We start from the raw sequence: 65,692 nt of genomic DNA, 5'->3' as shown, positions 1-65,692 counted from the left end.
CTGAATAATATTACAGAAGAAGTTCAAGAATTGCTGATTTAGAATTATAATTCTTCATATATGTAATTAATTAATTGTCATAATAATTTATCAGTAATACCGAGGCCCCAGTAATAATATGTACATTGATCGCAAATTGTATTACATTGTATTACATTATAAACAGTCATATTCTGATATATGCACTATATTTAAACACACGTTTCTCATTTAAATTCTTCGAAAAGAAGACAAAATTTTTTAAAAGTATATTTAAGATTGATCACCTAAATGTGTTTAACTGCTTTAAAATTTTAAATAATCGGGCTTTGCATTTGTTCGTACAGAATTTAAGAAAATTTATTTTTTAAAATATTTATTTTTTTTTTGTTTATTTAATTTTCTATCATACTCTATAGTCATTTGTAATATTTTTCTTAATCTGTAGAAGGAGTTGAAATCTTGAAGTTGAGGTGTGCTTTAAAAAAATAATAAATAACTAAAAATAAATTAAAAGTTGAGGGAGAAATATTTAGAATTAGTGAAGAAAAAAAAAATTAACTTAAATATATATGATTCAAATACTTATATACTATATATATATATATATACAAGAGTATATTAGATTTTATGAGAATTTATGCAAATTTTCCATGTAACCATTTCATGTTCTTGGATTATTTTTCTTCGTTTTTTGGTTTTCTTTATAACTATATATAGGAATTTGTTCAAGATTTATCAACATTTAATGAATAATTGTATAATTTTTGAAATAGTGTTTATATTAAAAACTATTTGATATTAATTGGACAAAAAAGAAAAGATATTTTATAATGAAAATCTTAAAAAAAAATTGTTTTAACAAATTTGTATATTTTACGAGTATACATAAATATAGGCGAAAATAAAGAATGATTTGTATCAATTACATAGTCTACTACATGAAGTTAACAGAGAACTGTTCAGTAATATTAAATATAGTAATGTTAATATAGTTAAATGATGTTGCAAAATATTATAATTTTGCTTGTATATAACTTATATATAAAGTTGTTCAAATTAATTTGTATAAATTTTAAATAATGATCTGTAAATTGTGTACAGATTTAAATAAATTTTTATTTGTTGAAATTTAATCTTTTAAATAAATGATTTTATATTTTAAGTTATTTTTATAATTGGAATTTTATAATTCATATTATTATAGATATAAGTACATGGGAGCCGTAGACTTGTTAATATTTTGAAATATAATCTGTTGACTAATTTTTATACTCTTTGGCAACAATAAGGCAACAGCATGGCAAGAATATGCTCATATAAACTTAGTATAAATGGTAACTGAAAACAAAACGACATCTTGATAAAAACGATTTTGTAAGTATAAGGTGCTCTTATAAACGTTATTTGCTAAATGCCAGTACAAAATCACTTTTAAAGTAGTCAACAAATTACTAATACTTCTAAAGACCATATATTGTGTCAGAATCTATTAATTTTTCTTACGTAAACAATTTAACAAAAATTATTAGTTAATATTTTCACATAACGGTATATTTGTAATGTGATCATTTAACATTTAAAATAATTGATTTCAGGATGAAGTTCAAAATTTACATTAAAAGAGTTTTATGGAACGATTACTTGTACTTGTATTAAAATTGAATAAATGAAACATTGAAATTTTTATACAATAGCGCATATCTTAAATTCTAGAGCAATAAAATTAAAAAAAAAATTAAAAATAAAAAAAAATCTCGATTGCATAATTTAGCCATGCGTTCATGTATAGCACGTTTATGATAATTATTTTAAGATTAAGAATAATTATAACAATGAGAGTAAATTTTTTAATAATTTTTGCATTCTATATGAACATACATAATTTACAAGTATACGATTACTGTTGTTATAAAATAAAGATCATTAATTTTATAAGTATGTATGGTCAAAAGAGGATCAATATAATCGTGATGAACATTATGTACAACATTAAATTGTATGAGTATAAAGTCATTGTTGTTTAATGTATGCATAGTTATAATAAGATTAATTACATAATATTTTACGGATTATTCAGTATATACGAGTAAGAATTTGAAGCATTCCATTCCGGTTAAATTTTTTAACGGAATTAGACCAAGGTTGAGATTATGTTGCATGTATACTATAAGATTTTTATATAATATGGCCAAAAGTTCATATGAATGACGTGTTTAATTATGTCATAATTACAAAATCAGTAAATAGTTGAATTTAATTAGTGTTTGGTTGGTTGATTGGTTGCAAAATGGCCAGAGTGCCCAGAACGGAAGGGACTTCAATTAGCACAAATGTGAAGTTTTGTAACTACTGCCTCAAAAAAATTAGATTGTTATTGCACGTTCAGATACAGATCGGTCACGAGAAACCTGCTGTATTTTTAAGGAATCTGTTCATAATTTTGATTTTTTTGCTAGATAAGTCCAGCCATACTCGTCTTACTTACATACTTACCAAACGAGAACAATCTTCCCCCTTGCAGAGCCAAATATTAACAAAGTTAATGAAAGAGTGACTCTATTTAATCAACTATGTACGGCGGCATAACGGATTAAAAGGAAGTCCTAGTTTACTCGTGTGTCCACGCATTGGATAGTGTCCCCTGTAAACTACCAGATTACGATCTCACATGCTTTCCGCATGTAGAAAACTGTCGGGAACAATCAATCTGTCGGAAAGACGATACTCCGCAGATATCAGTTATGTATACTACCGCTACTGGTATCTGCCGCAATAATTTATTTAAATAATGTAATAGATCATTTTTAAAAGTTGTATTTTCACTTTCTCAATGAAAAAGTGCTACTTAGTAAAACATTTCATTGAAGTTTCGTTATGTCAAACGTATTAGCCATTGTGTCAAAAACAATAACTATTTAAAATTTTTTTTTTTAATTTTTACTTTCGCTTAAGTAAACCTAAACTTTTGCAAATATGGATCTTAGCGTTGTTCTCTTGCATTTATTAAAATCCAAATTAAATTTACCGCGACTAAATTTCCTGTTAGCTGTTGTGGTCACCATTTTTTGTATTGACGGAAAGAAAACTGTAGTAAAGTTAAAATTGTCTTTAGTTTCCTTAAATATTTTTTTAACTCTATTTTTTTTATATTAAATTTTAAAATGTTATCATTTTTGTCACTCTTTTGTTCTATTTTCAGTTAAACGCGTGCTTATAATGTTGGGTAAATTTTTATTTTATGCTATAAATAGTTTAATTTATAAAAATCAGTTTAAAACGTGATTTTTAAATTATTTTAATGAATTTTTTTTCTTCTTGTTTTGTTTTTCCTATTTTAATTATTTTATCTGTTCTTATAACTGTATATAATGGCTGTATACCATATTGTAATTTGATCGGGTTTTTGTTTAACTTTATTTTATGATCAACATTATTTTGCATAAACGTTTTACATTTTGTCTGCCATTATCATTACTATTTAATCTTAAATACTTAAATAAATTAATTCATTTTTGGACAAAGCAGTTTTAATATACATATATAGGTGTTTGTATATGTATAAAAAGTATTAAGTAATTGTAGAATTTTAAATTGATTGATAAATATTTTAAATATTTAAGAATTTTAAAATAAATTTAAGTAAAACATATATTAGAGAAATAGTAAGGTTCGTGTTAAGTATTTAACAGTTTACCAAATTTATAAATTTTATATAAAATTTTTTAGTGTAATACAAAAGAATTTAATTAAAATAACGACGACTACAAAATGAATGATTCAATTCTATGTTTTATACCTTAAATATTTGATTAAAGCAGAAAAAAATAAGTAAATGTGGGCACTATAAAAATTTACAAATAATATATACTTAAATAAATCTTACATAAACATACATATATATACATTAAAGTAATATATCTATATATATAGCTTATATAAAAATTTTGAAAAAATTACCTTTGAATTGTTTTCGCCAATTTACAATAATTTTGTTTATTCTCTTCGTTAAAATAAAAATTTTCTGTATAAAAATATTTGATTTTTCTCTTTCTTTCTTCTTCTCTTATTTTCTTACATAATGTTCTGAAGGTAATGTGGTTTGTTTCTGTTAAAGATTAGTGTTGTTTGCTAAAATATCGTATTAATTTTTTACACCAATTTTCAAAATAAAATATAAATTATTTTATATTAAATAGAGTAATTTCGATAGGGTGTCTTGTATTAAAATTTTTTTCTTTAATAAAGATTTATGATAATTAGCACGGCATGTTTGTTTAGGTCTCAATTTTTATATTGTGAAAATTATTTCCTATACATGTTTTTCAAATTCTAGTTCCACCTTTTCTAATACCATTTCGAATTTCGACTGAATGAAATAAATTTGAAAAATATTTAAAAACAATTCTAGTGACAAGACTGTACACGAACTTACTAAAAATTCATTAATTTTATAACAGTCAGACAAAGCAATTTTGCCAGCGAGTGCCATTGCAAATATTCATTTCAAATTTTCATTTGAAAAATTTTTATATATTAGCGTGTTTTGGTACATAAAAAAAAATGCAAATTTCTTGCGGAATCTATTTGGAAATCATATTAATTTGTTTAATTCAGTTCAAATTAAAAATTTGAAAACATTTCTTGACAAAAAAGCTTTGAAAATTTTATGAGGGTCATTTTCCTCCCTTTAATTTTGCTACTTTAGAATTGAAGAAAGAATAGCAAATAGACTCAAGTATTATAGTATAACGCTCAATTTCTTTTCAGCAATGTAACTTGCTCTGCATTATTTTGAATTATCTCTAAATTAAAATTAAAAACGATATTTTATCGAGAAACTAAGACAGAGACTTGATATTAAGGCCCTTTAAAGAAAAAAAAAGAAACAGAAAAATTATTGTAACTACCCTACACCATAATAATATTTAGCAATTTCTATAATATTTTCGCTTTTTTCTAAGAAACAAAAAAAAAAAATTTATTCGACTTGAAAGGAATGTTTGAATTTTATTATCCCTCATTTTATATGTATATATTATTACTCAATAGAACAATTATTATTGTTATAATTCAAATTGAAATTAAAATTAGAGCATGCCACACTCTGCACTTAGTAAGCGATTTGTGTAATCAATGAAATTAGTTAATTTTATAGTAAAAGAAAAATTGAAACAAATAATCATAATAACGCGAGGCGAAAAAAAAAAAACCATAATCATAATGGAATAAAAAAAAAAATAAAAATTCTTATTATGCTTGAATGATAGCAAAAATAAAATGAAAAAAGTTTTGCAAAATTTTTGTTTTCATTAAAGTAAAAAAAACAGAAACAAAATTTTCATAAATTTTTTCTTCTCTACTTAAAAAAATATTTTATAGGTATATTACTTAAATAAAGAACAAATTGTTGACATTAAAGGTACACCTAAGTGCAAAATTTTGTAAAAAATGAACAAAAAATAAAGTAAATTTAATGCTATTTTTTTTTATTTAATTTTACAGTTATGTGTTTTTTCTTCCATTATATTCACATATAAAGGCACCCTACATTCATACAGATAGATAACATTATAAAGACGTCAGAAGAATACAATGAATAAATTGATTTTTACCCGGAGGACTTAGTACAAGTTCACGCAAAAATTGTTTTATGTAGTTTTGTTTTTTTTTAATGGAAAAATACTTTAAAGTATTCACAAGTACAGTAGGGGGCAAAAAAGAAATTATGCGAGAGTAAAATATTGATTAAAATTATGATTAATCATAAATAATTGGTAAAAATGTCATAAACTCACATACATACATAATTTTAATACAAATCAAGTAGGCCCGTTTTGATATCGCTAGATCTCCATATTCCCAGCCTTACGTGAAACAGCCCGAGTTCTTTATAAACCAGTTTAGGCCCTTGGAATTTACATTCCCTAGGTCCGTAATTAGCAAAAAGCTATGCGATTCAAGGAACCTCCGCCTTCTCCGTGCCAAAGCTGGGTATGAATACAGAAGCCACCGTCTCCTACTCCTCCTCGTCACGGCTGCTCCTGCAGAGATTGTTAGTCAATCAGACAGTAGCCAATTATAACTAATATCACTCGGTGTGTAGTTACAATGTAATATTGCCAGCTAATATTTTCTTTTGTTTCTGTTAAAATTTGGTATTGAAACACAACACCAGTCACATAAAAATCACATTTGAAATATAAAATTTTAATAGCTGAAAGTTATAACTCAAACTCACGTTATATACAATTATATTAGAAATCTACGATCCTTTAATAATATTGAGAACTTTTTCTTTATATATGCAAATGATTAAATAAAATTCTCATCCCATATGAAATATAGCGCTTATATATTTCTATCAGTCAAATTATTTCGATATAATCTTAAAAAGGAAAACGAGTTTATAAATTAATTTGACATTATAATTTTCATATTATTTAATACGATTTGAAATTAATCAGGGTTATTGCAATGTCTAACAAGTTTGTTGTTTTTTAATCCTAACATTTATTTAATCTTTAGAAGAATTAACAGATGTTAAACATTGTTCATATGCATAAATTATTATTAATCACAATATAGGAAACATTTAATGTAGATTTTAAAATGAAAAAATTTGAATTTCAAAATTTCTACTAGCTTAATTTGTAGATTGATTTTAAAATGTAATTGGTTGTCATTCTCTCCCAGAATTATATTTTTGAATTTCAAATGATTCTGTTTCAATATTTATGAGGTTTAAGTAAAAAAAAAATATTTCGATGTATAATAACTTAATTATATAAACAATAATAAATTACATAATTTACAATATAAATATAGTAAAAAAATTATGCAAATTATCTAATAATTTTGAATATTCTAAATGAATGTATAAAGCCCGCCCGCAATAAGATTTTAGGAATTTTATGCTTTAAGCGTAAAATTTAAAAAAAAAAAATTGAAATTTATTTTTAATATATAATGTATATGTTCATTTGTATGTATATATATATAAAGGTTTAAAATATGGACATGGGAAAATATAAATTTTAATTTAATTTGGAAATATTTTTCTTTATCAGTATATTTTTTATGAAATTGTGAATTGATTTCATATAATTAAATTTATTAAAAAATGATTTTCTATTGTTAATTTACGTGCATTATGTTAACTACAAGAAGATATACATATTATTATATATATATGAATTTTTATTATGATCCAATGACATTATGATTGATTCCAGATGTAAGCAATATGTACATTTTTTTTTCTTTATTAAAATCATTTTCAAATTATTTTCAATTTTGTAAAATTTTCTGTCAATATGAACAAAATTTAACTGTATTATTGAATTAAAATAGATGTAAAGGTATACATACGTCTAAATTTTTTTGAAATATTAAATTTTTAGGGGGAAAAAAAAATAAAGAAAATTATGGGATAAGTTTTATAATGGCGTTGCCTAAATTATAAATATTGTAAATAAATTGAATGAATTTTGAGTGGAAACGAAGTGTTTTGAAAAATTGAGGTTATGAACTTCAATATTTTTACTTAATATAATAAAATTTGTAAATTTTTTTGAATTTATAATTTTGTTCTTCTTATTTTTTTTATTAATATTATAATCAATAATCTATTATTATTTTTCTTTTACAAAGTTATTGTCATTTGAATTAAATTCATGATATTGTAACATAATATCATTTTTCGTGCATATAATTTTCTATACAAAACACATATATACTACATAATTGTAAATTAAATATAATAATATGTAAGTCATTGCAGACGTAATATGAATTATTGTCAATGATTTATGTACCTACTCGCTTTTTCTTTAAATATATGAACTAATTTTTGAGCATGCTCTCAATTAAAAATTTACAAAATTATTTAAATTGAGATCAAAAGTTCAATAATTAGATTTTCCTTCCAATTTTATAGATCAATGTCATATAAAATTGAAGCTTATTTGGAAAATTTTGTGATGAAATTTGTATTATAGAATTATTTTCTGTAATACGAAAATTGAACAATAATAATGCAGTCATTAAATTGATTAACGTCTTAATTTTCTTAATTTGCCTTAGAATTTATTAAAATTATGTTACCACTCCATTACGTTCTACAATTATATTGCTAGAATTAATTGACATTATTCCATAACATTACTTAATAAATTTAATATTAAGTTCTATTTCAAAAAGTAAAATTTGAATTTTCCAATTTATTTTATGCCTTGTGTTTCAATTGTATTGCAATTATACATTTAAATATTGTGCTGAGAAAATATCAAAAATCAAATTATTAATATAAAAATTTATAATTGGTTTGAAATTTTTTGAACGGAAATTGGTTTATGTTAATAGTATACATAATATGTTGAATAAAATTGTAATATATATTGAAACATGTATTGCGACTTCTGAAATTTGTATAAATACCTATATGACATTTAAATAATATAAAATTCTTCCTTAGACTACTCGAACATTTAATTTTAATATTCTTTAAGATTAAAATCTAAATTTAAAATAACAAAATTGAATATTTATATAATATTATGTTATAAATGCTATAAGAGCAATAGTTCTAACAAAAAATAAATTTCTTTGAATTTCATGTTTTGATATTGCAATTCGCAACATATTTTTTATTCTATATAATATAGAAAAATCTATATAATCCTCTCTCTATATAATTAAACCCATATATGCACGTACCATATAACATTTTGATTATATTAAATCAAACAAATTTTTTTTATTCATTTTTCTTTCAATTATACTTTGCATACTCATTTACATAAAATAAATTTATAATAATCTTAATAAAAAGGAAAAACAAAAAAAAAAAAATATGATATAATAACATTTTTGCTTTCACTTTATTTTCATAAATTGGTACAAGTTCAATCAATGTGTAAATAATTGTAACTTAGTTAAATTAATAATGAAAAAAAAAACATGATTTTATAAAAATAATTACAAGGAAAGGAAAAAAAAATAAATAATAAAAAGCACGTGCTTTTTAATTTCAATAAAACAACGTATAGGTTAATAGAAATGAAATAAAAAAACATTGTAAAACAAAAGACTTAGGGGAGAAACTTTATTTATTTTTTCTTTTCTTTTTTATTTAATTATTGCAAATCATGTTTTTTAAATATGTTTACCTAAAATTAGAACAAAAACAAAATATGAAAGATTATAAATTAGTTTAAGACCCGGAATGCTTTATAAATTTTGAAAAATTTACAAGCTTTAAGATTATAGAAAGCTATAATAAAAGGTTCTCATACATGTATAAATGCTCATGTACTTTTATTTATAATATTTGTTATAAATTGTTTGATATGATAATTTTACGAATTTATATTAAAACAACTTATTTTATTTCCTTTTTATATACATTAATACATATTGATATATTATGTATATATGTATGTGATTTTAATCAATATATGTTACCGAGCCGATCCCTAATATTATATTATTAGATCAAGAGTTTAATATCACGAGTTATATATGATTAAAAATAATTTTATTACTTTTTATTATTTATTATGAAAAATACAATAAATGCTCGTTAAAATTAACTATTAATAGTATTTTAACTACAGTAAACGTAATATGGTTATATAGATAAGTATTACCAGATAAGAAAGGGTTTTCATTAAAATAACTTAAATAATCCATTTTGACAATATTATATATAATTACATGATTTGGCAATTACATATACAGGGTGTCCCGTATATAAATGGAGTGCTACATTTTGGTTTCGAGTTACAGGGGTAAAAGTCAATCATGATTGATTTTTTTATTTTTTAAAATTTTGAGTTTAAATCCGTGTCTGTGTGAGATAAGCGCATTGTTAAATGCATGATTTGGAAACATCAGAATAAGGGTTTTCTTATTATTATATTGTTTAGTTATAATCTGTCCAGATTTCGGAATCAAATGACTTTAAAGATCTTGAAAAATTTGAAATTTTAGCTTTTCCCTTTTGAAAAACGTTAATTTTCTAGGTAACTTAACATTGGAGTTTATTTCAATTTTAGCACAATTAGCAACCTTGTCAACAAAGCTTCAAGTTGATATATGAGTTACAAAGCTACCTGACGTGGTTTCGAAGTTTTTAACAGGAATAGCAAGTTATTGCAAGTATTATTTTATAACGATTTTTTTTGCTCCAATGATTTAGGAAAATGTACAACAATTTTTCAAAATGGTGTCTTTCTTCTGTTATACAAATTTTCAATTTAACAGCAGAGTTTCCTTTGCCATTACAAAAATTAATAACCCGAAGAATATAATATTATGGTGCTTTTCATTAATACAAGCATATAAGTCAGTTTTAATAGCTGAATTATTAGGGCTAAAAAAATATGCTTAAGAAAAGAAAATTCATTTACTTTTGGATTCTATTAAATGAAGTTATATAATTAGTCACTAATATACTTAATGACTGTATTATCAAGTTCTGTAATTGGAAATTATTGATATATGATTTACATATACTCATTTTAATTTGATAATAATAATATATGTAATGAGATAAATTAAATACTGATCTAATATGTCTGTACTTAATTTGAACTAAATTATCTTTACATTTAACATAATAAAGTCCATATATAAAATGTATATAATATTGACCTAATATCTAATTATCATAAGTGCTTACTTTTTTCAAATCTAAATTCCATATTATAATTTTTATTTAGCTTTAACGTTATTAGATACAAACATAAACACATTTTTTCACTTTCAATTTTAAAATTTACCTACATATTTATGATTGTTATTGTATTTGTTACATTATTACATACTGTCGCTTGTATTTCTTTAACACTTCTTTACTGATATACATTAGAAAAATATTACACAAGAATTACAAATATTTTTATTTTTATAAAAATTTTATACTTACTTTATACTCTATTATTATCTACATCATTACTCTTATCCTTTTTGTTTTTCTTATTTATTGTTTTTGTTCAAATTACTCTTTTGTTTATACATCAATATACAATTACAATATTTTAATACTCTTTATATCTTTATTTCTTTATATACTTTGAATGAATTTTTGTATAGGTAGCAAAACTATTGTACATAGAGAATTTGCTCTCAATTTTTACTATTATTGTTGTCCGGTGGTTGGTTATTTTTGTAAAAAAAAAAAAATTTACTAATCAAACCAAATTGGGTAAAATATTATTCGCAAAAAAAAAGAAAAACAACAAAAAAAAGAAAGAAAAAATAATAAACAAGCAAAAAATTGATGTTGGTGGTTTTAGAGTTGACATTGCATTATACTAGTCACAACGGTAAACATGATTGAGTTGAGCTTTTGTAAGTTTATAAATTTTTTTTTTTTGTTTTTAGCATTTTTTTTTCTGTTATTTTATAGCCGCCGACCATCGAATAACTGTAACAACTTTTATATATATACATAGGTGTAAGTACATAAATGTATATGTTTATGTGTGTACACATAAGAATTTAAAGAGTAAAAAAGTTGGTACATATATGAATAAGATTAAAACAATAAATAATAAAAACAATCATAATTATTTATAACGACAATAAAGTATAATAATCAGGCTTGTATTATGTTATGGAATGTCCCCTTATATATGTAGTATGAGGCTTTTACGTACATATATAAATTTGAAGTTACAATGGTTAACTGGTCGCCTTATTTGTAAATTAATCCTTAAAGCGTCATGGACACATATGAGCAAATGTATATTTTCTTTTCCAGTTTCAATTTCTGAAAAAACATCCGAATCGAAAACACTACATTTGTAAGACTGCAACAATAACTATTTATTTTAAAGCTTGTTCAGCATTACTACCGATGTATTCAGTAATTTCTTTTAAAATAAGTTTGATTTTGCAAAAAACTTGTAATAATTTTTTTTAAATTAATTATTTAGGTTATTTTAAAGGGTTTGGTTTGAACTTACGAAAATGTTAACAAAATATTTTGCCTTATCTGTTAAACCCAAGTAAGGTAATATATATAAAAAATTTTTATAGGAATTTTTATAAGGGATGTAAGTGTCGAGGCCTTTCGACTTATATGGGGGAGGGGTAGGCAAAAAGACTGGTATAGCAGCACTTTCGTGCCTTCCTTCACGGAATTCAGGCACAAAAACACTTTAGAGTAAATTAATGGTTAACCAGTTTGACAAGTTTAAGGAGTTTATTATACCATCCAAGTGCGTTTTGGGTTCGATTAAAATGCCCCGCTATAGATAAGTCTCTGTCCACCTATCTTTGTCTTTCGTTGATTTTTAACACCTATATTAAAAAAAAAAAAAATAAATATGTGAGTTATTTAAAAAATTTGCAGTAAAATCAACATTATACGAAGCTATTATAAGCTATTATCAATATTTAGTGGGAGTTATTAACTGTAAGTGCAATTGTAAGAAAAATATAATTAAAAGTTCTGTTGAGAGCCTTGTACTTTAGCAAAAAATTGGCTGCTTCAACAATATATGTACGTTTGGAGGCTATAAAACTAGTTTATTACATCCCTGGTGTATATATGTATGTAGGTAATTGTTGACAATTTCTCGGTTCTCCTACTTTTCTACATAGTTTACAGAGTGTATATAATTTAAAATATTTGTATATATGCGCAATTAAATATTTTGTACCTGTTTTAATGGAGAAAATAAGAAAAAATAAAATATTTTTTTTCTCATATATACAATTTTTTTCCTTACAATACCCGCTAACAAGAAATTAAAACAAAAAAAAAAACAAATTTAACTCTGATATTATAAAGTTATTTTTGTTTTGTTTTTTTTTTCTGTTTTTGTTATTACAAAGAACAAAAATCAATCAAAATACATACAAAAGTATTGGTGAACTTTTTATTGATCATGTATATCTTATATAAATATTATATATTTGCCTCTATATGCTCAGAAAAAATAAAAAGAAAAAACTAAAACAAAACAATGAAAAATAAAAAAGAAAAGTGATCTTAACTGGGGAAAAATACGTGCATGATAACTGTTAACGGCCGAATATAGATATATAAGTGTATACATATTTAATATAAGAGATATATAAAGCATTTTATAGAGATAGTTAATTTTGATATAAAATTTATAACATTTTAAATACATATATACTCATGTTTGATACATTTTTTATAATCATTGTACATACATACATACATGTTAATGTTGACTATAGAGAGTTTTTGGTGATTTTGTTATTTTCTTTCTTCTTATATATTTGATTTAAAATGCATTTGATATTTATTTTCTTATTTTTTTCATTTTCTTTTTTTTTTTTACCCTGTCATTAAATTTATTATTCATTCCGGGTATATATAAAAGCAAAAAGTTTTTACAGAATTCGCAGCAGTTTTAATTTAAACTTTGCAATAAAATAATTATAACAAATTATTTTTATTAAGTTTTAATTTTAATATAATATAAAAAATATATATTGGAAGTTAAGTTCTCGGTTCTTTAAATTAAATTTTAAATTAAGAGCTTTAGTCCAATATTTTTATATATTAAATTTATATTTTTCATTAATTTATAATTTTAATTAATTAAAAAAAAAAAAAACAAATTAAAATTCAAAATGTTCGTAAAATTGGTAAGTGTATATTGAAAAAGGATTTCCAAACCGAAAAAAAACGAAATTATTTTCCAATAAAAAAATTTTTGACTTTAAATTATTTGATTTTTCTGGCTCTATAACACGAAAATATTTTCATATTTATTAAAATCGGTTACGAAGGATATTATTTATTTTAAGACTTCTATAAAGGATAATAAGTTAATTAATTTAATTGTTGAAATATAAAGTTCGAGAAAAAAAGAAGAATTTAAAATAATTAATTTAAAAAATTCAAAAGGTTTATTCAAAATTGTGATTTTATATATTTAATAAATTTAATGGAAATTGTTAAAAATATTAAGTGAACATTACACGAATTGGAAATTAATTAAAAATCAAATGGATTATTGATATACAAATAAAAATTTTCAAATTATAATTTTTAAGAAAAATGGAATTAACGCAGTTTTTAATATTAAATATAAATTATTTTTTTTTGGTTTTTCTTGAATTTTTATACCGAATTCCAGTAATTCATATAAATAACAAACATTTAAAAATAAAATTAAATAAATATTTGAGAATTTCACTAATAATTTTCAATTAAGAATTGGAATATCTAGTGAAACATAAATTTAATCTTAAATAATGAAAATTTATTAAAATTTATGTGGAATTTATATAATTTTGTAATTAAAATTTGATTATTTTAGAGTTTGTTCAATTAAGTCGATATTTTAGGGGTTTGTACTTGAATTTGTTAAAACTTGTAATTTTAATTTATTTCAATACGGTTTTAAATAATTGATAATTAATTATATAGAAAAGATATCGTAAATTTTTTTTGTATTTTAACAAAATTTTACAAAATTTAAAAGTGATTTTTAATTGAATACGGAATAATTACGAGTATAATTTAAAACATAATTTTTAAAAATCAAAAATATGCAAGGAAATTATTTGAAATTGAATTATGAAAATTCAATTTTTGAATTAACAATCAATTTAATTAGTTTTTTTTTTTTTCTTTAATAATATTAGGTGTTATAATTCAAAATTAAAAAATTTAATATTAAAAAATGTTGTCAAATTTTACATATTTTTAATTGTAAACTGTCAATTATTTCAATTAGATTTAACAACAATAATAGTTGACTAAATTATTATTTAGTCTAATATTAGACTAAAATATTGCGTTCAGTAATTATAATTTTTTTAAAAATTCTAAATTTTTTACTAAAAATATTGAAATAATTAATTTTTTTAAAATAAAAATGAAAACTGCATATTGTAAATATGGAAACAACGAAATTATTTTAATAATAACATTAATATAAAAAGTAAAAAATAAATTTTAATTTCTATTTATTTTTTATTTTCCTTTTTCAATTTTCAAAGGCAATTGCATCATTATTAGCATTAGCTACTGCTGCACCACAACATCAACAACCAGCTAAATATCCAGCTGGTGTTAATCCATCATTATGTCCTGGTTTTCCAATTTGTGATAATGCATTATTGCATAATCCACAACCACATTGGGCAGCACAACCACAACCACATTGGCATCAACCTGCTGCACCACATCATAATCATTGGGATGATGGATCACATTGGGATGATGGTTCACATTGGGATGATGGTTCAGATCATGGTCATTGGAATGCACCAGCTTTACATGGACCAGCAACAAATCATTTACCAGCTGCTGCCGCTGAAAAATATCCAGCTGGTATAAGCCCACATACATGCCCAAATTATCCATTCTGTGATGTTAATGCTGGTCATCATCATGCTGCTGCACCACCATTACCAGGATTTACTGAACGTTTATATCCAGCTGGTGTATCACCACACACTTGCCCAAATTTCCCATACTGTAATTAAGTGATTTCTCATATCTAATATAAAAATGTAAAATAACAAAAAACAAAAAAAAAACAATGTTTTGTATAAATTGTATTTTAATTTTTTTTTATTTGTAAAATTGTAGATAGTTTTTTTTTTTTGATTTGATATATATATATTTAAAAGAACAAAAACTATGGAAGAACATAAGAAAGAAAATTTTTTTTGGGTAAAATTTTCTGAACTTTTTATTTTTGTAAATAATTTTAAATTCATTTAAATTTTTTTTTATTTAAGACTTAATTTTTATTTTATTTGAGTAGCATATTTTATTTTGAATAGTATTAAAAAATTTTTCACACAAATTTCATATAAATTTATAAGTATAAAATATTCTTCAACTATATAATTTTTCCTTCAAAATGTCAACACTGCCAATTCAATATATGAATAAACATTACCTCAATTTTCTCTTAATTTCAAATATCTTTAATTTTTCAATTCTACAATTAATTTTCAATTTTCATTATTATTAATTTTCAAAACTATCATAAATAATTAACAGAAATCACATACATTACAATCATTTTAATAAAAACAAAAACAAAACAATATGAAACTATTCTATACCATATATACTATATACACCATCTGTCGGAAATAAATATCATTTTAAATAATGAAATGTTTAATTGTTTGTGAACATTTTAAGATATTAAAAAAAAAAAGCGATGAACAACATTTGGAAAAGAAGAAAAAATAAATGTTTGATGAAAAAAGAAGAAATTATAAAATGTGTTTTATTTCTTTCTACTAAATAAGTTTTAATTAATTATTTTAATAATTACTTTTGATTAAAGGTTTTAGAAACAAAAACTCTTTGACATCCTGCAAAAATTTAATCATTGTAACTGTAATAATTTCAAAAATTCTATTATTTTAAAAAATTAAATTTACAATTTATTATTTAAATTATATATATATATTATATATATATATATATTTTGCAGTATTCATTAAAATTAAATTTTTATAAGGCTAAAATATAGCAAAATAGTCATTTAATTGATTCGAATTATTTGGCAATATTTTAAGTGTGAATATTAATTAAAATGTACTTTCATACTTTCATAATTGTTTGTATGTTGTCATACAAAAAGTCTTAATAATCTATAATAAATTGCCTTTTATAATAATATTTGAACTTATATTTGGCAAAATATAGAATTCCTGCTTTATTAAAAAGAATTTAATTATATTGTATAATAAATAAAACTTGAGCTATAATATATGACGTAATAACGTAAAATGTAGTAAAGCAAAAATTTGTTTTGAATTTTTAAAAGTAAAAATATATCATAAGTATTATGCAGATTATGAGCTCATATACATTTGTACCAAAAATTCTTGGCGTAATATATATTTGCACATATTATTCTTAAAAAACAAAAACCTCATTGTTGTAGATAAAATTTTGACATTCAATTACCAATTAAACTAAAATCTGTGGCAGGAAAGCAAAACTGCCTAAATCAAATTGATATGGAAGATGGACATGCTATATTATATTTGAATTTTTCATATTCAAATCTGTTACCAGCATGTCGCAAAAACTTATTGTTGACTTTTGTTGACAAAATTTGCTAAATTGTACAAAGTATAATTCCTGATATTTTTAATTACGCAAAATATTAAAATTCGATTTTTCTGCGATAGATTCGCTAATATCGTTTGAAATAATATTTACAATACTTTCATGCAAAGTCAGAACATTCCATACATGTTTGTATAATATTTGTGTACGTGTAGTGTTATCACTGGATTCAAACTACTTATTATGTACACTAATAAAAAATTATTCTTAATCAAAATTACTATAATTGTTAAAATTCTAATTAGAGATATTATTAAAGTATAAAGTGATGAATACGCAATGAACTATTGAACGGGAATCCTGTATTCAAAGGGTTTTATTTCATTTGATCTTTTTATTACGTACGTACAATATAAATTTAAATTATAGTATGTCTTTATTTTTAAATTTTGTAATAATATATTTATGATCTATTAAAAATTTGTGTAGGATTAAAATATTTCATTGTTATCTTGTTAATCTGTGTATATAAAAATTTATTGAAAAAAAAAAATTTAAAAAAAATTTCCCCTGACAATAAATATATGGTTATGGCGCTCTAAATATTTTTTTGTTTCTAATCGATAAAATTTTACCTTTTTAAGTTTAAAAGAAAACTGGGTCCCTTGAGACTAGAGATTAAAAAATTAAAAATAATAAATAAATAGCAAGTGTATACAATTTAATATCTATGTATATACTTTATATGCCCAGTTCATTTATTACAAACAAAACAGTTGGTAATAGATTAAAATCTTTGACAATATTCACAATATTATAATTTTAGATTTCTTCCATATGGGAACATGTATAAGAACTATTTTCATACATACTTAGATTAGGGCCATTGCTATACATATTTATATTTTACCGTTATCTTGTATTAATATAATAATATTTTAGAATTCAGGTTTCAAATTAAAATAACTATAGTAAATCTATACTATATACTAGTACACAATAAATGACAAGATAATTATTCATCTGATATTTGATTATCTAAATATTTAATTGTCTTACTTGAAGCAAATTTTTGATAAACGTTAAAATATCAAAAAATAACTGACTTACTTACTTACTTTACGAAATTTTTATTTTATTCAATTAAAATCTACTATATACAATATATACACATGAATATATGATTTCATAATTTACTTTGTTGGTTGCAGAGAATATTATGTAATAAAGAAGTTATTATAAGATCAACTGTTTACAATAAAGCCCTTTTTGTTTACTATATTAAAAGTCTAAGTAAATCTTGTAATTGAATTAACATTAAAGGTTAGAATTTTAATATAACATACGAATAAAAAATTGAATATTTGAAAAAAATTTAGATTATTACAAGTGGAATGTGAAAAATTGTTTGAAAACTCTAAATTTCAAAGTTTTTATTAAATAAAATGAGTTTTTTCTTAAATTCTTTGTTATCACGACAGTAGAAAGAGTATGAAATTATTGAGTATATTTTTATGGCATTATAATATTATGGAAAATATGCTCTGTAGCAATGTGCAATTATGTTTTTTTAGCCGGTAGTTACGTCAGCGAACAGGGTGCATATAATGGTATAGAAGAGAAAAAAATCAATCCTGTTTATATTAACAAGAGTTTTACTTTTGCTTATATTTTTGTTCATTTTATTTTTTTTTTTTTGCATGTAAAATATTAATTAAACATTGACATGAGACATGTACCAGTATTTTTGGTGCAAGATTTCAGATTAAAGGTATACAAGGACAAAAGGTTAAAATTTTTTATTTTTTTTTATTGTGGCGTATATTTGGAATAACTTTTTATATATAAAACTTACAGATATTTTATTAAATTAAGAAAAAAAAAAAATACAGATTTTTAAATTTTACATTTCCTCATATTTAATGATGATCTCCAAATCTATGTATATGTACGTTTGTATATATTAATATGTAATATTATTTTCAGAAATGCAGTTTAAGTACCACTTAAAATATTTAATGTTATAAAATTTATTTAAGTATTTTGTATAAGTAGAACATGTTAATAATTATATAGCAAAATTATATGTATTGTGCGTGTTTATTTTCTCTCCTATAAATTTTATACCATAAAATGTTGGACTCACCCAAAAAAATTAAATTTGTAGCTGTATAAATAAATTAAATATATTAATTATGTAAATTTATTATAATAAGTAATACAGTGAAATAATAATTGATTGTAATTAATTAAAAAAAAAAAATTGGTTTACAATTATGTTAAACATAAATTATATTGCTTGTGAGATATTGTATAAAAGATTGCATATTAAAAGTATATAGAAAAAAATTTATAAATTCAATTATTCGTGATCGACAATCGATTTAAAGATAATTGTATTTTGGAAATATAAAGATTTTATGAGGAACATCTTTTTTTATTATCACATTTTTATCAATTTGTCAGAATTCAAAATGTATTTTAAACTTTCAGGAATTTAACACTCAAAAAATTTGATTACACCCCTTAAAATTACAGTATAAAAAGAAGAAAATGGAAAGGCATTATACGAGAAATTAGTTCCTGGTTCAGCGAATATTTTATTTATAAATTTTTTATTTCATTTTCCTTAATTGCGATTCCAATTATTGTACAAGTTATTAGGAGGACTTTTAGTTTCGCTTCTTTTTATTATTATCAAAAATACTTAAAAATTAATTCATATTATTAGATTTATTTTAATAATGTTTAACAATTCCATAAATTTTAATCACAATATGGCTAAACGAACTTAGATAGCGCCTCGCTCCGCTTTTTAAATTGTTATATACGGCAAGTTAAGCAAACTAATTATGCAATAGGTATATTATGTATTCAAGCTATTTGTGTTAAATTTTTTTTGTAATATACCAAAAGATTCTTTTAAAAACTTAAAAATATTACACAATAATATTTTGTAAACTTTCTTATCCTAAGGGTAAACAAAATAACACGACTTGCAATTTAATGTTGTTCTTTCTTTTTTCAAGTTAAATTTTTCGATTCATTTCCTTCTTAATTTTAGGAAATAGAAATTCTTTAATAATAGTAGAAATTATTTAATATTATAAACAAATTATATAATACGTGCACGGTATAGAAAGTAAATTGCTTTCGTTAATTTTGGTATATCAATTGCGGATACTATGTCAAATACAATAAAAATTTTGTTTGCAATGAAAATTGTAGTAAACTTTTCCAATAAATCTGCAGTAATACTCGTATATGCAATCAAAGATTCGCACAAATTGCGCGAAATTTTGAAAAGCCGAAACATTTGATTTTGCTTTAAAACATTTAAGTAGAATGCTATTGTCATCATGGCACAATTTTTGTTTATAATGAAATAGGCTTTGATTTATCAACACTTGCTGATTATAAATTTAATGAATTTTTAATTTTAGAGAAATAATGAAATTTTATTTTTAAAATTTTATAGTAGAATTGCCCGAATTTTATAGTAGAATTGAGTATATCAATTGAATTAATTTCTATATTAAAATTCTTATTTGAATTTTGAAAAATTTTGTGTATATTTCTATATTTTCATGTAAATTATGACATCTTGTTGGTATATAGTAATTTAATACAATAAATGTTTAGGTACACGTACTTTAAGCAATATTTTTTGTAATAACACAACTTTTGATAAAATTATGAGTTCAAGTTCATTAGATATTAAAAAGAAACTAATTTTATAAAATATGAAAAATGATACACACAGATAAATTTTTTAATTAAAACAAAAATAAAATAATAATAAAATATATTTGTACATGCGGTTGTAAATCATTTCTTTCTATATATATGTATATAGGCATTTGTATATTAATACGAATTTTATTCAAAACCATTTAATATGATGTAATATTTTTCAAAATGGATAAAATTATAAATAGAGAAAAATTAAATTAAGTAAATAAAAAAATTAAATTTTTTATAATTTGTGTAAATTTTTGTAGCTTCTGTTCCGGGAAATAGAAGAGGAGGTTAATATTTGTTCATAAAGTTTTATAAAATTTTAAACAACAATTGAAAAATTTAAATTAAACTTTAAATTAATAAATTACCTTATTAAAAATCCACGTGTCACTTATCACAGATCTTCGACAAAGCTTTTTCAACGAACTCGATTGGTCGTGATAATTATTCTTTCTTAACGGTTCTCTATCATAGGTCGAATGACACTTCTTCTCCTATGCGGGCTCGAATCGAATTCCTGCTTTGCAATCGTCTCAGGTGGCCGTCGCAATGTATGACCTATCTATTGACTCTTGCTGAGTTAAGACTTAAAAGTCAGTGTTATTTATTCGTCTGGTCCAGAATATTCGGTATACTAGAATATTATTTATGTATTTTATTTGTTTATTCATTTTTTACTAATCTAAATAAGATGATTTGGCAAATTATTAAACTGTTTTTGTTGAAATTACTGATCCAACAGAATGATTATTGTATTATATTATTTTTCTTCTAATGTTTTAATTGCTAAGCTGAATTTCAGTATTATTTTCTATTTATGAAAAATTTTGTAAAATTATCTTCCTTAGTGACTAAAGGTTACAGCTCATAATCTATTATACTCTTTATAACAGGCTTTTCTAAACTCTTTTAAACTAATAATTGAAATATAAAATAAATTTCTAAAAAAAATATTATATTATTGAAAATATACATTATGGAAAATCATTTTTGTGATTGATAAAATAATGACTTAAGAATAAAATAGCTACTTATCTTTTCAAACTACCAACATAATTTTTTATTCTTCAAAAAATAGTAGAGCAATTTTATTAAATTATTCAATTAAACAAAAATTTATAGATATTGTAATTTTTATTTAAAAATAATTGAATTAATTAATTTCATAGTCAAATAAATGTTCTCTCTTCTCCTACAATTTTCAAAAAAAATCAAAAATATAAATTTTTTATTTAAAAATAGCTATTATAATACGTCAATAGCAACAAGTACTCTACAGCTACTTATTTCTGTTATATTCTCTTATACTATTAGTAACTTCTCTTTTCTTGTTACTTTGCTATCTTTTATATTTTTTTTTTATTATTTTTGACTACCGGCGAATTTTTGTTATGCATTTCAATTTAGGGTGTGAAATATAACAGCATTTTGTTAATATTATACTTTATTTTAATTCTGTGTGGTTTTAGTTTTTTTTGATAAAACAAAAACAAAAAAACAAAATCCAGTTTTGCACGCAATCCACCAAAAAAAAAATAAATATCTATAATAATAATAACAACAACAATATAATGGTATAATCAGGCGCGGTCCTCATGTATTCGTCGCCCTAAGCGCTTCCTAAAAAGTGCGCCCCCCCCTTCTTCAATCGTTTCACCTATTTTATTACTGTGAACAAAATTTAATGGGCATTGCACATTGTGCATCATAAAGCACTTTCTTGTAACCTTATTATGCTGAATTATAGAATTAAAGTCTGGAACTAAACTTTCAATTTTTTGTTTTATAAATTCAAAAACAAGGTAATTTATTTAACTGTACGTTTTTTTATGAAGTTATGATCAGATTTATATCAATCATTTAAACTTGATTTTTTGATTTTAACAACCAAAAAATTTACTTTTTGGCGTGAAGTGAAACTTATTGTAAAAGGTTCTATGAAAATTATATCAAATGAACTTTTTCAAAGCTTATTTGAATATGAAAAAAAAGTACAAATTTATTTTTATTTTTATTCGTAATTTTAAATTTACGAATAAAATTTAGCTTTTTATTTCACAAATCGCCTGAGAAATGAAGCAGCGTGTAAAAAAAGTTTCGACTTGCATTTAAAAATTTAAGGAAAATCAAAGTTTCATTCTAAAATTTATGACTTGAAAACTAAGCTTTTTATGAACATTGGTACAAGCTTTTATACTGTTCATTAAATTTTTTAGACTTTATTAAAATAAATGCATTTACTGGTATTTATAGGCTTGTTTTTTTTGAAATTTCAGAATGTTGTTCTGCTTAAATGTTTTAATTTTGGAGATAAATGTGTGAAACAAATTATGCGCCATTTCATTTTACTTTTATTGTTTGGATGATTTACACAAGATCAATTCAACATAAAATTCTTAACATTCGATTGATTATTAAAAAACATTTTTCCAATTCAATATAAGTAGTAGATAATATTACCAATTAATATAAATAATTCTGTGATTGATAACAGTTTTAACTCAAAAACGAAAGCAAAACATAGTAGTAGAAATTCATAACGATCATGTAATTTTAAAATTCATTCAAAATTTTTTGTTGTTAAACAAAAACAAAATATTGGTATACACAATCTCAATATCAAGCTATGCTTTCCATAATTTAAGAATATTGCTCTCATTCTCTTTTTCTAATTTCTTTCTATTCTCATTCTTAATTTGTGTTTTTTTTTGTTTTGTTCTTGTTGTTTACTAATGCAATAGTATACAGAAAAAGTAATACAATTAATAATGTGTTTGTTTGTTTGAGGGTGGGCGACAACTAAGCAAAAATAAAATTTTGCATGTATGAAACAATTTAAATATAATGTGTACGAACGAGTGTAGCCAGGGAGATCAATAAGCATAATAAAAACCTTGCTTTGTGATATAATTATATGTGTACGAACGAGTGTTAATAGGGAGCAATCTCAGCAAAATAAAAATTTTACTTTATGAGATTATAGATATATTAGACAATATAAATTATGTGTACATGTGTATTTTTGAATATTTTTATTTTTTGCGTACATTGCTTCTATATATGTATGTATATTATATGAGACGATTTCACTTATATATATGAACGATTGAATGTATACAACTGTGTGAAATAATATTCTGTGTTTATAGGCATATACAAATTCATTCTATAATGTATATAAAAGTAATAATATTAATAATTGTAATCTGATGATTCATATCATTCAAAAAAATATGTTCTGCATTCGTATAAAAAATAAGAATGAAAGAGTAGTGTAGAGTAAAGAAATGTATGAGTAATTTTAATTCTATGAACATTTTTTGTTATATGGTGCAAATAGAAAATATGTGTAGGAACAAAATATTATGTTTGCATGTAGGTAGATTTTATTAAGTTAATTTCGCTATAAATTGATGTATAAAAAAAAACTTGGAATCCTTTTTTTGGGTGAAAATTTTTTTTTTTTAAATTTAGGGGTTTTTTAAGTTTTCAATGGCGCCCCTATTTTTTATCGCCCATTGCAAATGCATACTTAGCATGTATGATAAAACCGGGCCTGGGTATAATATTAAATAATAACTATTATAATACCATATAACTGGTATACTATTTTACATATACAATTTATAGAAATAGATTTTTTGTAGGAAAGAATAAAACTGATTTTAAACAAATCATACTTTACAATTTTGTTGGTAATATTTTTGGTAATTTAATATGCACATACATTTACATATACATATAAGTAAAATTTGTATAAAAATTATATTACATTAGGTTTACATTAGAAAATTAACATACAATAAAAAAAGAGAGAGAGAGAGAGAAAGAGTTGATAATGTTAACTCTAAGATAACTAGGATAGTAGCTGTAAGGTTAATATTGAAAATATAAGCAATATAAGAATTTGTGCTTCCTGAATTGAGCTTCTCTTTATCATGCATTTTCCAAACATATTTTTATACAAATTTCATTGAGTTGTGTAGGATCGTAGGATTCTTTTTTCGAAGACTGGAACTTTTTTAAAATAGGATTTTTTAATTTACTGTAATAGCTCTTTTATTGGACCATTTTTGCAAAAATAAATCTGATATTTCTTATAACATTTAAAATGTTTATTAAAATTGCATTATTTCAATAAAATTTACGTTATTTTTATTTAAAATAATTATTTTTAAGTTATATTTTTTATTTTTTTATATTATAACTAAAATTTTATAGTAAAGCTTTTATAATTCGAATCAAATAAATGGTATGTTAAGTAGCACATTTCTCTTAAAAAATTCAAATAAATAATGTTCAAAAATTAGTTTTTTATGAATGTTTTATTTACGTTGTTCTCTCAGCATTTTAATATATTTTGCTATTGCATATATTTAGGATGAGATAATTTAAGAAAAAAACATTGTATTTGAATGGGAAATACTTACCATTACTTTGTTTATATATAACAGATATATAATGGATATATAATTTTGTACGATTTCATATATGCAAAAGTTTTAAGGGGCTGAAAGAGAAATTTTTATTAACATAACGGTTAGCTTATCTTTCTCTAAAGTTTCTTACTACTGTTTTAAAGTAGAAGAGCTCTGTTATTTTTCCTTCTACATTTGTAGAGCTTGATTTTAAAATCAAATTTATGGATTTCCGCAAATATCAATTTCTATAAAATTTGCTTATTTAAGAGATGTGGAAATTTTTGTAAACAGTGGTATGAACGGACGGAATACAAATAAAATGAATATGAACTTTTTTTTTTAAATTTCTTATAGCAATATGCTAAAAAATAAAATTATAGAATACTTTTTGAGATTAATGTCAACATGTATGTGTATAAAAGAAGTATATACATGTATAATTATTATTAATTTTAAGAATATTAAAAAAAAAATAATTAAAAAATTAAAATAAAATTGATCATTATCAGAGAGATCATTATAAAATAATAATTAAGATTATAATTATAATAAATATGATTAAGGTTCATTATGGCAATGAAATTATATTTTAATAAGTTCCACATAAAAAAATTAAAAACTAATAAATTGAAAATATTCTGATAAAGATATCAATTATCTATATAAATATTTTGACACATTGCAAATAAATTGAGTATTACGAAACAGAAACCGCAATATTATTTTAATCTAATTCGAAAAAAAAAGAAAAACAAAAATAAGTAATTGATAAAATTAATTTTAAATATAATTAAGTTAATTAACTTTAAATAAACAATGTATTTTTAGTTTGCCATACTAGAAGTTGATAGGGGAATAGTTTTTTATTAAATTTAGATTGTAATGTAATAATTATTATCGTGCTGTTGTGATCTGACATTAAAATGATGACAGTTCTCTTGTACCTTACAAGAAACTTTGTTTTCCACTGATTTGTGAGATTTGAATATGTCACTTTATCTGCATAATCTGATTTAATCGATTGTTATGTTGGTGACATATAAATTTATTGTTTCCAATTTTTTTTGTCTCCTTGTTATTTCTTAAAATGCCTTCTGGAAGTTTTATATTAGTTAGAGATTGGGAGCAAAGGGCACTCGATAGAGTTTAATGTTCTACAAATTTTGTTCGAAATTTTTTTTGAAAATCGACGTTAGGACGTTTTAAGTCTATAAATTAAGAAACTTCTATGAAATTTAAGAAAAATATGATCATGCGGAAATTTTTGCTCAGAGACACTTCTTGAAATTGATATTGATTGGAAAAAACAACGCCTATAGTTATGCTACGACCTCTGTCAAACGAGCAGCCATGTTTCACTAGAGTCTCAATTGGGTTTTCGAGAATTGCAATATTAAACTTATTTTGAGTATGTATTCATCATATCCCAATTTTGTTTTTGAGCTCTATTAAAAATTTGAAAAACTTTTAATTTATTATAAATGGAAAATCAAATTAAATCTATAATTTTATAATGAAATTAATATGCAAATGCACAAAATATATAAGAATTATAAAGGAAAGAGATAAAAATATTAAAAAAAAAAATAATAAAGAAAAAAGGAATAAAAAATATAAACTGTTTTTTTTTCATTTATATTTTTGTTTTTCTTTTTGTCAATGACAAACGGTGGAATACCTGTTCATATAATAATATTATAAAAATTTGTGTTCATAATATTACCGGAATTTTCAAAACATTGTACATACATATAATATACATTTAATATTTTCGTATAGATGAAAAGAGAAACAGAGAAAGAGAAAGGGAAGTAAAAAAAAAATAAGTATAAGAAACAAGAAAAATTAATAAGCAAAAAGAACAAAATATAATTTTACTCTAAGGCACAAGCACAATGTACACATACACAACACAAACAGCATAAGTTGGGTAGACGATAGTGGCGACAGCAACGACGATAACGATGACTATAATTTTAAACTTTACTTGAGTTTAATATAACAAGAATTAAAGTAGGTATATAAAAAAAAACAAAAAAAAAAATATGACGACGAGAATTCTCTTGTACTTGAGTACTTTTTTTTTTAAATCTATAAAGTATAGGTAAGCATAATTCTCATTATTTTTGAATTTTTTTTTTCGTTTGTTCTTATTATTGTTGTTATTTGTGTGCTCTTTGTTATTGTTTTTATTCATATAACATTATGATTTTTCATTTATTTTGTGGATTGTTATAATTAAACGAGGCGTATATAAAAGCAATACGCTTCAATAAGTATTGCACTAGTTACAATTTAAGCTTCGTAACCTAAAAATTAAAAAAAAAATCATATACCAATATTTTATAGTTTAAGTTTTTCGATTGCATAATTTAAAAAAAAATTTTTTTTTTTTCTTTTTTTACCATATTGGAAGTTGAGTTTTCCATTATTTGCTATCTGTACTTAATAGTTAGTTAGCTTTTGTAAATATTGGAATTTTCCTTTGTCTTACGAAAATAGAAATAATTCCAATAATAAAATTTTGAAGAACTTTAGTCCAATATTGTAATAAGAAAATAAAAAAAAAAAATTTTTGTGTGGTGTTTTCAATTGATTGAATTCAAAAAGTTAGGAAACTAAAAAAAAAAAAAAATAACAAAAAAAGCAAAAATGATTTCAAAATTGGTGAGTGGTTTGAAAGTATGTATAAGAAAAAAAAATAAGTTTTCAATAGACTGAAGAATTGAAAAATAATTGAAGAAAAAATAAGAAAGGAAAAAAAATATAACAGATTGAAAATTAAAAAAAAAACAAAACAAAATTAAAAGTTAATTAAAGTGCGACTTTGTAAAACAAAAAACTACTGGAAAATTTTGTTATAAAAATCTCAAAATTAATGCTATTAAAAAAATATTTAGATTTGTCAGGTAGCGTTAAGGTAATGCGAATGATATCGAAAAAAAAATTTTTTTGAAGGTTAAATTCTTGTTTTTTTTTTTTTTATTGAATTTTATATAGTCACTATAGTTTTTTATTAAGAAACGCTTTGGACCAGATAATCTCAAGGTTATTCTAAACAATTTATAATATTCAATAATTTAATTGTAATTTTAATTATATTTATAGAAATTGTTTTAATTTCTAAGGTTTGCATTCCTATAATTTGAATACCTATAAAATGAGATTCTTATATAGTATTCTCCAATAACTGATATATTACTTAGCTATAATGGAATATTTCGAAAACAAAAGGAAACACACCTTCCATTTTATAAGAAGAATAAAAAATAGATTTTAAAAAAAAATTATATAAAATTTGCTTATCCTATATTTTGGAATCATCTATATAGATGAGCATATACTTTTCGAATTTTATTGTTATATTCTGTTATCTTAATTTTCCATTGAATTTTTTCCAGTGATGGTCTGATGGCACGGCACTCCTTATATAATTAATTGGAATAATATTATTTTAATATCAAATATAATAAACAAAAGACTTTCAATTTCTTTCCATTGGAATGAAATGGAATAAAAAGTAATTAGATAGTGAAATCGAATTGATATAGTGTATTATGGTAAAATTTTAGTGTATAGAAGAATTTTGTTAATATTTTGAAAGTTTTTGGATTTTGAATTAGTTTTTCTTCATTATTATAGTTAAGAGAAATAATATATTAGTTTTGAAATACAATATTTATTAATCACGATCTATAAATGGTATTTTTTTACCAAGTACCATTATATGTATAGTGATTTTTAGGTAATTTAAGAGAATAAATTGTAATTTAAGAGTGAAATTAATTATATAAAAATGATTTAAAATATAATATTTATAAATAGTATCAATGATAAAAAGAAGCTGTGTTGGCATTAATCTATATAGCAAAAGAAATTACGGAAAGCTGTTTAAACATTTCAATATTAGTCTTGATTATGGCTCCATTCTTTTGAAAAATTACTGTTAATAATATTACTCATTTATTAAATACATATATATAATAATTGAATATACTTTTTTTTTTATAATTTTCAGGTTGGTGTCATATTTTTTGCATTAGCATACGCACAAGTTCCAGAACAATATCCGGCTGGTGTTGATCCAGCAAAATGTCCAAATTTTCCTATTTGTGATAATGCTGCCTTACATAATAGTCAAGCAGTACCACGTACATTACCATTACCACCACAACATTATCAACAACCACAACAACAACAATATGTACCGGTACCGCAACCGCAACAACAAAAACCACAATGGGTCGGTGTAGAACATCAAAGATCATCAGTTCCTGTATCTCATAGAAATACTGCATTACCATCATATAATCCACCACCACCACCTCCTCCATCAGTACAACATTCAATTCCAAGACCAGTCCAACCATCATATCCTGTTCATCAATCCTTATCACATGATTCATCATCACAATGGACATTAAAAAATTTACAATTTGATTCTGATGATTTTTCAACAAATTATTTATCAGAACCAGTTGCTCATAAACAACAACCACAACATCAATATCAACAGCCAAGACATTATGAGCCACAACCACAACAATATCAACATCAACAACAATATCAACCACAACCACAATATCAACCTCAGCAACATCAATATACAGCACCACAACAACAACATTATGCAACAAAACCTAATCATCATTCACAACCACAAAAAGGTGGTGATAAATATCCAGCTGGTGTAGACGCAAAAGCCTGTCCAAATTATCCATATTGTGGTTCAAATGGTTTACCACATCCAGCTGCACATAAACCTGTAGCACCATTACCTGGTTTTACAGAACGATTATATCCAGCTGGTGTTTCACCACAAGAATGTGCTAATTTCCCTTACTGTTTTGAATAAGATTAATTAGCAAGAAAACAAAAAAATCTTAAGAGCAAAAATTGCATATGCGGTTTCCATTGTATTCCTTTTTTTTTCTTTTATACACTGAATTTTAATTTAAAATTGTGATAATTTTGTTATTTGTTTATTCATTTAACAATTTCAAAAATTAATAATTTTTTTATTTAATAATAAAATGAAGAAAAAGAAAAAAAAAACAACATTATTTAAACACAATATGATTTTTAAATATTTTTTTTTTTACATGAATGTTTGAGCTTGTATTACAAAAATGTTGCACCTGAAAGTATGCAATAGTCTGAGAACGTTTTTTGTTCGACATTTCAAAGACAATGGATTACATTGTAATTATATGTAAATTGTAAACGAATGGAAATTTTTTTTATTCTTCTTTTTCGTTGTTTTTTTTTGTTCTAGAAATTTGAATATTTTTTGAATATGATATTGGGTTGCAAGAATTGTAAATTGAGGTTTTGTTGGTTAAATTGTTTTTTAAATGAATGCTCTTTATTATTAAAAGTCTATTTAATTTGATTTCTTAAAAACGAGAGAATGAGTGTCAGTTTTTTACTAAAACATTTAATTATTTTAAATATTGCATGAATTGCATTATTTTATGATCTAAGACATTTACAAATTTAAAATAATTTTATGAAATTAAATGAATTATGTATTCCTAGCTTAAATTCTTTTATGTATCGTTTCAATTCATAGATGCAGACAAATGTTTTAATTAACCCGAAATTTAAAAAAAAAAAAAATTTCTTAAAATATGGTTACGGAAACACAGAGTCGGTACGGTATTTATCGACTATTATTTCCAAAAGTTCTATATATGAATAGACTGCCGAATATTTAGTATTATCAACACAAGTTAACTTGTGGAGTAGAATTAAATATAATTTTCATGTAATAGAAATTTTGGAAAATTCAATTCTTCAAAACTTTAAAAGCTTCATTTGCAAACATTCTGGAAATAATACTATGACCGTCCAAAGCTTTGAAGAAAACCGTGTTAGCATCTTATAATAATCTTCACAGAAAACATGAAAACATTTATTTTTTACACTTTACTGAAAGAGCAGTTGCACTATTGATTTGCAAAGAAATTTATTTATTTTAAATAGTATAATCGTATGTACGCATTTTAATAAATAATTTTATATAACACAATTTATTTAATTTATTTTTAATTTTAACAAATTTAATTTCTGAATATATGGTAATATTTTTCCAAAAATTAATATTTAAAACTAAATAGTCGCACAGCATATATAAGTCTTCAGCAAATTAATTATTTGTGCTTGGAAAAGAACGCTTATAATTTTATTTAAATTTTTATTTATGGTTAAAAAACCGAACTCAATATACATATTTTTTATGTTTTGTTTTCAATTTGTATAACATCTCATATTACAGAACATGAAATAAAAGAATAATAAGCATTCTTTTTTCATAATGGCAATGATTGAAATCTTAATTTGCATATAAATTTATATTGTTATTTAAGTCTTATATTACACATTTTACTGCATCACGGTGTCTGGTGTTACCGTGTTACACATTTATTTGAATAATGTATGATTACATGATGACTTTCATAATTACAAACTGAAATAGATGAATTTAATTAAAATTACAAGAAGATGAAGCGTAAAGTAATGTAGGTTATTTGTACATAATATTAAATTATAAAAAAAGGAGATAATAATACTAATACGTGTATGACTATGGCTACATAAATTCGCAAGATTATACATTTATTGTTCTCTTTGTGAACAGTTTCTTCGCTTAGCGAAGATTACAGTTGTCAGAAATATCAATCGTTTTTTTCTCTCTCAAATACTTAATTCATTTATTTTCTATACCATTATTAAAATCCGAGTATCGCAAATAATATTATTTATCTACGATTTCTATTGTATATTTTGTAATTACACCACTAATACCTGTTTAATTACAAAAAATCTTAAATTGGCTACTAAAATATATTTTCGGAATTAAGAAGACAAAAAAAACAACTGATAAATAAAATTAAAAATTTTAAAAATAAATAAAAAATGAAGAAATTTTTGCGATTAAAGCTACTTAATTTTAACTCTATTTATTTTGGTTTTTTTCTGATTTATTGCTAATCTAATAATCTAATTGTTCAGAATTGGATTTGCACACAAATTGATTTTTACTCTATTTATATTTTCAATTCGAGCAAATGCGAATTAAACAGAAAAAGAAAAATCGCGTAAAAATTTTGTAGCGTAATCAAGTGGTTTAAATGATAAATGCATAATCATGTTGTGTAAAATGTGGAAAAATATATATATACAAATATATAAGAAAATATATATAAATTAATTTAATAAAAAAAAAATTTTTTATCACAAATTTAATTTTTTTTTTTTTGGTCATAATGCGAAATGAAAAAAGCCTGTTTTTAAATAGCCTCTAGGTCAAAAATGTAAGTTTAAAAACGACATGGTTTAAAATATTTTAATGAAAAATAATAAGTAGTTTTGTAGTAGTGGTAGTGGTGGTAGATGGTTGGTTGCATTGTCAAGGTGAATTTTATGTTACCTACTAACATCTGTTATAATTTATTTTTGTTTTTTTGGTTTTCTTTATGCGTATTTTTCAGTTTTTTCTTTGTTTTTTGTGATATTGCGTTTTGCGAAAATGATTGATGAATGATAATTTTTTGGATATTAAGTACATTGAACCCATAAAAGCTATAAATAATTGAGTATCGATATATATACAATTATGCCGATATAGTTGCGATAAAAAATAAGGTATAACAAGGTGGTTAAAGTGCATAATATAAAATAATAAAATTTTTTGATTTGATGTTCAATTAATTTATAATATAAATATAACATACACCTACGGCTTATTTCAATTAATATTTAATTTAGTATACATACATATAGATATATACGGATATATGTATGTATTGATATTATTATTTTTCTGTTTTTAATTGACCATGAGCTACTCTTGTTTTATGGAATTCAATTTTTGTATTAATATAATTGAGTAATTTAGAAAATTCTTTTGCTATCTTAACAAAATCTAAAATTTTTTTGATATTTTTTTCAATTTTTTGGCATTTTTTGGAATCTTAGTATGAAATAATTGAATCAAGTGTATTTTTAAATGACATATTAATGATAATTTACTTTAAGATCATGTTGATAAAATTGTATTAATTACATTATATTATATGGTGTCAGTGTTGTGGGTGATCTGTTTCTAGGTAATATCAGAGCCGGTTTTTGGGCTACAGACAGTTCTCCGATAGGCTAAGGAGCTTTTAGGAGGTTATAAAAACAAGCGATTTAAGAAAATTATGTGGTTGGGCAAGAAACAGGTGAAAATTCTTGTTGGTTCGCTGCAGGCGTAAGGGGTACCTAAAGAGGTTTGGCCTGGAAAGTGGAGACACTTGCAGATTCAGTAGGTAGGATGACTTGATATAAGTACATTTTTTGGTACTGAAGGGCTTTGCTCACAAGGTGGCGCAGTTGCCGTCTTCCGGCCCTCACAAGGTGCCCGAATTCATCAGGAGGTGGAGTCTTAAGCATTAGGTGTATAAAATGCCCTGCAGTCAGGGACTACAATAACTCTTTATACGTGGTACCGTAAATAATATTCAACGGAAAGCTCTTGAATTGAATTCACAAAGTAAAAGAAAGAGTAAATAGACTTAAGGAAATGTGGCGCAGATTGATAGAAACATCTATAAGAGGTACCTAAAGGACATGATTCGAAGTAAAATAACTAGAAATTAATTTCTTCATATTTACCAAGAAATTGAATTTGTTAAAACTTTCGTACAACATAGTCTATTAGACTAGAATCGAATTATTACAGGAACGAGTATTGACTTTCATTTCTTTTATAAACTTTGCAAACACCCATAAACAGTGCGAATACTTACTTTAATAGCATACTAACTTTTGCTAAAACAAAATGTATAACAAACATTAAAAATTTCTATAAATCATAATAAAAAGACGCAATTCGAATCGATATTGCGTTTTCGAAGTTATTGATTTAACAGACAGACAAGACGTATAAAAATGTAATTAAAATTAAGAAAACATTTGACCTTGACATTTGTGCACTGACATTAGTGACATCTACTTTTCGTATAATATATTTTCCCCTCCTAGCCATAACAGTATTACAAGAGTTGCAAGAATTTTTTTTTAATTTTAACTCTAAAAATATGATTACAAATATTGTTTGCTGACAAGTAAATTAATATTTTGCATTTCTATATTCAATATTGTTTAAAACACAATAACAAAAATATTTTGCAATAAAATTGATTTGGTAAGACTGGTAAAAAAAGCTTAAACAATTAAATTGTTGTTTCTTCTTTCTTCTCATTTTTGCAATAAAAGCTTACCAAATTCACGTGTTTTCATTGATAACAAAAAAATTAATACTGCAATAATGTATAGAATGAGGAGGAGATTTGTGCGCAGATTCAAATATTTATGTATGTACAATTACATACATATCTTCACTATATTGCATAAATATTAAAAAAATTATTTGACATTTCCCAATTAGTTAATCTCAGAATGTCCTGAAATTTACATTGAATTTTAAATAAAAAATCTATCAAAAATAAAAATTTTTTTTTCCAAATATATTGGAAAAAAAAACTTTTTTCATTTAAATTTCAATATAAATTTACATACATACATAAATGTAAATAAGGAGCAAAGGGAAAAATCTCTACCGCTATATCTTGTTCTTCCTTTTTCAAACTACACAAAAAAATTTTCCGGAATAATTATAGAAACAAAATGTTAATCTATTTTCAAAAAAGTATTTCATCAATTTATGATGGTTTTCTTGGACATGAACTGAGCCTTGTTCATAGCTTGCAGACAAAGTAAGTATCTATATATACCAGACATGATTTTGGAAAATCTTAATTTTTGTTTTTCTTTTTTTATGTGGTGGTATTTTTATATAAACTTTTTTTAAACACACATTTATACAGATTTGAACAATTGGAACCTTTATTTGAATTTGTTAGTGAAGAATTACACCCTGATGTAATAGCAACATATGTTGTACCATTACTTGGTCTATATAGTATGGATGCAATGGTAAAATATTTATATGGTATGGGTGTTATAATGTTATCAACAAGTGTTCTAAAATGGTATAAAATAAATTTTGTTTGAGATTTTCTTTTATATTATAATTTTAATAATATTTTTCAAAATATAAAATAGGATAGTACATGAGGATCGACCATATTGGTGGTGTCGTGAAAAAGATTTACCATCAATATCACAACATCGTTTAACATGTGAAACAACATCTGGTATACCATCGGGACATTCTGCTGCTATTGTTGCTTTATCATATTTAATATTGGCATATCTTAGTTCAGGTTATAGAAATCTTATATATTTTCCATTGGGTATATTATGTTTAATAATGTTCATGTCCAGAATATATTTTGGTTGTCATTTTTTACATCAATGTATTATTGGTGGTATGATTGCATATGGTGGTATAAAATATATATTGGAGCCACAGATGTGGCAATTTCTATTAGAAACTGGTAAAAAATTTCATATTATAATTTTAATTGCTACCGGATTATTTACATTATGGTCGTATGTTATAATGATGTATACAAATATTGATCCACATTGGTCTGTTAGAATGGTAAATTGATTTTTAATTGGAATGAAAATGAAATTAATAAATTTAAAATATTATTTTTTTCTTTCCAAAATATAGGCTTTTAAATGGTGTCGTGATCCAATGTATTTAAGTCATACAAGTAGTCCGGTTTATTCAATGTTAAAAGATTTTGGTTATATGATGGGTGTTGCACTATCAGCACCACTAATCAAAAGGTAAAATATTTTAGTAATTTTATACTTCTAAAGTGTGAATTGAATTTTTAAAAAGAATTAAACAAAATAAACGAATTTTTAAATAAATTGTGTCACATTGTTAACCAAATATTCAGACACCTAGTGGACAATTATGTTACTAATTTTTTAAAAAATGTACTAAACTTTAGTTATGGTTTTGATATATGCTGAATTTTGAAACGGTTAATCAATACGATAACTTATAAGAACGGTAATAGATTCTTGACTGTTGCGATACGATATTTAAAATTTTAAAAAACGATAACATTTTAAAAATGGTGAATAAAAAACTTCCCCATATGGTAAAATTAATGAATTACCAACTGTTCATATTTTGGTATTATATCTGCTTTACTAAAATTTATTAAATTTAATGGAGTTAGGAGAAATGATAGATAATAAATATTAATAATAAAAACCTTTAAATATTTTAGGCTTTTAACAAATCTTAGACTTTTCTTTTTAACATTAGAGCCTTAAACTACTCATTAAAATTTCTTAAAACTGACAACTTTCAGAAATATTATTTGCATACAAATTTAAATTTACTTAATTTTTTTTTTTGTTTTAATTTAAGCGCTTCCACAGAGGTAAATCCCTATATGAGTGTTCCAATAACGCTATTTATATTGATTGCTAATACATTTTTAAAAGTTTATACTCCTACACAAAGTGGTAAGTTTTCAATTTCATTTACATACACATACTTTGTTAAATAAATTGTAAGTAAAATTTTTTAATTTTCGTGATTTTTTCTTTTACCATAGGACGTTTTGCATTTGTTTCGTATGCATTCTTCAGAAGTTTATTGTAAGTTTTATTTAAATTGTATATTAATTATTAAATTTTTAAAATTGTAATTATTTTTAGCTTTACATTCAGCTTATTAACTATTATGCCGAAACTAGCAATGAAAGGTTCATTGTTATCAACTAAAAAAGCTCAATAAATTTACTATTTTTAATTAATTGTTTTTATTTAATTATTTATTAGTAAAATTTTAAAATTAGTTAATAAAATTTTAAAATTTAATAAACAAATTGCAATTTGCAAAAAAATAAAACAAAAAAATTTTTTGAAATAGGATTGTAATTTTTGGTTTGTGTACTAACTAAAATAATTTATAATACTATTGATACTCACCATGCAACCAAAAAGTTTTTAATTATTTCATTTGTCAAAGTATCTGTAGTAGTTTTTCAATTAATTTTTTTTATTGTAAAATTGGTTTATAAAATTAATTTCTATAATGTTTTGAGAAAATTTTGTAATATACAATATATGTACACAAATAAAATAATTACAATACTAATAATAATTAAAGGCTTTTGTGTAGTATAAGAGTTGCTGCCACACAGAAATCTGATTTGAAAACAATCGGGAATAGGTAATGAGAATATTGTGTTACAAGAAGCCGCTACGATAGAATTTTTTGTTGATGACAACTATAAAAACAGAAAAGAAATTTTAAGACATGTAAAATCTGATTTAACCATTGTCACTCCACTATTTATGGAGGTCAATTTAAAGATAACAAATTTTTTTAAATCAATAATTGCATTAAAATTTTTATTTTTAATAAAATATTAAGTACAATTTATTATTTTGTATTGAATACTTCAAATTTCTAGTATATTGAACTCTATATTATGTAATGCGAGCTTCCTGTTTAATTTATAACACTTATTTAATGGTTTAATATAATTCTCATGAGAAAATTTACAATAAAAATAAAAGCCTCTTTATTACACTTTTCCTTTTTTTTTAGAGTGAAAGTGGAGAAAATCAAATCTAATTGATAGAATCAAACAAATTCCAACAATTTCACATAATACAAAAATCCATTTTTAGAATTTATTTTTTTTTTGTTTCACTTTCTTATTTTTTTAATGGTAATTCAAATTTAATAGCTGTAAGTTTAAAAATGTTAAGATATAAAGAATTTGCTATACCGTTTATAATATGAAAAATTGTTGATTTGTGATATATGACATAATTTATGTCTTATATATAATTAATTTAAATTAAATTATTGATTATTATATAGAAAATGAAAGAGCAGAAAGATGGCTCATCGCCGAATAATGAAATTTTTAATGTGCCATTACAACATACTATTTCTAAGAGTAAGAAACATACGAAAATTACAACAGATCTGGCCAACTATTCATTAATATAATTATTCTTAATAAGAATTCATAATTCTTAATATATGAAAATGTTAATAAGAAAAATCAATGTGTTTACAGTGTATAAATTCATTGACTGAAGAGAAATTTTAGCTTAAAAATATTGAATTTATAAACTTAAATTCATTGTTTATATATCCGACGCAGATGCATATATATATGCATATGAGAACATTATATTGTCAAAATTTTTCTACTGATTCATCTAATAAACACATGGATTATGATGTCGGTATATAAAAATAATGAATAAATTTGAATATTTTTACGTTAAGTAAATATGAAACGCCCATTTAATAATTAACACTTTATCTGTATGTATGTATATTAAGATAATTTTATAACTACATATACAATTTGTATTATACAAATTTTTGGGCTCGTTTTTTCTTTTACTTTGTTGTCATTTATTTTTTTATGTTTTTTTTTCTTTCATTTTTTCATTTTGAATAAATTTCGTGGGATTTTTTTGTTGATGATTTTATGTAAGAGCATTTAAATTCATTTCTAAGTTTTTATTTCCATTAGACTTGAATAACATAACAATAATAAATTGAATGCAGAAGTATGAAGGCGGATGAAAGAGAAAGAAAAAAAAAATAAGACAGAGATTAATAGAAGATTATTTGTTTGAATAGTTATTGCTCAAAATTGCTTCCAAATTCATTTATAAAACTTAAACGAATTTGTTCGCGATATTTGATGGGAGACTGAGTGGTGTGAACGTAAGTATAAATTTTTTTTTAAATACATACATATTATTCTTGTTTTATGCTTTTTAATAGTACACTGTTGAACAATAAAGGAGGTTATGTGATGACACCAAGAATCGCATATTAAGTTTTTTGACGTAAATGTATTCCTCTATGGTAGGGAAGCATAAATAAACTATTTTTTTAGCAGAATCTTGGTCTGTGTTTGTCTGTATCATTGTGTATTTCAAATTCGCTAAAACTTGATGAAAATTTATATCTGAGCTTCCTTTAGCCCAGGAACTGAAACTTTATACTACGGGCCGAACTTACATTTTAAAAAAAAAATCAACTTATTAATTTATAAATTTAAATGAAAACATTTCTGGCCGGTGCTACCATGCCGTCAGGGAGGTTGGTATTGTTAAGGGGTCGAGAAACTAAGGAACTTTAAAAATTCATAATAGACATCAATAACGAATAGTACAGGTGCCACAGGAGGTAAAGAACTTTGCGATCTTCGGCAAAGATTCGGGGAAGTTTCGATTCTCCAGTGTCGCCAGTAGTTTTAGCAATTTCCATTCATGATGTCTCACGCAGGACATGGTGGTCGGTCGTACAGGAACAACAACTACGAGTAGATTGGTTCAAAAATCAAATTTTGTTGTAACTACAAGAAATTGTGTTTTTCAACATATTTGCTAGCAACAAAAGCATTTTTCTTAAATTCCTGTTTTCATATAGAAACTATGTATGAAAGAAATAATTTCTATTTACAATATTACCCACTTATATAGCTGGGAGAGAAATGAGAATATTAGCACCAGGCTATGTATTTTAAATTTATATAATTTCATAATTGAGGACACGAGAATGAGCGTGATGCTTGTATGAAGTCGTATGGAATAATTTCCAGTTCATATATCATAATTACTTTTATTTATTATCAGTTGCAACGTGTTCTTAAAATAAATAATTTACAAAACAAAATTATGTTACTCTTATTATTAATATATAAGTACTTATGGACCCGTTAGCGATATTTTAAGCGAACCACTGACGAATGAATTTAAACCTGAATTGTATACAGGCTGATGTAAAGTAATATGCTAAATATGGTATAATTCATTCAATTGTTACGAAAATACTTAAATAACCTTGAGATATTTTTTGAATATAATAAGCATTTCTTTGGAAAACAATCAAAGAAAAAGAGAAAAAGTAAAATAAAAAAAGGACAACCTTTTACCCATTATTAATAATTATTTTTTATTATTTGGGTTTAAAAAGCGACTTGTAAATTTCTCACAACCAAAAACAAAAAATTAAATTATTAAATCAAAAATAAATTGCCGAAATAAAATTTAATGTAAAAATAAAAATTTTTTTTTTTGATACTTTTTATGAATTTATTACTATGATGGTAATAATTTTTAATAAAATTTTCTGTTATACCTTTGAAAACTTTCTATATACCAATAAATGTAATTAAAATACACTTACGGTATTACGTTTCTTTTGATCCTTTTAAAAATTGTAAAGAATTTGGTTTTCTCTTCAAAATTTTTAACGCGATTATTTTCAAAAAAAAAAAAAAATTACAACACATATAACCAAATTTGGCATAAATAAAATTTTGAATTTTTATAGTAGTGTTTAAAAAGTAATAATAAGCAAATTATTAAAATAAAAATTAAAAAAAAATAAAGTTGGGTCAAACGAAAGGTTTGCAATGTAGCACTTTTTCCAAGTGAAAACAGTGCTTTTAAAAACAATCTAGCTGTGACAACTACATTATTAAAATTACTTTTATTTATATATCAATATATTACAACAATTGCATACATTTAGGATGAACAATTGCATACAATTAGGATGAACAATGTATGCAATCTTTAAAATAAAACAAAACAAAAAGAAATTGAAAGAGACGTTAACGTAATCCTCCAATTTAATAAAAATAAGTAATTATATTTTTAAATGGCATAACATTTACTGTTAGCTTCCTGCATTTGTAGAAATTCGAAAAAGCTTACAGTTTCAGAAATATAAGTGCCAAAAATTCGGATTTTACAAATTATGGGAGGGCGATAGTTTGGGAGGGAATGGATGTGCAAAAAAATGTTATTTCAACGAAATGTCTATATGATTCATTAGTGTCTAAAACCTGCTAACATTTTAGACTCCTACAATCTGAGGCGTAAAAAGAAAAACGATACAAAATTTGTAAAAAACGGATCTTAGATAACGTTAAATTTGAAAAATGCTTATGGTTTTACTGCAATAAATAGTTGAAACATGACAGTTTTAGAACTTTGACTGGCTATAACTTTTAGATGGATGGAGATAGGTAAAAATTATTTTCTACGGAAATGAGTTTCTAGTAAAGTTCTATATGTACGTATGAAATGTCAGCTTTATATCTTCAAGAGTGTAGAAATTTTGTAAACATGTCCTCGGACGGACGGACGAACGGACAGAGTACAAATAGTAACCACTTTTTTCCAAAATTCTTTGAAAAATGAAAGCAATTTTTTTTTTTTTGGAAATATTTTTATGATGAGTTTGGAAATATTTTTGGTGATGCAATTTTACGAACGCAATCGTATATGGAAAAACTGTGTTATATACAATGAATATTAAATCAGCCCGAAAAATTTTTAAATACTATGTGTAATACGCGATATATGTATATACTTAGCGGATATTTGATGAAACAAAATTGAGTTGAATTTCGTTATTTATAATTCTTGGAAGTTATATAAGATTATCCTTAAACTATATGAATAATTTTAATAACAAAATTTAGCACCTTCATAAAATACTAAACGATTAAAAAGGACTTTTAATTTTTATGATGTTTAAATTTTTTTTTTGGAATAAATTTATGAATTTTTATTATACAACTCGTAAGAAAAAAAATATTGAAGGAATTTTATATTAAAATTTTTTGTTAATGGTGTTAATGGGTCGATTAAGTAATTGTTGTAAAAATTTTTGAAGTTTTTCCCTTTTTTTATATTTGCAATTCGGTGGGAATAAAGCTCATTAAATTATTTTTTTATGAATATATGAATGAATATATGAGTGTTCGATTCTTTGAAATTATAATTATGATCACATTCCAATATTAGATGTTTAGTATTATAAAAGAAATAGTGACTGAAAAGTTTATTAAAAAAAAATTAGTTGGGTACGAATTATCAACCTATCAATAAAATTGTTATCAGAGTTATTACATACCAGTAAACGCATAATTATTAACGTTAAATCTTTAATTATATTAATTTTTATATTAATTTTTTTGTCAGTTTCGAATTTCACACAAAAGCTAATCAAAACAAAACCTTCAGTTACGCTTCAGTTTGGATGGTTGGTTGATGTAGCAGGTGCAGGAGGTTCAACTACCCCAATTAGCACAAACGTGTCGTTTTGCTACCACTACCTCGCGATCACCAGGCCCTTCATTGAACGTACGATTACATGTGGCCTATCTAGGTTATCCGGTTCTCTTGAGGAATCTATGAAAATTAATCTAATCGTCGATATCTCGTCCCACCCTGGCACACATGCTTTGCCCCACGTAGCCAGTCTGGCTTCCCTAAGAACTGGACATTCAAAGAGATACTGAGAAACTGTCACCTTCTTGTTTATTTTCCGGCATCTGCGATACGTTTTATAGAAGGGCAATACCTGTTTAGCCGTATGTTTCTCTCAACGGCCAGTGTCCCGTGCAGACAGCTGTTAGAAATCGCCAGAAGCCCATCCGGTTCCCTATGGTCGTAATTTGGTAACATTTTTGCGATTTAAAAAAATTTTGGATTCAAAACTATGGAATTCATTTTGAAAACGAAAAATATCAGAAATTTTTTAAAAAATATTTTTAAGCCTTTCATCCAGGCAATCAGAGCAATTTCCATATTATGATGACAATAAATTAAATTTAATTCCATTGTTACTGTATCAACAAATATTCTAGTATTCAAAAGGAATATAATAAAACAAAAACAAGAAAAAAAATAACAAAAACATTAAATATTTACTTACAAGGATGAAATATTTTTTCTATAAAAATGTAGGCCTGTTTCATAAAGACTAGTAGTAGGTGTTAATAAACATAAAATTTGCCTTTCAAAGAAATTTAAAATAAATCATATAAATGCACAAAGAAATATTAAAATTAAAAATTATTTTAGAAAAAAGAGAGGAAAAAGGAATGCAAAATATTTTGAAATTTTTTCTTTTGTTTTTCTAAATTATTAATTTTAATCCTTCTAAATTAAATAATAAAAATAAACTTTTACCAACCTACAAATAACAAAGAGAGCTATATTTTATGCTTCATTGATTTTAGACCGGGGTTGCTTTATGATTTTAGACTCGAATGATTGAGCATAATTTTAAGAAAATTTTACCTGTTTTAATGAAAAATTATATGGAAAAATTCATATCTAAAAATAATTCTTTTTTTTTGTACCAAGCAAGGACAATTCAAACCGAATTACTAATCCTTTTTTGGCGTGAAAATTTTCTTTTCTTTTCTTTTTTTCTAAATTAATATTTAAGTCATCAATTTAAGAGTAAAAATAGCAATAAATTTTTATTTTAAAATTACCATTTGCGAATCCTTTTAATTTTAAAAGTGTGTACCAAAATATTTTTGAAATGAACATGGTTATAGCTAAAGGATTGTCATAAAATAATTGCTAATATATAGTATGATATATATAGAAAGGATTTAAAAGAAAAAAAAATATTGCAAATAAATAAAAAAGCAAAATAATTGTAAAGGAATGATGGGCGCGGTTGACTACTTTATCAAGGATAATTTAAATATTTTCTTATATACCCATTTAATTTTTATTGCACATAATATACGAAAATTAAGTAAAGGATAAAAGGATATTGATAAAATACACTCTAATATAATGGTATCGATTCTAACGAGTTATATTCATATATACGATAAAGATAAGGTAAACCAAAATCTATCAAGCTTCTGAAAACCGAAAGCAAAAATGAAACTCTTTTTTTTTCAGAGTTTAGTTTGAAATTAAAATAAAAAAAATCGTGTTTTATATTGATGTTCAACTATTTAGTTAAGGTTCCTTGTACCATTAACAACAATAAAATAAAAGAAAGGATTATATATAGGTCCTTTTAGGCGTATACTATTACAATAAGTATGAAAAGAGTGTGGAAATATCAGAAGACTGAGACAACTGAGATGTATAAAACATAAACAAAACGGGTTGAACTTTATTTACAACTAAAGAGTTGTAATTTATCTTTTTTTTTTGCAGTAAAATAATCAAATATTTAAGAACAAAATAAATTATAACTGTTTAAGAGAAAAAATGGTTCTTAAATTCTTTTGTAGTTCTTTTCAATTTTGTTTTATCAAAGTCATTTGGAAGAGTGGATACAGATTTTACATGTAGGAGAGATGAGAAATTCCATTTGCATTATTTAATATAAATTAGTCAGATTTTTTAGAATTTATATTGAATTTATAATGAATGTTGAAATATCATTAGGTTATTGGAAAACGTTAAGTGAACAATGTGCATTACAAAGGAAATTATTCATTTATTTATTAGAGTTGTTAAGGCAACAATCACGTCATACACTTAGTGATGAAGTGGATACACTAGATAGAAGTGGTGTGGAATAGGGGAAGCTGCTGTAGGCCATGTTCTGCACTCAAGGAGGCCGGGGGTTATACAAATCTATAATCTACAAACTTCCTATTGATCTTTGAAGTTTATCAACTGGAATTCATAAAAACAGATTTTTGTATTAATATTTCATGAAATTTTCTTATATATAAGAGATTAAATTTAAATTTTACATAATTTTCACCAAATTTTAGGAGTAATTTTAGGAATTTACAATATTGAAGCCAAAAATTGTTCACGTATTTCATACAAAAGAATTTTTTCACTACTAATCAAAATTTCTTTCTGACTCGATATTTAAAATATTAAAATAATTTTTATTTATTATTTGTGGATTTTTGATCGAGAATAAGAATAAAATTATTTGTTAATTGCATTATTAGTGATTAAACAATTGGAATTGTTAAGCAAATTCTGTGATAACAATATCTTGACAATTGAATCTAATGTGTCAAATTTAATAAGATTACACATATATTTTGCACTCATAACTGATGATTCACAAAAGTTTAATGACATAATGGAAAAATAGTAAATTAAAATAAGCAAACCGAAACCAAATGAGAAGAGTGTCATTCATCTGAAAGGCTCCCAGTTTCCAATTTAAGAAAAATAGTTTTAGTTCAATCGCTTTAATTTTGGGTATCGTTGGAGCTTTAGTTTATACAGCGCTTAGATGTTTTTTTTCTTTATAGTACGTTAAGTTTGGTGTTTTGATTGAATTATGTAGCTCTAATAAATTTACTTTCATGTTAGTATATATGATATTGTATAACATTTATAGCTTCATAATTATTCAGTTTGCCAGTGTCGTCATTAAAATAATTTAAAAATAAATTTTGTATAATTTTCTTACACAAAATTAGAAACAAAACAAAAAAAGTTCTAAAATTAAGAATCAACATAACCTTCATAAAAATGAAATAGAATTTTTTTTTCCAAATAACCTATAAAACTTTATACATATATGTATATATATATATATAACTGTAAGAATTTAACACCTTTGCGAAAATTTTATACAAAATACGTTGACAATATTGCTTTTAAGATAAAATGTATAATTTTAAAAACAAACATAAATAATCTGAAAATAAACAATTTGCCAATTTATGAGTTTAAAAGGGATGATTCTTTACTCTAATATAGTAGTTATTTAGACATAAATACATTTACATATATTGAATTTATAACATTTTATATGTATACATAGGTATATAGTACGGCTTAAATAGCAGGTTAAATGTCAATATTTTATTACTGTTTTATAGAATGTAAATATTCGCTATATGCCTATATTTTAGAAGATTATAATGAATTTCCTATTCCGTTTGAAATGATAATATTGGGGAATTTTCGTTATAATGTTTAATGAAGTGAATAAAGGATATTAATTCCGCATACAACCGCAAACTAAATGAATAGCTTATATAGGCAGTGCTGCCGAAATACTGCAATTGCATTATTTGTATGGCAATTTAAAACGCCGCACTGTGTACTGTAACTTTACCAAACAGTCTAACAAGTAATGCAAATTTTTGAATTTTCCAATTCAAGTTTTTTTTTCCTCATTCAAGAAATTTACAAATTTTTTTAATGATATATCTATATGTAAATGTTTTCAAACGTGAATGCTCAAAAAAAATTATTGAATGCTTCTGTATTTAATAATTTATACGACTATATATTTGACTAGTTCGTGTGTTATTTAGAGTATCCCTTATATTAGTTGCCGTTGTGAAGTGTCACCTGTTATTACTTTAGTTTCAAAAGTTTTGGGGTTTTAATTTTTATTCAATATGAAGCTCAACGAAATTTAAATCTATATATTTATTTTTCTAAAACACCTTCCACTTTTGGCCACTTTTTTTAACGTGTTTTAAAAATATTATTTTTTAGCCGTGCGATATAGGTGATGAAATGTACTGCAATATATTTTAAATTGCTACTGCTTATGGTATATGTAAAACGGCATCACTGTCTATATAAGTAAAGAACGTCATAAGAACAACATATCATAAATTTTTACTTCTGTCAATACACAAAAAAATAATTAAGATTTTACAAATATTAGGTTCGAAAAGTCAATATTTTTAGTCGTTTAGAAAATTTCTGACTTTCCGCTTTATTGGAAAATTCGGAATGTTGCATTATGGAAAACCATAAATTCCAAAGAAAGTATAAGTAGTCGAAATTATTCTAAATCGTGTGTACGAGTATACATTTCTGTGTATATACTCTTTATATACCTATAGTAAGGCGTATTTACTCTTAATTTTGTAACTTCAACAATAAATTTTGCAAAATTACTCTTTTTTTTTTTTTTTTTTTTGAAAAGGGAAATAAAAATTTCAAAAAGGATTTTCATTTTTATTGCATAGATTTTAGATCGTATTTTTATTCTCTGGTAACTTTTGTAACAAAAATTTTCTGCAAACAAAAAAAAACGCGAAATTTCTTAAGAAAGTAATAAGGACAAAGTTAGAATAACATAAAAACAAACTGAAAAGAAAATTTTATACTTTATTATCCTTTCTCTTTTAAATACATACAACACTTATTGCTGTTATCCTTGATTTAATTTGTATATAGAAGGCATAATATAGTAAAAGGTTTTATTATATCCTTTCTTTTTCTGAATATCCTTTTTTTTTCTCTCTGTTACCTATGTCAGTTTAAAATACTTTTATATATATACATTAAATTTTGTTGAATTTATATAGGCAAAATATGGTTCTGTATTGTTCATATGGGTAATGGAAATTAAAAATTTGATGATCTTTGACATAGTATACATTTCCTTTCAAATTTTCTTGAATAAGTCTATATATGTATACAATATACATAATATTAAAAATGTCTTTTACTTGGAATTTAATTTTTCTAATTTTTTCTAAAATTTCGCAATATAACAAAATCATTTCTCTTTTTAATATTATAGAAAATTATGTAAAGGATAATTTGTTTAACAATAATTATTTGTTAGTTTTGCAAATATAGGTACAAATATTTTTATTATGTGCATCTACGAGATAATGAGCTAATATTAAACACAAAATAAATAAATTTTTGACAAGCAGAGTGAAAATTTCAAGGACATTCGAAAAATAACCCAAATAATTTTTGTTTGAAAATAATTAGTGAAATATAAAAAATTTATATTGGTTTTCTTTTGGTTACAAATTATGCGGAAAGTTTCTTGGACCTAATATGATGGTCAGTAATTTTTTTGACAATAAAAATAAATAAAGAATTTTATATTTGATTTTAAATGTTTATTTTAAAATATTTAAATTTAATAAAGGAATTTCTTTGAATTATTTATTTAAATACAAATGGCTATATAGAAACCAATATACAGAAATATTTTAGAATTTGTATAATTTATTTAGAGAATTTGGTAATAAAAATTGAATATTTTTCAATTTTTTTTTTATATTGGTAATGTTGGCGTATATACAAAACTAGTTCAAGAATATAAAATAACAATAATATGTCAGTGCTGTATTCGCTATTTGTTTAAAATATACACGTGATTTTCTTAAGGGAATTATGGTAAATTTTAAATGAAAAATTCATTTTTGTTATAAAAATTTTGTAAACTATAGAGTAAAATTAATGAATGTTTATGGATGATTGTGATATACCACCAAGGAGCAAATTGTAGGCGCATAATTATTATACGAAGAAGAAGTCTTTCTAAGAAGCTAACAAGTCATTAACTTTAAGTAGTGTAGCTAAGAGACTGGACATTTCCTTATCGGATATTTGCCGGGGATGCGAGTGCGCCGTTCTGATGCGGAGGAGGCAACGTGTTTTGGGAGGATATCGGTTCGACGAATTGGAGGAGTTCTCGGGGGCGCCTGTGGGTGAAACAGCCTAGATATGCCGCCTCCTCTCTCTAACTAATTCACTAACTATTTCGTGAACTGGATGGTTTAGTTTGAAAGTGACCTTAGTCCATTTTAAATAAAAATAGAATATTTCACTGTTTGAGACCAAACTAACTAAAAATCTAACTTACTATGGTTATTTTCGTAATTAGAGCATAAGTCACTTTCATAATAAACCACAATATAGAAAACTGTTATTATTAAAGCAATATATTAAATGTTATGTTCGGAGAGGAAATTAATTTTATGCAAAACATACAATTATTGTTGATAATGTTTAATTTCTTATCATTAATTTTAATTAATTGTTCTTTATCAATTTTATATTAGAACACGAATTTTGCATGTTATGTAGTAGTAGAGTAGCTATATATAAATTAAATTGAAAAAAAAAAATTTTGTCACCTCAAATCTGAATTGTCTTATTCTTATATTTTTAATTCCCAAAAACAAAAAAAAATGAAAATTTTTTATTGGAAAATATTTATGTAAATCCTATGGGAAATCAATTTTACTTGGTTTTAATATATGAGAATCTATTGGGTAAAAAATTATTTTCTATAAACCAAATGTATTTTTTTATTTCTTAACAATATTCTTTTCTCTATATATAAAGCACATATATTGTGACTCCATTATTTATTTTTCGATACAATATTATGTATATAAAAAGTTTTTAAAATCGAGGACAAATATGCCAAAATAAAATCCTTTCTACATTTTTGTATGTTCTAAATTTTATGTTTTATTTTTCATTAGAAGTATATGTGTATGCAATGTTCTATATATGTAAAATAATACCTTATTATATGTAGGTATATAAATTTTTTTAAAGTTTTAATAAATATTGTAGAATATTACAATATTTAAGTGGAAAAAAATTGGGACTCTATATTAAATTATAAACTTTATTTCTAACACTTTATATACTATAATATATAATATGTATATATAAATACCCCATTTCATATATAATGTAACATATTAATGCATATTTATCTGCGTATAAGTTGCTATCTAATAAATTTTAAGCATATTATACAGTTTGTATAGTATTCGTCAGTGATGTTGTTTGTTTAGTACCACAGATTTTATATTTATTGCAAATAGTACTTTGATTTAATTTTTACTGATAACAAGGTATTTTTTTTCTACAAAAATATTGCCACAATGAAGAAGTAATTTTTCTGTAACTGTATGTTATATTCTGTTAAATTCTGTTAAATTGCTTCACCTTTCTGTCGAATGTTTAAAAGTATAATTTTTTATAAAACGACCAAAATTAAAGCTTACTTTCAATAGATTTTTATATTAAACAATTTTGCCTTTTAGAACCTTAACCATCTTAATTAATTTCGACATAGCCTGAATGAAGATTTATATGTTTGTATGTAGGGGAGAAAATCCCTGTGTTATGCAATGTTCAAAAACATCGGGTAAATAATGATATAAGAGAATATGAAATAATTTTCTCAGTATGAGAGAGTATTTAATTTAGCAATTTCTGATTTCAAATCAAATACTACTTTTTTCAAAAAATTTCCAGTATTATTAAAAGTCCAGGAAAATCTCGGCTAATCAAAGACTAATATGAAAAACAATTTAAAAAATAAAAAAATAAAATGTTGGAACATCACTGAATTTTTCTTCGTTTTATACTTAAAAATTTTTCAGGAATGGTAGGAATATGTATTAGACACGTATAAAAAGAAAATTTCGAGGCAAAATTTATTTTATATTTAAAAATTTATCGTAAAAACTTGTAAAAATATTTTTATATTTTTTATCCTATTTTTTAAAGGTAAAATATATAAAAATTTTTTTTTTTTTTACTTTGTTATCATGATTTAGGCATAAACGGAAAAAAAATCCTTAAGGGAATTTTTCTATACTAAACGGCGTTTATCTTTTTCATTGACATTTTTAGGATCCTCATGTATTTCAATTATTCGGGTCTTGGAAAATAATTTTTTTTTTCTTCTTTTTAAGACCCTTTTTTTTTCGCCTCTACTTTTTTTGGGGTAAAATATCATTTCTATGCCTTATTTATTTTTTTTTTAAACTTTTTTATATAAGGTGTATGATTACAAGAAATTCGTTTACAATTCTATATAAAAATTTATAAGGATTTTTCATATACGTGTACCATATATGTATATGTACGTATGCTTTGCATTATTGTCAACCGTTTTCATTTTATTTTCAAAATAAATAAATAGGGGGAGTAGAGTTGAATAATTTTTATTTGATTTGAGAAAATATAAAGACAAATTTTTATATATTTTTTTTTGTGTTTTCCTGTTGTTTTGTCTCTTGATTAATTTTTAATGAAAAATTAAGAAGAATTTTATAGTCTAACATATATATGTTATAGGTTTACGAATATACATATTTAAATAAATCATGGATGTATTATATACTATCATATAATATGTGTAAGGATGAAAGTATATTATTCCTTTATTATTAAAGGATATATTTGTATAATAAGAAAGGATAAAATGTTATGTGCGTGTAACATTTTATTGGTACGCATATGTGATTTTGATATAATTTAAATAATTGAAAATGGGAAAAAATTAGAATCCTTTTTATGACTATGATATAAGTAGTTTTTTGTTTCTTATATTATATTCATTGATATTAAAAAAAAAGCAAACAAAGGTGATGTATATGTAACAAGTGTAATAAGTGTGTATTCAACATTATTATGTATATGTATAAAATATAAATTTTACATGTACATTATAAATATAAAATGGTGTCCTTATAGAGTTGAATATGTTTTGGTATACGCACATATAAAAATAAATTTTCTTCATTATAAGTTTTATGGGTTTTTATTTTTGTTGTTGTTGTTGATATTCTCAAGAGAAGTTAATTTTTTTTTATCCTTTAATTTCATCCTTTTTTGTTTTTGGTGTTGAATTTTATCGTTATGTTTAGGAATGTTGTATTATACGTGTAGAAGAAAGTGTTTAAAAAAACTCTTTATAATTTTTTTAAAAGTACGCAATAAAAATAAGAAAATTTTATTAAAAATTTTTTGTTAATTTAGTTACTAATTAAAAATTTCTAATATTACCAAATGAAAACGGTGTCAATGTCTTAATAATATTCAATTCAAGCATGGTTATATCAGAACATCATTTTTGCTGTCCTAAGGCTAAATTACTATGCTACAAGTAGAAAATGTTATGCGGGAGAAGAAGTTTTAAAATTAAAATTAAATTAGATACATGATCAGGCTGTAAATTTGTTTGGACGGCATTTTTTTTTAGAAATTCTTAATTTGTGATAATTTTATTCCCAGCTAAGTTCGAGAATTTAGACAATCAAATAAATTACACTACTTAAATATTTTAATGTAACTAAAGTTGAAAAATCTATTTTAATAAATGAAAATGAAAAATAAAATTTTTTATTTTGGAAGTAATATAACAGTTATAAATGTTCTCATATTTCCAAATTGATTATTGTTTTATTGCTATCACTACAGGCCAATATATACTAAAATTGTTGTTCAATTTTGTGCGTACACTAAGATTTACATAAACATAAACTTATTATCAAGTTGTAGAGATTTATAATGAAATATTGTTATATTCGGTGAAATATTTTAAAATTTTTGAATTTAAATTTTAAAATTTTAATATTGAAATTATTAACAATTAATAATTATTTTGTTATTTATTAAAATATAATTATTTATTAGCAATATTGTCCCTTATGATAGAGCAAAACTAATTTCATTGTTCCACATTCAATGAAAAAAATTAACAAATAAAAATTGTAATTTAATGGTTTTAATAAATGTATAACTACTTGAATAAATTTATATTTTAATTAATTATAATCCTGTCATATTTATATAATAATTCAATAATTAAATTAACAAATTTATGATATTTTATACATAATTTACAATGCAAGTATAATTATTATCTCATTAATTAAATATCACTAATAATAATAATGTTAATTCAATAAAATTATAATTTTTTAATTATGAATCATTTTCTTTTTAAATGTTGATATTATCAATTTTATGTTAGAATTATAACGTAAATTTTATAATAATGAATAGACAAACCTTTTGTTATCGGACAATGTTCACAGCTCAACAGGTTCGTCGTAATTTGATCTCTCGTTACTATTGATTTAATCTCAATAACGCCAAAATTAGATCAAAAAGAAAGATAACTCATATACTAAATTAAACTCGGTTGACAAGGTTGTCAGCTATGCTGTAAAGTTACGTCTCATAAAAAAATTAAATTTTTTTAAAAATGATATGCTAAAGTTTCAAATTTTTTAACTAAATTTTTTAAAGTCATGTGATTCCGAAATTTGAGCAGATTAAAATTAATTTAGGTATTAATAAGAAAGCATCTGTTCTCAAGTTTCCAAATCATATTTAATAACGTGCCTATTAGATACAGGCACGGAGTTATACTTTAAATTTCAACTTATGTAACCCGTTAAGCTGTGAACATCGTCTCTATACAAAATATTTTTTTCTACTGACGAAGACCTGCACAGTGGTACATTGTAGTGCACTTAGATACCAGACACTTTTTATAGTAAAATACATACTTATATTCTTTAATGGGCTCGCTAGTTGTGTTGAAAATCTTTTGTTTTACAATAATGTGTGTTTTTACAAGTTGTGGTAATAAACGATTACTTATGTAATGTTGTTAATTAAAAAATGCTATAAAAATTATTTTATATCATATTCATAATGTGATTTCTTTAGCACTTTTTAATTCAATCAATGACCAAAGAATTTTAAATTGAATACTTTTAAATCAATAAAATTTTAATCATGCAAATATTATTAATGGTTTTACTAAATGAAGTTCTTAAGACCGTTGTAGATTTCCGCAAGACATGACCACGACACGAACATAACTTTGATCGTTTCAATCACCCCTTTATCCTCCGCCATTACCGGGGCTCAACACTAGAAGGCGACTTTGCGCCCCTTCTTAAGACCATAAAATTTGAGGGATTTTTTGTACAAATTCCCTATATTATTTGACGTCATTAAACTGTATTCAATCACTTTTTCAATACTGATTTTCCAATAACACTTATATTACAATTAAAACCTTAAATAGATTTTTATTTAAAATTGATATTTGTACAATTTTTTTCTAATCTACATCCTTTCAAATAATTACATATGAAGCTGCTATAATCTTCTAATATAATGTTAAAAAGTATTCATACCAGCTGTTGACAATAAAAAGTTTGCTCAAATATTATTTAAAAGACCAAAAATAAAAATAAAAACAAAATAAATTCTAATAAAATATAGAAATTCTAAAATTCCAACTGTGACACAAAACTCACACCATGCACACCTACTATACTTACATATTCATTTAAAAAAAAAACATTAATTTTAAAACACTTTTTATATTTCCATTTATAAACTGAATAAATAAATTGAATTTGACCACATTGTATTATTTTCATTTTTTTGTTCTATATATTATAAAATTAAACAAATATAATCATTTTATAGAATCACTTATCCAAATGAAATAATATTAGACACGTTCTCATATTACCTATGCCATTATTATAAAATCTTTCAATTAATTTTAATCAATTGACTGAGCTCCTATTATTGTTATTAATTCCTTTTATTAACATTATTTTAAGCTCAATTATTTTTTGTAATAAAGAACTTTTTAAAATTTGACCACAAATTATTGACATGGACTAACAGTATTATATTGTTAATTTTATGGTATACCATTTTTGACATAAACACCCCCGCATACTATATTTACAATATGACTGTATCGATTACAACCCTTAAATGTTATTATTGTTTTGTAATATTTTATATACAATTACGGATACGATAATTATTAATTTCTGGTCATTTTATTTCATTTAACCATAGAATTTAACCAAAGAATATTATACTTACATACATAATATATACATATAGCTATTTTGTATTTCCAATTCAATTGACCACAAAAATGATTTTCAATTAAAAAGTTTTTCCTGTTATTTCTATATACACATACAAATAATTTCCAATAATTCGTTTGTTTTTTTGTTTTTTTGCAGCAAGGACATTTTCAATAACATACAATGAATATGTTGGAATGTATAATTGTTGTTTATTGTTAAAATTTTAAAATTAGGGTAAAAATATTAGTTTTGTTTTAAAATACACATTGGGTGACAATCATTTAATATATATATATATATATATATATATATATATATTTATATATATATGCATATGCATATATATGTTCTTGTGAGATATATGAACTTTTATACGAGTATTGTATCTGATATATTTAGAAAATTGACACTATTAACATTGTGTGTTTTTTTGTTATTATGTTTGCTAGTCTACGGTCCCTTTAGCATAGAGAAATATTATTATTGTGAATGACGCGAGGGTTGCATTGCGTTCCTGTATGATATAATTATGATGTGCGTATAATGCTAATTTTGGTGTTCTTTTACAGTGTAAAACAACTCAGTTTTAAAATTTCATTAAAAAATAATAAGCAATTCAACAATCAATTTTGTTTTTACAATTTACTCTGATTTCTTATGTAATTAAACAAAATTTGTTAATTAATTTATCGTATTCTATGTAAGAATTAATCGTAGGCACTTAAAATATTGGTTATTCTCTATGACAATTTATTGAATAATCTCTTCTTCTTCTTCTTGTTTCAGGCAGAATTGCTTGTTTTATCCAATACTCTCTTCAATGGACTTTGTTTCTTTTGGGATGTTGAAGTCCAGCACTCGTACGACCTTTTAGACGGTCTCCTCTGTCGTCTTTTAGTATCGGGCTTATTAATCATTGCTGTTTTGGGTAGTCGGTTTTCGCTCAACCTATTCACATGGTCCCTTCAGTAGCGCCGTCTGCATCTTGTCTATCGTACGACGTCCTGAATTTTGCATTCTTCTCTTATATCTACGCTTCTTTTCTTATCTAAGAGAGTGTACACACAGATTTGTCTAAGAGTTTGCCTTTCAGCTGTTCGCATCCTTTGCTTGGTCGTTGATGTGTCTGATCTGGTTTAAATTGCATATATCACTATTGGACGTACACAAGTTTTGTAGACTGGTACTTTATTTTCTAATAGCATATATTTATTTTTCCATATGACATCGCGGAGGTAACCTGATATTGCGAAGGCTTCTGCTGTTTGAACGTGTCTTTCTTTGTTGTAATCACAATGGCTTGTTATTTTTACACCAACGTATTTGAAGCTCATAACCTGTTCAATTGACTGATCATCAATCGATAGTTTACCTCGAAGTGATTCTTATTGTCGATGGTTATACACTTGGTTTTTTCAATTAATATTTTCTTGTATGATTCAATTGATATTTGTTGTATGATTCAGCAACAGTTTTAAATTTGAATAAAAAGTTTTGTAGATCGTCCTCGTTTTAAAAATTCGTCATACGATTTCCTAAATGATTTTTAATTCATGAAATCACAATACAACAACAATTTTGATGTAGAATTTCTTTTTGTTAAATCAAATTGCTATTTTATACGACAGAGTGCTAATGAGTCAAACAATTTCTTCTCATCATAAGTAATATTTTGCCTAAAAAAAATTATGAAAAGGATGAATAAGAGAACTAAATGTTTACCACATGTTTACTCGACTAATTAAAGGAATGTATACATATACATATGTACATAAAAAATTGTATGAGTTCTATAAATTGAAAATAAATATTAAAAAACCATAATCCACTTAAAAGGCAATTACAACACTTTAAGTAGAAGCTAATTTGCAAAATAGATAATTTTATTTTCAATGTTTTATTTTATTAATGCGTGTTTGTTTGTTTGCATCATGGCATTGGAATGCACCTTTTAAAAAATTTTTTTATATACCTTCTGTGCTTGTGTGTATATAAAGATGAAAACGGATGAACAAACGTGGTGCCATTGCTTCCTTCCTCCTTCTCTCAATATTTATTATTTGGTTGCCTTTTATTCTATGATATTTTTTGTTTTGTTCTTAATGAAGTTCTCTTAAGTGGTTATATGAATGAGCTACTGTATTTTAGTAGAAGGTATCGAAGATGAAATAAGAAAAATTTCATATTTAGCATATGTTTTTCTTAATTTCCACCAAAAAAATTGAATTTTTAAGTTAAATTAAATTCATTAAGAAATTTTTTTTAAGTGGATGCCAATTTTGTTCTTATTCTGCTTTTTAACCTCCTGCGTCTACATAATTTTTTGGTACAAACCATATTGATGTTATTCTATAATTTCAAAGGAAAATTGCGGTAAATGAACAAGTAAACTATAATGTACGTATGTGTAAAGAATTAATATTTAAAATGAGTTTTTGTTTTTTTTTTTCTTTGAACAAAGAAGTGGAAACAATTAAACAATTATAGAATTAAAGATGCAATAAATTTTCTTGTCTATTAGGTTTATATAGAATCCTTAAGAATATTAAATGAATAAATTATAAGACTATGATGATGAAAGTTGCTCTTTTTATAGCAAATTTGTTTTTATTTGTGTAAAAAAATTTATGTGGAATATTAAATTTTGAATGATTTCTTGATTGTGTACATATAGTATGCGGAAGTTCCTTTGAATTTAATAAACCGAATGCAAAAGTGGCGCCTTAACTAAATTTTATTTAAAAATAGAGGATATTTTAAAAAAGGTATAATGAAAGGAAGAACGTAATTAGGACAATTTTTTGGTCAATTTTTGTGTAATTTGTCATAAGTGGCTATTTAAAATTACTAAAATTTTGTAGTAAAACACATTAAAATGCAAGGCAAGTTCATGAATGCAAGACGTTAATTTTAAAATGTGTACAATTTTTAATTGAATTTTTAGAGATTATTTTAAATAGATCTTCACAAAATTTTGAAAAAATATTGTGCTTATTTAATTTATTTTCACTTCCGTTCTGTCTTACATTTAAAAGATATATAAAGATGACGTTTCTTCGTTTTTGATTATGACAGCAAATTGTGGTAGAAACAATTTTATTAAATTTTTGAAGCAATTAAGCATAACTATAAACTTCTTATAAAAAATATTTATAAACCACTGAGAATGCTTATAATAGTTAATATTTTGCTCAAATGTAATTTTTGATACTTAATCTTAAATCTGTAACACGCAACTGGAATGCGCCTAATGAAACCAAAGTCTTATATGCACAAAAATTTTCGATAGTAGCGTTGAGCCATCTAAATCCTTACTATTTACGCATTTTCATTCCTGGTACAAAATTGACATAAAAATTTTTTTTTGAGTATAAGAGTGAATAATTTCACACGGATCACATACATACATCACCTATAATATTTAAGAGTGAAATAATTAAATCGTATACTGCTCTATTACAAGATTTTAATGCGCCTTTAAATTGCAACATAATTTGTTATCCCCCCAAAAATATGCAATTAGAGTGTTTTTCTAAATGCAGGATAATGAATTTTATATTATCTTTAGAAATTTTTTTCGAAATTTATTTGATTCTAAATATTAATAACATTAATTTCCAAAAAAATATAAGTTAATAAATCATAAAGAATAATTTTAAATCTGATATTTAATTTAATTGAATAATTCAGTAACTCAAATATCACATAATTTTTTAATAAAATTTAATTTACAATGTTTTTGAAAAGAGCGTATGATGTATACCGACATTTTATATATGCAATAAAAGAATTTTATCAGCAGCATTACATAAATTGTACATTGATGTAATAAAAGTATATTATTATGTAATGGATGCATGTTTATAAATCCTGTATATTGTGTTTAAAAATTCTAAATTCGGTTAAAACTGTTTAATCTTTTATGATTGTCCTATAATCATTATTATGCTCCCGTGATTTGTTTTTTGTTTGTTTCTCATATATCTTTATTTTCTTAATATTTTATTAAATTCTATCTTAATAAAAAAATTTCTTTTGGTTTTAAAATGATCATTTATTGCAGTTAATGCAGTTGGGATCAAATATGTCGGAATTATAATTATAAAAATCAACGATTTAAATATAGCCGTGCATGATATAATATGTGTAAACATGTATGTATGTGTAAATATATCAATAAAAATGTATGGAATTATGTTATAAAAGGTGTAAATTTTTTTTCTTTTAGATTTTTAAAAAAAACATAAAAAAAATAAGAAGGAAAATATTTTTTTTAAAGAATTTGAAAAGATTTTTTATTAAGCTTCCGCCTTTGCTTTTGCTTTATATAATATATTGTTGCTACGATAATTCGTTTGATATCAAGCATTATAATTTTGATTTATTGTTTAAAAGGTGATGTAAATCTATGTTTGTCAGAGCTGTTATTACTAACAAATACAGTCACACATACTCACCTATGGAAAAATTACAGAATTTCCAAATCCAGCCTACACCTTTGTAACGATTCCTGCGCCGGACATTAAAACGGTGCATAGAAATATATTCATCATGTTTTCGTAAGCCTCATATAGCACTAATTTCCCAAAAAGTCTTCTGAAATTATAATTTTATTAAGTCTTACGGCGTATAAGACTTTCAAGATCATGAATGACCAACTTGTATGACCAACATGCATGACCAACTTGTATGACCAACATGCATGACAAACTTGCATGACCAACATGCATGGCCAACTTGCATGACCAGCATGTATAACCAACTTGTATGACCAACATATATGACCAACATGCATGACCAACTTTTATGATCAACCTACATGACCAGCATGTATGACCAACATGCATGACCAACTTCTGTGACCAACATGTATGACCAACATGCATGACCAACTTGCATGACTGACACTAGAGTTTTGTAAACAACTTTCCAAGTTTTCATGGTGTACATTAATTACATGAAATTTTCTTAGTACCTAAAAGAAATCTTTTGAAAATTTTTCTCTATATAGCCTTATTATCGTCTTCTTACCCAATGTAGTTTCATACAATGTTTAAAGAAGTTCTTTGATTCTTTTTTTCAAAATTAAAAATATGAAAATCTTTTATAAATTTTGTATGGAATATTGTTCATCTATCATAATAACACATTTATATTTTAGGTAGATTTTGAATATCTACAGCCATGCACATACATTCTGTATGTATATGAAGATAATAGGTACAAATGTCATGTATTAAGAAAAGTGGGAGCAATCAGTTTACACTAAAGACAATTAACAGAGCTATTAATAAAATTTAACTAAAAGGTAAGTGAGTTGTGTCTTTTATTTTTATTTTTTATGAAATATTTTTTTCGTAATAACCTGTTAATTAAAATATAAAAGTATTATTAAGCATAAAACATGCTTACATACGAGTATTAAAAAAAAAATGGTCAAAAAAGAAAGGAAATTAAAAACGATAAAAGAAAAATAGCGTTTTTCATGGATCAAAAATTTTTTTTTATTAATTTTTATTGAAACACAAACTAACACCATTTTAAAAAAAAATTTTTGATTTTCGATTGTATTAAAAAGATTTTTAGAAAAATTTTTTTTTGGTATCTTAATCTTTGGTGTGATGTTTAAGTAATATGAGCGCTTATGAGCGTTTAAGCAAAATTATGCTCAATATTAAAGATAAACACGTATTATTATTGACCATATCTGAAAAATCGTAAAAGATTTTCTTTTTTTTTATGAAAATTCAAGAAATGGTTTTTAATATAGTAAAGTTAAAATGATTAACATTGTAATAAAATAGTAAAGTGTAAGCTTTAACAATATTATTGTATGATTTTTTTTTGTATATTGTTCAGATTTCGGGCGTACGCTCTAAATTTTGTGTCTGTCGGTTTTTTTTTCAATTTAAATATCTTAACTTATGAACATATTCTATTGTATATAATTATATTTTTTACAATGTATAATAAAATTAAATTTACTTTTCTTTTCTTCTCCATCATTCAAAACATACACCCATATACCTATACAAATATATAGCTATTACAAATAAAATTTTTAACAATATTTTGGGTTACCGGTTTTCTATTATACGAGTAACTATACAATATTAGAAAAATCATATTTACGCTTGTTGATTGCTCGCGATTTAAACAAAATGTAAATGGGAATTTGAAAAAAAAACAAGCCGAAGTATATAACAATATAAAGAGTTAAATAAATAAAAACAAATTTTGTGGTTGAATTAGATTGGATTTTTTGAATTTGTTTAGTTTTTTATATATATATGGGGGAAAATTTATTATTTAATTTAAAAATTATAATGGAGTATAGAGTTGCTGCGCTGCTACTGATACAAAAATAATGTGAAAATTGAAATCAGTCATTTGTTATTATGTTCATTATTTAATTTTTAATTTTTTTTTTTTTTGAAAGCGGTAGATTTAAAAAGGAAAGCATTGTATTTTAGTTTATATTTGTTTAGAAACTTTTATGTATTAAAAACGGTTTATTATATTTGATTGTATTTGATAATTTATAGAAATATGTACATGTAGCATGCCATAAAAATACATGTGTGTATCTATAACAAATCGTCATAGATACATGTGTGCAACCAGGGTAGTATTTTTATACTTCTGTAGTTGAGTTGGTACACAGTTCATTCAGAAACCGATAATAGTTCAATGTTTCGAGTTTGGTTCGAAAGCAAAAATTTTTTTAATTTTTTGCTCTGTCTCGTTTTTTGGCTAAGTCATCTGTCTGTTCCACAGGTGCATGAACAATTTTTTTTTGTTTATTTGTGAATTGCCAGAGCATTACTGCAGCATGGCTTATTGTAATCCCAAAGAGATATTTTTTATTTAAACTTTTTTGGGTGAGTTTTTTCGATGTTAAGTAAATTATAATTTTTTTTTTGCCAAAATTAAACTTTTAAAGTTAAAATAATGCCTACATTTTTGTGCTTAATTAATTGCATAAGTATATGCGCTTTTTTTAAAAATATTTTATTATTCTCATTTTAAAAATGTAATTATTAGTTTCACTCTGTTCGTCCGTGTCTCCGATTATAAAACTTCTACTCCTTTTAAGGTGAAAGCTGAAATTTTGTAAACTTATTTTTTTAGAAAAAAATGTTAACTTGCCCCTACAAAAGTTATAGGATCGAGGATGCCATTTTTGACAACATATTGTATGGAAATCACATACGCAAACCTGTTGGCTATGTCTATGGGAAAATATCATAGCCAAACATTACAATAACAAAATAGAGCTAAAATCAACTTAAAATTGGTTTTTTGCAAATATTTGATATAGTTTTTTTTCTAGACGGTAAGTTGCAGAACTAAAAAAATTTTAGCGGCATTTATTTACCAATAAATAATTTATTTCATTAGAAGAAATTTATTTCGTATTTAAAGATTTTCAGAATACATACACACTGTGGTATTTTTAAGGATAATAATTCTTCACAATTCGCTATAGTAGTTCAAATATGAAAACTTCATTTCACTAGATGCTTGACTACAAAAATGCAAAAAACAGAAAATATAATATTTTTTTTTTCTCTTCTTTTAGTATTTTATTGCCGCAATCATCAAAGTGTTTTTTTTTTATATAAAGGATAAAATAACGCGATACAGTCAGTCAATTTCTATATTTCCAAGAAATACCAAAATATTTTTATGACATCTTTTTTTTTTGGTAATTATTCACTTTAAACGAAAATATTTACCACAATACGAGTATTATAAAATTATTCTTGAAATTTATGTTCATTTTATAATACCCTAAATGTTAATAATTCTATAATATTTTAAAATTAATTGTTTAATATGTTTGTAAATATTTGAAAATATGCTCGTAAATAATTTTTTTTTTGAAAAAATAGTTTTTGCATATTTTGTGTTGAAAATTTATTTTTTTGTGTATTTCTATACGCTGAAATCGTCCCATAGAGTTTTTGAATGATTTAAAGGAGTTTCGCGTTAATAACTTCATTTTTGAGACATTTATGTTATAAAATTTTTAATCTTACAATTTATAACAGAAGAATTATACAGATACATAAATATAATGTCAAAAATTTTTATTTAGCTTGAAATTTAAAAATGCCTTCGAAATATTATTAAAAATTTTTCTAAGCAAAAATTTATTAAAATTATAATAATTGAACAGCAATTAAATAATTAGTTCAGATTAGTTGACTTTTTATGCAAATAAACTAATGTGAACTAAATTGAACTTCAAATTATTTTATTTATTAAAATATTTTTTGCGTCATTAAAATAATCTAATTATGGAAGATTATATTTGAAAAAAATATGGATACAGTTGAATCGGAATATATTAAGGACAAATTTACGAACAATTTAATACAAAAAGCATAATCGTGATTTTACAGAAATGATGCCAAAATGTTCACTAAGAACAAAATATCAACAATTAATTGTATAGGTGCACATACGTGTATGAATTTTTAATTATTGAAAAAATATGAAACAAAATTTTTTGAAATAAATTTTGCATGCGTGAAGAATAATCCATAAGTGTCTCTTTAAAATCTGTGTAAAAGAACGAAATTTAAACTGATATTAAAAAAATATTAAATTAATACTCGTTCTGTTAAAATGGAGTAAATTGAATAAAATTTTTTTAATATTGAACAAAATTTTTGATTTTGGGATGAGATATTTGTTAAGATATTCGATAAATATGCAAAATAATAAAAAGATTCGTTAAGTTAACTTGAAAATTAATTTTTTTTCATTTAATTTAGGTTATAGAATTAGAAGTATAGCTGATTAATGACATATTTTCTGCTTCATTCTTGTCAATCATTCTGAATTACCTATACTGAATTAAAGTTGTATTTTGCATAATTTATTAGTACAAAAATTTTGCAGTTTTTCAAAGAATTGTTAGAAATTTTAAGAATATAATAGATATTCAATAAAGTAAGATATTTGTAAGATATACATATATAAAAACACAAGTCAAACCCAAGCGCACACACCGTCCCCAACTGTGAAAATTAAAACATATTTATATTTTCAAATGAAGAATCCTATTCAGATTTCATTCTTTTACTAAATTTTTACTTTTTGTTAAATTTTTCTAAATTTTTTTTTAGCAAAATAAATATTAAGCTACATTGTATTCTTATACATTATAATTACTATCAAAGGTTATAAAAGCAGGTTCAAACTATTTTAAGTTTTCATATACTTCAGCTTGCATTATAGATGAATTTTTTTTGGAGAATTTACAAGTTTTCTGGAAACAATCAATTATTAGGGTCAATAATATATATGGCGAATTTTATGTAATTAAAACAAATTTTTCATCGAACTATTTCTAATATATCATCTGGCACAAAAGAAATGTCGCAAAATAATTGAAATTTAAGAATTTTTCTGATTTCCGGAATACCAACACCTTATTTTCAAACCTGTTTTTTTTTTCCACATTTTGAACTTAAAACGCATTATTATAAAAAAATCAAAACCATTTAAAATTAGAATAAATTTAATATAATAAACATTTTCAATTAACACTTCTTATATTAAAAAATAAGCTAAAAAGACAAGAAAAAAAATATTTCCCAATTTCAGAAAAACTTAATAATTAAATTATAATTTCATACTTTACAAAAAGAAAAAAAATATTTTAGATAATCAGTGATCCATATTTTAAATCAAATCATTCAACTATAATTGAATAAAGCACGAATTTTTAATTATAAAAAAAAATTTATTTTTAAATTAAGAAGAAATTATAGTTCTTAATTTAAAATTATTTTTAACACGTTTATTGAAAACAACAAAAAAAAATTATCATTTTGTTATAAAAAAATCATCATTAGATAGATGGTTACTCTTAATAGCATATTTATAAACAATATGTCTCTCTCTCTCTCTGTCTTATATGTAAACGATTAGACGTACATGGTATTTGACAGATTTCGTAATTTTAGTTTTGAGTATAAAGGAGATAAAGAAAAAAAATTCAAAATCGTGAGTACAAAATTAGCGTATTATAAAATCGAAATAATAATAACCGAATAAAAATGTGATAAAATTTAATTTCTTTTTTTCTTGTTTTAATTTTTTTAAAAACTATAAAAATGATTTTTCGGAATCGTGATTGATTCATCAATTTTTACCTTATATATGAATGAATGAATCCATTTTTGGAATTTCATGACAATCAAATTATATTCGAAATTTTAATAATAAATATTGGAGAGCAAAAATATTTCCAAAAAAAAAAGAAAATAAATTATAGGAAAATTATTACTAAATAATCATCTTTTATAAGTTGTTTGTGCGAATCGAAAATATTTGAGTTTTTATTCATCGATATTATTTGAGAAAATTTTGTGTCTTTCAAATAAATTTTTAATGCAATATTAGAAAATTGCGATAAAACGATATATAGAATTTGGATTATTGTTCAAGAATTTACAATAAGAATTTGGACGATTTGAAATAATTTTCACAGATATGGTAAAATACAACATTATCTCCAAAAAAATCGATATTTTTTTTATTTCTTTATAACCTCTAATATAAAATAATTCTTATATAATTCTCAAATGGCATCCAATATAATGGCCTCCAATAAATATGGTTAAAATGTCCAGTTGGTTACAAGTCCATTTTAATAAACAAGAAATTAATTAAATTTTAATTTAAATCTTATAATCAATTAAAACAATTTGCAATCAATTAGTTTGCGCATATTTCGCACACGCTCTTCCTCCTTCATTTTAAGCTATATATAGCTGATTGAAATTATAAAAACAAAAACTTTCAATAATGTATCAAAACCTTAGAGAATTTTTTAAAAATCGGAAGATGCAAAAAGATGACAAGTTATTCCTTCTTATACTGTTCATAGAAAATCATATGGAATCTCAGAGAGTAGATTCGGCACTTCACATTAACGGTTACCTTTAATATATTATTCTAAATTCTATGTAACTACTTCTCTGCTATAAAACTCAGGAGAATTTAAAATTGTTATATAGTTAGTAATCTTTTTAATTCCTACTAAACATTATATAAAGGGCTCTAACATATATAGATAGGTCTAGCTCACTCCCAAAATTTTTTGCTTTTTTGTTAAAAATGTATATAAAATTATGTAAAAACAATGACATCTTCATAAAAATAAACGAAAACTAAAACTCTTACTCTTTTATGATTTCGGAAAAATCATCTCGTTCATCATCATTTATCACGGTAAAATATTTATGTGGGCTAGGCCGTTTTATTGTCAAGTTGTTATTTTTTTGACGCGTAAAAACGGCTGTATTTTTGAATTTGTTTAATTTTGGTTTTGTTATTGT

The 65,692-nt window shown here is 23.7% G+C and overlaps 3 protein-coding genes across 3 annotated transcripts; all 3 read left to right on the top strand.

Annotated features, from left to right (window-relative positions):
• Positions 1 to 13,359: 13,359 nt before the first annotated feature.
• LOC129615711 (cuticle protein 1-like) lies at positions 13,360 to 15,900 on the top strand. Its single transcript, XM_055531070.1, has 2 exons — positions 13,360 to 13,611; positions 14,974 to 15,900. Exons 1-2 carry the CDS (start codon positions 13,597 to 13,599, stop codon positions 15,460 to 15,462), a joined length of 504 nt encoding a protein of 167 aa, XP_055387045.1. The 5' UTR covers positions 13,360 to 13,596; the 3' UTR covers positions 15,463 to 15,900.
• Positions 15,901 to 27,526: 11,626 nt separating this feature from the next.
• Positions 27,527 to 30,247, top strand: LOC129615740 (DNA translocase FtsK-like). The gene is made up of 2 exons (XM_055531108.1): positions 27,527 to 27,846; positions 29,198 to 30,247. Exons 1-2 carry the CDS (start codon positions 27,832 to 27,834, stop codon positions 30,032 to 30,034), a joined length of 852 nt encoding a protein of 283 aa, XP_055387083.1. The 5' UTR covers positions 27,527 to 27,831; the 3' UTR covers positions 30,035 to 30,247.
• Positions 30,248 to 34,621: 4,374 nt separating this feature from the next.
• On the top strand, positions 34,622 to 37,610 carry LOC129615746 (glucose-6-phosphatase catalytic subunit 1). Its single transcript, XM_055531117.1, has 7 exons — positions 34,622 to 34,940; positions 35,052 to 35,216; positions 35,290 to 35,731; positions 35,807 to 35,925; positions 36,524 to 36,621; positions 36,714 to 36,756; positions 36,817 to 37,610. Exons 1-7 carry the CDS (start codon positions 34,852 to 34,854, stop codon positions 36,893 to 36,895), a joined length of 1,035 nt encoding a protein of 344 aa, XP_055387092.1. The 5' UTR covers positions 34,622 to 34,851; the 3' UTR covers positions 36,896 to 37,610.
• Positions 37,611 to 65,692: the final 28,082 nt, after the last annotated feature.

This window comes from Condylostylus longicornis, unplaced genomic scaffold, assembly GCF_029603195.1.
Source record: "Condylostylus longicornis isolate FDR11 unplaced genomic scaffold, ASM2960319v2 ptg000145l, whole genome shotgun sequence".
NCBI lineage: Eukaryota > Metazoa > Arthropoda > Insecta > Diptera > Dolichopodidae > Condylostylus > Condylostylus longicornis.
Note: the sequence above shows the minus strand (reverse complement) of the source record. Positions and strands in the feature narration are given on the sequence as shown.

What these genes read in the sequence shown, in the direction of transcription:
- LOC129615746 (XM_055531117.1), top strand. Translation starts at nt 34,852, where the DNA reads ATGTTAATCTATTTTCAAAAAAGTATTTCATCAATTTATGATGGTTTT. An exon ending in GTTCATAGCTTGCAGACAAA is followed by an intron (nt 34,941 to 35,051) that starts GTAAGTATCTAT and finishes ACATTTATACAG; the next exon opens with ATTTGAACAATTGGAACCTT. An exon ending in TCAACAAGTGTTCTAAAATG is followed by an intron (nt 35,217 to 35,289) that starts GTATAAAATAAA and finishes AATATAAAATAG; the next exon opens with GATAGTACATGAGGATCGAC.